This window comes from Myxine glutinosa, chromosome 6, assembly GCF_964187855.1.
Source record: "Myxine glutinosa chromosome 6, kmMyxGlut1.1, whole genome shotgun sequence".
NCBI classification, from domain to species: Eukaryota; Metazoa; Chordata; class Myxini; order Myxiniformes; family Myxinidae; genus Myxine; species Myxine glutinosa.
Genome location: NC_136266.1, coordinates 108871384 through 108943165, shown reverse-complemented (window position 1 = coordinate 108943165; position 71782 = coordinate 108871384). Strand labels below are relative to the sequence as shown.

Genomic DNA, 71782 nt, shown 5'->3' with positions numbered 1-71782 from the left:
GATGAACTGGGGGCCGCGGTCGGACGAGATGTCTGAGGGGGCACCGAAGCGGGCAACGCACGTGGCGATGAAGGCTTGCGCGACGTCAGCCGCAGCCGTCGCCACCAATGGCACGGCCTCCGGCCACCGGGTGGTGTGGTCCAGCATGTTGAGGAGGTGGGTGAACCCCCGCGAGGGGGGCAGAGGTCCCACCAAGTCGACGTGGACGTGGTCGAACCGACGCTCGGGCACCGTAAACGGGGCCAACGGTGCCTGGGTGTGGCGGTGGACCTTTGCGCGCCTGCACGCGAGGCACGTCCTGGCCCAGTCGCGGATGTTCTTCCTGAGGCCATGCCAGACGAACTTTGCCGCGACGAGCTTCTGGGAGGCCTTCGTGCCCGGGTGGGACAGGCCGTGGATGGCGTCGAAAACCGGGCGCTGCCAGCCAGCGGGCACGATGGGGCGAGGCCGGCCGAGGGAGACGTCGCACAAGAGGGCCGTGCCCGCGACGTCGAACGGCACCTCGGTGACGCGGAGGCCCGTGACGGCGGTCCGCAAGGCCTGGATGTCGGAGTCGGCGGTCTGGTCCTCCGCCATCCGGGCACAGTCGATCCCGAGATGGACCGCGTGTGTGACGGACCGGGAAAGGCAATCCACCACCAGGTGGTCTTTACCCGCGACGTTACGGATGTCCGTCGTGTACTCGGACACGGCAGAGAGGTGACGTTGCTGCCGGGCCGACCATGGCTCGGCGACCTTGGCCATCGCGAACACAAGGGGCTTGTGATCGACGAAAGCCGTGAACGGGCGGCCCTCGAGCAGATGGCGGAAGTGTCGGACCGCCAGGTGGAGCCCGAGCAGCTCGCGGTCGAAGGTGCTGTAGCGGCGTTCGTGCGGGCGAAGCTGCCAACTAAAAAACGCCAGCTGCTGCCAAGCACCACTCAACCACTGCTCGTGCACCGCGCCCACCGCGTAGTCCGACGCGTCGGTGGTGAGGGCGATCGGTGTATAGGGCGCCGGGTGCGCCAGCATGGTGGCGTTGGCCAGGGCCAGCTTTGCGCCCGCAAACGCCGCGGCCATCGGCTCCGTCCAGGCGATGTCACCTTTGCCCAGCTTGCTCCGGAGGGCCTCATGCAGGGGGCGGAGGAGCTGGGCGACGTGGGGCACGAAGCGGTGATAAAAATTCACCATGCCCAGGAATTCCTGGAGCCCCTTGATCGTGCGGGTGCTCGGGAAACTCCTGACCACCTCCACCTTGGCCGGCAAAGGGATGGCCCCGTGCCTGGTGATGCAGTGCCCCAAGAGGTCTGGCGGTGACGCCGAAACGGCACTTTGCGGGGTTGATTATCAGGCCGTGCTGGCCCAGGCGTTCGAAGAGCGTGCGGAGGTGGAGCAGGTGCTCCTCCCGGGACGCGCTCGCGACTAGGATGTCGTCCAGGTAGACGTAGATGAAAGGTAAGTCGCGCAAGATGCTGTCAATGAGCCGCTGGAACGCCTGGGCTGCATTTTTCAACCCAAAAGGCATCCGCAGGAACTCAAAGAGGCCGAAAGGGGTGATGTCGGCCGTCTTTGGTACATCGTCCTGTCGTACGGGGACCTGGTGGTAGCCCCGGATGAGGTCCACCTTGGAGAAAACGGTCGTGTTTGCCAACCGGGCGGAAAAGTCTTGAATATGCGGGACGGGGTAGCGGTCGGGGGTGGTGGCATCGTTGAGCCGGCGGTACTCACCGCACGGCCGCCATCCGCCGCCAGGCTTGGGCACAATGTGCAAAGGAGAGGCTCATGCGCTGTTGGAGCGCCGTACGATGCCCAGCCGCTCCAGCGTGGCGAACTCCGCTTTCGCCACGGCGAGCTTTGTGGGGTCGAGGCGGTGCACCCGGGCGTAGACTGGTGGGCCGACGGTGGGGATATGGTGCTCCACCCCGTGATTGACGGCCACCGCTGAAAAGGTGGGCCGCGTGAGTGCCGGGAAACTGGCGAGGAGGCGGGTAAACTCGTCCGCTGCCGGAAGCGTACAGACTAACCTCGCCGGGACGGAACCACTCGGCAAGCCGCTCGGTGAGCCGCTCAGCGAGCTGCTCAACGAGCCGCTCAGCAAACAAGCGAGCTAGCTGAAGGTTTCGGCCTGGACGAGACGTCGACGCTTAACGTCCACCAACAGCCCATGCGCACAAAGGAAGTCCGCCCCGAGCAGGGCCATTGGCATGCTGGCGGTGACGAACGACCATTGGAAGCGCTGCCCTCCGAACCGCAGTGAGAGACAACGCTTCCCGAATGTGCGGATGGGTGTTCCGTTGGCGGCAAGCAAAGCGGGGCCCCGGCCCGCGGCTTGCTTGTCGGACGCGGAGGCAGGGAGGACGCTTACCTGCGCTCCCATGTCGCACAGAAAACGACGACCAGACGAGGTGTCCGTGATGAACAGGAGGCTGCCGGAATGGCCAACGCTCATGGCCGCAAGTGAGCGCCGGCCCGGTCGTTTCCCGACCCGTCAAAAGAACACGGCGGGCGGCACGTTCTAGCCTTGCGGCCGAACCTGGCATTATAGTAGCACCAGGTTTGTGGCGGCTGCGTCGGCCGTGCCGACGGCGGTGGTGGTGGTGGTAGTGGGCGGGGCGTAGCAGCAGCCACGAGGGAAGCAGGGGGCGCTGTAGCCTCCGCACCGGGAGCCACTACGGCAGCACCGTACACCGACCGCGTGTCGCAGGCCGCGAAAAATTTGTCGGCCTCTCCGGCCAGGGCGCGGGGTTCCGTTATTTTTGAACCGGCCAGCGCGAGGCGCACCTGTACAGGTAGCTAGCGGAGGAAAAGTGCTCGGAACAGGAAATCCGGGCGCTGGCCTCCAAGAAGGGACAGCATAAAATCCATCTGAACGGACAGTCGTGTGTCGCCGAGGGCGGGAAGGTCCAGGATGCGGTCGGCGCGTTCGACCTCCGTGAGCCCGAACGTGGCGAGGAGGAGACGTTTGAGCGCCGCGTACTTGTGGTCGCCCGGCGGGCGCCAAAGGATGGACACGACGTGGGCGGCAGTGCCGGGCCCGAGGGCGGTGACCACATGGTAGTACATGGTCTCGTCCGCCGTGATGCCCCGTAGTTGGAATTGAGCTTCGGCCTGCACAAACCAAACGTCGGCTTGCGCTTCCCAGAACTCCGGGAGTTTGACGGCGACGGCGTTGGTAGCCATGGCACGTTCGGGGGTCAGCGACGGCTGAACCAGTCGGGGTCACCAGTGTGGTGCTGTGCACACACAACTCGTTTGCCAAAAAGGTAGGCCACAACGCGTGGTACAAACGAAAGCACTTTATTACAAGCTCGCACATCAGCACTGGGCAGGCTCGACCTTCGAGCCCGCATATATTTCCCTAGGCCACGCCTTGCCCCCGGGCGTGGCCGATCGGCCGAAAGGCGGGGCATGTATCTCAGTTCCACGCCCGGACGCTCGCGCCACCCACTGGTGCGCGGAATTATTGATCATTGTGCCCGCCACAGTATTATAATATATTAGATCAGATCATCGAAAGGATCAGATCATACATGGTCGTAAAACTTTACTTTAAATAAGTGTAATCTTCACTATAAGCAGTGCTTTCATAATCATAATCTATATATATATAACACAGTTTGTGTGTGTGTGTGTGTGTGTGTGTGTGTGTGTGTGTGTGTGTGTGTGTGTGTGTGTGTGTGTGTGTGTGTGTGTGTGTGATGTTACCGATAGACTCCGAAACGGAGAGGCTCACGTGCTTGATATTTGGCATAGACATGGCCATTGAGCCTGGGACGAACATGGCCGAAACAATATTTGACGAGATCCATATTTTTTATTCATATTTACCTCAGCGCATTTCAGCGAAGTACCCGCTAATCTCAGCCAGTGCGAGCAGCTCGCTGATTCGCTCAGAGCGATCACGTGATGTTCCATCCCCGCCGCTAGACTGATTCGCTCAGAGCGATCACGTGATGTGACCATTGCCATTCACTCCACATAGGTGGAGATGCAGTTACCGGGCGCCATCTTGGTTGGCATTCGATGCTGGACGATGGTGATTTCCGTCACACGTTTGCACGTAATTCAGAGCGAAAAGCGATCGTGTTTTGTGTCGATTTTTGTCGATTTTGTGCGATATGAATTAAATGTCTTTGATAGGGACCGGTAATTCCGCCAGGGGCGCTGCGCGCACTACTTACGTCACGCTGTGCATGGCACTCTGTGACCGCCGTTGCGGTGCAATGCTTTGCGGGCAAATCGTTTTTATGCCATGGTATGTCATATTTTGGACTTAACCACTCTTCATGACTGATCATGTGACATCTACACACTCATGGCTACCACCGAGACGGATCCTGGTTTCACGTGAGTAATATTTACCATATTTGCTCGATTTTTGAAACCGATGCATGCAAATATCGTGTCTATACCACACCTAAAATATTTTTTAGAAAGAATAAGCACATCTCCCCTTTGAAAGTGCCCCCTGAAGTGTGTCCAGGTGGAATTTCTAAGTCGTAGGTCTTAGCAACTCTCAGTCTCAGCAATCTTTTACCGCATGGATTTATCTCGAGTATTTACGAAACTGTGCTAAGTTGAAGTTGCGTACATATTTCAGCAGTTTTCAATGTAAATCGGTGTAATGTAACCTCCCCCCCTCCCCCCTCCCCCCTCCCTCCCCTCCCCCTACCCCTCCCCCCTCCCCCTCCCCCTCCCCTCCCTACTACCATATCCCCTCCCCTTCTACCCTTCCCCTCTCCCCCTCCCACCTCCTCCCATCCCTCACCCTCCCCCCTCCCCCTCCCCCTCCCCCTCCCCCCCTCCCCCTACCCCTCCCCCCTCCCCCTCCCCCTCCACCCCTTACCCCTCCCCCTCCCCCCCTTCCCCTCCACCCCTTACCCCTCCCCCTCCCCCCCCTTCCCCTCCCCTCCTTCCCCTCCCCTCCCCCCCCCTACCCCTCCCCTCCCCCCCTCCCCCTACCCCTCTCCTCTCCCCCTGCCCCTCCCCCCTCCCACCCCTTCCCATCCCTCACCCTCCCCATTCCCCCCTCTTATCCCCTCTCCCCCCTCCCCCCTCCCCCTCTTCTCCCCTCCCCTCCCCCCTCTCCCCTCCCCCGCCCGGCAATGCCGGGTACTTCTGCTAGTAATCTATAAAACTACTTTCATAACTATCGTTTGAATACAAACTCTCAGTATCATAACTGTCTTCGTTCCAATAAAGATACTATTTTATTTATTTATTTATTTTTATTATTATTATTATTATTTTTGTATACAAGATCGAGGCTCGTGAAAGAGCTAACATTAATCACACACAAAAAGGCAACCGACACATAAAACACAATAAGGGGAGCAGAACACAAGATGGGGAGAGAGGGGGAAGGACACAAACACAACATTTGAGATCAAGGACATCGAGAGAAATGTGGGAGGGGGAGGGCTTGGGTGGAGGTGGGAGAGGTATAAAACACATCAACACTGCAAGGACTTCCAGGAAAGAAGTTGGAATTTCAAAAAAAAGTGTATCTGGGGTGAATTAGTGGGGGTAGAAAAGATCAAGGTTTTGGATGGGGGAAGATAAAAGATGGTGGTGAACAGCTGTTTTAAAGACCTAGAGGGAGGAGTGGGATTGAAGGGAGTGGGGGAGTTTGTTCCAGAGGTGGGAGAAAAGGGGAATGAAAGAGTGAAGGTGAGCAGAGAGCTTAGATTTTGGCAGTTTAACCATAAGAGGGTTGCTGGCATATCTTGTGCAACCTGTAGGAATATTAGGGGGACAGAGCACAGAGAGAGCTGGGGGAGCAAGGCCGGAGAGGAGTCGGTGGAAGACAGAAAGACCACCAACCTGCCTGTGGTGAATGAGTGAAAGGCCCTCGGAGTTAGCTTCATCGCAGGAGATTCCAATGATTCTGAAAGCTTTGGTTTCAACAGCCTGAAGCCGAGCTAGGTGTGAGGCAGGAGCACCGGCCCAGAGGGGGGAACAGTATTCCATTAAGCTGCCGATGAAAGCCTTGTATGTGGTGAGGAGTTCAGGTGTGCCAAGGAAGGACTCGCACGATGGAGGATGCCCAGTCGGCGACTGGCTTTGGAGGCCAGCTTGGAAATGTGGTTATCCCAAGAAAAATCATAGCAGATAGTGAGACCCAAAAGCTTGAGCGACAGAACTTCTTGGAGAGGATTGTTGAGAAAGTAGATGGGAGAGTTTTCCAGTCGGTCTTTTCGGAGAGACATAGTAAGAGTGTGAGATTTGTCAGGAATGAAAGACATGTTCCACTTGTTTGACCAGTCTGTGATTTTGTCCAGGTCTGCAGAGAGTGAGGAGGCTGCAGACTGCCGATCTGAGGGATGAGGAATGGAGCGGCAGATCGTGGAGTCATCAGCAAAGAGATAGAGAGGATTTTCCAGAGAGTCCGAGAGATCATTGATGAAGACCAGAAATATCACAGGGCCCAGAACACTACCTTGGGGAACTCCAGCCAGAACAGGAAGGGGAGATGAGAGAAATCCATTCAGGGCCACACGTTGCCGACGACCAGAGAGGAAGTCCGCAAGCCATGAGTGGAGATTTCCATGGATACCATAGGAGGAAAGTTTGGTGAGCAGAGCTGGGTGCCAGACCGTATCGAAGGCACGTGGGTATGTCAAGGAAGACAGCTCTGATGTCCTGTTTGGCATTGAGGCCCTCCATCCATTGTTGAGACAGCAGAAGCAGCATGTCCAGAGTAGAATGGCCTGGTCTGAATCCAAATTGATGACCAGAGATCAAGCCATTGGAGAAGAGGAAGGATTTGATATCCGAAGCAATGATGGATTCCATGACTTTGCTGATAATTGGGAGCAGGCTGATTGGTCTGTAGTTGCAAGGATCTGTTTTTGCACCTTTTTGTGTAAAGCGGTCATGTTTGCTGATTGCCAAGATGCTGGCAGATGACCTTGAGCAAAAGAGAGGGTGAGATAGAGCGGCAGAGCAGGATTTTAGGACCCGTGGGCTGATGCCGTCTGGTCCAGTTGCAGAATCAGAGTCGAGGGTTGACAAAAACTTCTCCACCTTGTCAGGAGAGAAGGACACAGAGTCCAGGAGCAGTTGGGTTCGACTGGGAGAGGTGGGAACAGAGAGAGATGGGTTTGGGACACAAGATTTTGAGGCAAACACAGAGTTGAGGCATTCGGCTTTGTCATGTGTGGTGTCAACTGTGTCGCCATTTGAAGTAAGGGAGTGGATTGGGGGGGGGGGGGGGGGGGGGAACAAACACCAGAAATGGATTTGACCAGATGCCACCAGGATTTGGAGGAAGGAGACAGGTTTGAGAGTTCAATCTTGAGTGTGGAGAGATAGTGATTCCTGGCACTCCTGAGGGCAGACAAACACTTGGTCCGAACTTGGTGGAAGGAACTGAGATTGCCTTCAGTTGGATTTGCCTTCCAAGAGGCAAAGACAAGTTGTTTCAGGGCAACTGCCTCACCACAAGATTCAGTGTACCATGGACGGGAGGAAGGGTAAGACAACTGAAGACGAGATGGGATAAATCTGTGCATTAGAGAGAGTAGTTTGCTTTGGAAGAATTCCCAGGAAGAATTGATGTCAGAGGCAGTAGAGATGGGAGACCAGTTCAGATGATGGCTGCTTGCAGACCGTGCCAGTCAGCCTGAGTGAAATGCCAGACTCGTCGGCGCTGAGGAGGCTCTCTGAGAATGGCCAGAGAGATGTCCACTTTAACAAGCACATGATCAGAAGAACCGATTGGAGCAGAAGAAGAGCAGCAGACATTTGCAGTGAAGTTTGTCATAACCAAGTCTAGAAGAGAAGATACTCCATTGACTGAGATCCGGGTCGGGAAATTGACAGATTGTGTCAGTCCCAATGAGTCGCAGAAGTCCTTTGCTGAGGTGCCATGGCTGGTGAGAGAGGCACCCACACCCAGCCAGCTGGCATGATGACAGTTGAAGTCGCCACATATGAGGAAGAGAGAGTTGGGATGAGTGGATAGAAGTTGGTCCATGTTCGACAGCGAAATGTAAATGGAGTCATCACTGTTTGGAGGACGGTACAGAACACATATGAACAAAAGGTGGGAGCGGAGAGGAAGCCTTAGCCAGAGGTACTCCTGGGGGTGGGGTGGAGAGAGGACAGTTCAAGGAGAGTGAGGAAGAGTTTTTGATAAAGATAGCAACCCCACCACCAGGGCGAGGCTCAGGTCTACTATACCGGAGGAGGGAGTAACCAGGAAGAGATATTAAGGAATCTGAGAAATCTTGAAGGAGGAAAGTTTCTGTTCAGCAGATCAAGTCTGGACTATCAGAAGCAACCTGAATGGAGAGATGAATCAGGTTTGAGCGAAGGCCCCGGATGTTTGAGGTCCATACCGTTAATGAGGAGTGAGGGGGAGCATCGGGTGCAGGACAGGGGAGGGGTAGGGTCAGATGAAGGATGAGAGGGGGGATGTAGGGAGAGCAGTTGATAGTGTGTCAGAGATTACAGAAGAGTTACAAGAGAGGGAAGGATGAGGAGGACGAAAGGTTTGATGGTGCTGGGATGAGGCACAGTGAGGGGTTGTTTGAGGGGGGCAGAGGAAAGTCAAAGGTTGGGGGAGGTGGAGGTATGAGATGGAAGGGAGACGAAGTGGGGAGGAGGCAGCTTTGAGGAGGAGGTGGGAGGGGGGAGAATTTTGGAGGGAAGGTTGGGGGGGAGATTAGAAGGGGAGGGGTTGGGGGGGAGTTTTGCATGGGAGGGGCAAGGGGGGAGTTTCGGAGGGGGGAGTTTAGGAGGGGAAGGGCAAGGGGGGAGTTTAGGAGGGGAGGGGCAAGGGGGGAGTTTAGGAGGGGAGGGGCAAGGCCACCTATCACTATCATAATTTCCAAAATCTTCACTTGAATAATGACTCATATTTAATTAGTAGAAAAAATATTAGCATCTATATCCATAATTATATAACATGATATGTCAAAAAGTTGTGGACGGATTATGACAAAACTCGGTGATTGATTTGGTTGGGCGACAAGAACAAGCGATTCGATTTTGGTTTCGGCCCGGATCCACATCCGGACGATCAGTGGGATACAAAACAGAAACTGTTCAGCCTGGCGGAGGTATGCGTTCTCGTTGTACTTGTTTACAGGGACGTCGCTGGAGCATGTGCCCCGAATGTTTTTTGCTGTACCCAAAATCTATTTTAACCCCTCGGCTATTATAGCCTATTTTTCTATGCAGGCCACTGTGCTACATGTTTTATTGGAAGTGGGGAATCTGAAGTTTGAGGTGGCCTAGTCCACAAATCTTTTTCGAAGCTCGGTTGTTTAAGTAACACTTCAAAGCTTTGGACACACAACCAGGGTCTGAACCACCGACCTCTCAGAATCAAAGCAGATGCTCTAACCAATACACCACTGAGTTTACATTGACTGTGGATAAAATAGAAAATTAATTACGATTAAGTCACTGATTTCACAAAACTTTAAAAAAAAAAGTTTTATCCACAATGTTTAGACAAGGCGTAAACAAAACGTTTTTGTGAAACGTTTCTGCAATGTTTCAATTTTCAATATTATTCACACATGTAGGAAAAACACCATGTCAGTAAAATGTAAAAATGTTGCTACAATGTTATTTGTTACATCTATCTATAATTCCACTAATCTCTGTGTGTATGTTTGTTTGTTTGTTTGTTTGTCTGTGACTGCTGTTTCTCGACAACTACCGGTCCGATATACTTTAAACTTGCCAGGTATATTGCTGGGGACCCGAGGATGTGCCTTTTCAAGGTTTCATATTAATCGGACAATTACTTACCGAGCTATGTCCAAAAAACGATTCGACCAATCAGAGAGCAGCGAGCTATCGCGTGTGCCGAACGTGGCGAACACACTCTGCCTCGGACGGCACATTTGAGAGCGTATTCATTTATTTCACGTTGGAAAACTATGTTGCCGTTAAACTATGTTTTAAAACTAATTAAAACTACTATCTATAATTCCACGGGTCCGATAAAAAACACCGTACTCGCAAGCCGTTCGCTTTGGACCAAACCATTTCATGTAAATAGAGGGGGGGGATTGTCACCGTACTCGCAAGCCGTTCGCTTTGGACCAAACCATTTCATGTAAATAGAGGGGGGGGATTGTCACCGTACTCGCAAGCCGTTCGCTTTGGACCAAACCATTTCATGTAAATAGAGGGGGGGGATTGTCACCGTACTCGCAAGCCGTTCGCTTTGGACCAAACCATTTCATGTAAATAGAGGGGGGGGATTGTCACCGTACTCGCAAGCCGTTCGCTTTGGACCAAACCATTTGATGTAAATAGAGGGGGGGGATATAATTTTAGATATAGATATAGTACGGGCATGCCCTAGTTACTACAATGTTACATGACCTTTATTAAAACAGTCCAGCAACGTTGTGATAACGTTGTGTTTGCTGGATACTGACCTCGTGAATCGAATGATTGCATCATCATTATTATTATTTTTCTCTCAAATATTTGGTGTGAAAAATTTTGCCTCATGATTTTGGAATTGCATATTTTGTAGGTTGTAAGGTCATTTCTGTGATTTTTTTCGTTGCTTGTACAGTACTTGAAAGCTACTTACCTTTACTCCAATCTTCATTGTCGGCCTTATCAGAAAGAATTTTTGAAGAAGAAGAAGAAGATGTCAGGTTTTTGGCAAGTGATGAAAAATGGCTCTGGACGAAGCCACCTGCTGTTGCAGGAGGAGTTGGAGAGTCCGAGCCCCAAGAAGACAGTTGCTCCAGCCAACAAAGGTGAAAGGTCAAAGAGGCGGCCACTCGCCATGCTGCAGAACATACCTGGGGGCATTGTGTCTGCAAGGAAAGGCGTCGCTGGGAAGATTGGAACTGCCCGTGGGAGTGCAATACAGGTGCTGATGAGAGTGTCAAGTTTGGTGGTTAAACATTTTGAGCCTTAAAGTCGGTTATTGCACAATTAACTTTCCTCTTGAACCATCTTCACTGACAGATGCATAAAGCAGAATATATCTGGGAATCATTGCAATAGCTGGTATGTCTGACTTGTCACTTGTGTGCAGAGTGTATGTGAGAGCAGACCTGGAAATGGTGATCATTGTCGAAGGGCATCATCACCACAGGGTATGACGCAAAAGAATCGCTCATCCTCTGGTGGTGCTCAGTGGCGAACATTCCGCCGATGGGTGCAGGCAGAGTCTCCTCCGGGAAGGCTCCGATCACAACGAACCTCGGCCAAGCGCAGCCTGTATTCCTCGCCAGTCGCACTCGATCGAGGGGCACACACACGCAGGCAAGGAGCACCGATGTAACCAGAAACGCAATATTCATTAACGCAAGTCTGAATTCCATGTTTTATACCAGCACATCAAAATGGCCTCAAGGGTGGAATGTAATATCGAAAAGTTCCATGTTCATGTCTGATGAGAATCAATTCCTCCTTTTTCAATATATAATGTACTAGCAGTGCCCGTCGCTTTGCTGAAGAATTTATCAAAATAGAGCATGTTGCATTTCACAAATGTATTACATGTCTATAAATGTTTTTTGTTTTTTTGTTTTTTGTTCGTGAAGCAATCTATAAACATAGGGGCAATACCTATGCCATAGGGGCAATGCAAACATAGGGGCAATCAGCAATACCCCTGGCGCTCGATGTTGTACACAAAAAAAAAAAAATACCCCTGGTGCTCACCTGGTAGAATAGAAGGTATACTGAAACTCACAATAAACCGAATTTGTTATAAATGTTCGTCTTTCATTAATCATCCACTTTCTAAACTCCCCCCCTTGCCCCTCCTCACCAAATCTCCCCCCTTGCCCCTCCCCTCCTAAACTCCCCCCTTGCCCCTCCCCTCCTAAACTCCCCCCTTTCCCCTCCCCTCCTAAACTCCCCCCTTGCCCCTCCCCTTCTAATCTCCCCTCCCCAACCTTCCCTCCCAAATTCTCCCCCCTCCCACCTCCTCCTCAAAGCTGCCTCCTCGCCACTTCGTCTCCCTTCCATCTCATACCTCCACCTCCCCCAACCTTCGACTTTCCTCTGCCCCCCCTCAAACAACCCCTCACTGTGCCTCATCCCATCACCATCAAACCTTTCGTCCTCCTTATCCTTCCCTTTCTTGTAACTTTTCTGTAATCTCTGACACACTATCAACTGTTCTCCCTACCTCCCCCTCTCATCCTTCATCTGACCCTACCCCTCCCCTCCCCTGTCCTGCACCCGATGCTCCCCCTCTCTCCTCATTAACGGTATGGACATCAAACATCCGGGGCCTTCGCTCAAACCTGACTGATCTCTCCATTCAGGTTGCTTCTGTCAATCCAGACTTGATTTGCTTAACAGAAACTTTCCTCCTTCCAGATGTCTCTAATTCTTTAATATCTCTTCCTGGTTACTCCCTCCTCCGGTATGATAGACCTGAGCCTCGTCCTGGTGGTGGGGTTGCTATCTTTATCAAAAACTCTCTTCCTCACTCTCCCTGCACTACCCTCTCTACACCCCACCCCCAGGAGTACCTCTGGCTACGGCTTCCTCTCCGCTCCCACCTTTTGTTCATATGTGTTCTGTACTGTCCTCCAAACAGTGATGACTCCACTTACATTTTGCTGTCGGACAACATGGACCAACTTTTATCAACTCATCCAAACTCTCTCTTCCTCATATGTGGCTACCTCAACTGTCATCATTCAGCTGGCTGGGTGTTGGTTCATCTCTCACCAGCCATGGCACCTCAGCAAAGGACTTCTGCGACTCAATGAGACTGGCACAATCTGTCAATTTCCCGACCCGGATCCCAGTCAATGGAGTATCTGCCCTTCTAGACTTGGTTATGACAAACTTCCCTGCAAATGTCTGCTGCTCTTCTTCTGCTCCAATCTGTTCTTCTGATCATGTGCTTGTTAAAGTGGACATCTCTCTGGCCATTCTCAGAGAGCCTCCTCGGCGCCGACGAGTCTGGAATTCCACTCAGGCTGACTGGCACGGTCTGCAAGCAACCATCAATCATCTGGACTGGTCTCCCATCTCTACTGGCTCTGACATCAATTCTTCCTGGGAATTCTTCCAAAGCAAACTGCTCTCTCTCTCTCATGCACAGATTTATCTCATCTCGTCTTCAGTTGTCTTACCCTTCCTCCCATCCGGGGTACACTGAATCTTGTGGTGAGGCAGTTGCCCTGAAACAACTTGCCTTTGCCTCTTGGAAGGCAAATCCAACTGAAGGCAATCTCAGTTCCTTCCACCAAGCTCGGAACAAGTGTGTGTCTACTCTCAGGAGTGCCAGGAAGCACTATCTCTCCACACTCAAGAATGAACTCTCAAACCTGTCTCCTTCCTCCAAATCCTGGTGGCGTCTGGTCAAATCCGTTTCTGGTGTTTGTTCCCCCTCGATCCCCTCCCTTACCTCAAATGACTACACAGTTGACACCGCACATGACAAAGCCAAATGCCTCAACTCTGTGTTTGCCTCAAAATCTTATGTCCCAAACCCATCTCTCTCTGTTCCCACCTTTCCCAGTCACACCCAACTGCTCCGAGATTCTGTGTCCTTCTCTCCTGACAAGGTGGAGAAGTTTTTGTCAACCCTCGACTCTGATTCTGCAACTGGACCAGACGGCATCAGCCCACGGCTCCTAAAATCCTGCTCTGCCGCTCTATCTCACCCTCTCTCTGTTCTTTTCACCCTCTCTTTTGCTCAAGGTCATCTGCCAGCATCTTGGAAATCAGCAACCATTACCGCTTTTCACAAAAAAGGTGCAAACACAGATCCTTGCAACTACAGACCAATCAGCCTGCTCCCAATTATCAGCAAAGTCATTGAATCCATCATTGCTTCGGATATCAAATCCTTCCTCTTCTCCAATGGCTTGATCTTCCATCATCAATTTGGATTCAGACCAGGTCATTCTACTCTGGACATGTTGCTTCTGCTGTCTCAACAATGGATGGAGGTCCTCAATGCCAAACAGGAAATTAGAGCTGTCTCCCTTGACATATCACGTGTCTTCGATACGGTCTGGCACCCAGCTCTGCTCACCAAACTATCCTCCTGTGGTATCCATGGAAATCTCCACGCATGGCTTGCGGACTTCCTCTCTGGTCGTAGTCAACGTGTGACCCTGAATGGATTTCTCTCATCTCCCCTTCCTGTTCTGGCTGGAGTTCCCCAAGGTAGTGTTCTGGGCCCTGTGCTATTTCTGGTCTTCATCAATGATCTCTCCGACTCTCTGGAAAATCCTCTCTATCTCTTTGCTGATGACTCCACTCTCTGCCGCTCCATTCCTCATCCCTCAGATCGGCAGTCTGCAGCCTCCTCACTCTCTGCAGACCTGGACAAAATCACAGACTGGTCAAACGAGTGGAATATGTCTTTCAATCCTGACAAATCTCACACTCTTACTATGTCTCTCCGAAAAGACCGACTGCAAAACCCTCCCATCTACTTTCTCAACAATCCTCTCCAAGAAGTTCTGTCGCTCCAGCTTTTGGGTCTCACTATCTGCCATGATCTTTCTTGGGAAAACCACATTTCCAAACTGTCCTCTAAAGCCAGTCGCCGACTGGGCATCCTCTGCCGTGCCTTCTTTGGCACACCTGAACTCCTCACCACATGCAAGGCTTTCATCCGCAGCTCAATGGAATACTGTTCCCGCCTCTGGGCCGGTGCTCCTGCCTCACACCTAGGTCGACTTCACGTTGTTGAAGCCAAAGCTTTCAGAATCATTGGAATCTTCTGCGATGAAGCTGACTCCGAGGGCCTTTCACTCACTAATCGCAGGCAGGTTGGTGGTCTTTCTGTCTTCTACCGACTCCTCTCAGGCCTTGCTCCCCAAGCTCTCTCTGTGCTCTGTCCCCCAAATATTCCTGCAGGTCGCACAAGATCTGGCAGGAACCCTCTTATGGTTCAACTGCCAAAATCTCGGCTCTCTGCTCACCTTCACTCTTTCAATTCCCCTTTTCTCCTGCCTCTGGAACAAACTCCCCCACTCCCTTCAATCCCACTCCTCCCTCCAGGTCTTTAAAACAGCTGTTCACCACCATCTCTTATCTTCCCCCATCCAAAACCTTGATCTTTTCTACCCCCCTAATTCACCCCAGATACACTTTTTTGAAATTCCAACTTCTTTCCTGGAAGTCCTTGCAGTGTCCATATGTTTTATACCTCTCCAACCTCTCCCCAAGCCCTCTACCTCCCACAGTTCTCTCGATGTCCCTACTCTCAAATGTTGTGTTTGTGTCCTTCCCCCTCTCTTGTCTACCATCTTGTCTACCGCTCCCCTTATTTTGTGTTTTATGTGTCGGTTTGACTTTTTGTGTGATTAATGTTAGCTCTTTCACGAGCCTTGATCTTGTATGCAGAAAAAAACAAACAAACAAAAAAAACACCGATTAAGGGTATTTTAAACCAATTTCAATGTTTGCTGGAAGAGAGGACAGCATGTAGAATCATACTAACATAATCATAAGACTTTAAACAAACAAAGAAAAAAATACCTATTTTGGGGGGCAACCCTACCTCCCACAATCCCATATACCTCCAAAGACCCCAATTTTTCGAATGCCTTGAACAAACATTGCTGCATCATGGGTGATTAAGGTTGTGGTGAAATTTCATCGAAATTGCATGTGTAGTTTCTGAGAAGAAAGCAAATACCTATTTTGGGGGAACCCCCCCCCCCCGGCCCCCATAGATCCCTAAAGGAGCGTATTTTTTCAATGCCGTGAACAAACTTTGGTACATCATGGGTAGTGAAGGTCGTGGTCAAGTTTCATCGAAATTGTGTGTGTAGTTTCTGAGATGAAAGCAAATACCTATTTTGGGGGGAAACCCCGTAGACCCTCAAACCCCTAACCCCTAACCCCGTAGACCCTCAAAGTGGCAGATTTTTTTTTTTAATGTCGTGGAAAAAACTTTGGTACAGCATGGGTGGTGAAGGTTGTGGTCAAGTTTCATCAAAATTGTGTGTCTAGTTTCAGAAAAGAAAGCAAATACCTCTTTTGGGGGGTCAAACCTGGACCCACTTTGACCCCCCGTCGAACCCCTCTGACTTTGATTGCCGTGAACAAACTTTAGTCACAACACAACAAATATCATTTGGTCGCAATCCCATGCGCGGTTTCGGAGAATAAGTTTCAAGTGTTTACGGACTGATGGACTGACGGACGGACAACGCACCATAAGCTCCCCTGAACTTTGTTCCAGGTGAGCTAATAATAAAATGCAGTGTCTGTCTGTCCGTCTGTCCCCTCCATAACTCCAAAACCATGAAACCTAGCAGCCCCAAACTTTGCATGCATACAGCTGGACCTCCAACAGATTGCAATGGTGAAAACTGGGTGTTTGTTTGGGTGTGTAATAACACACTTTTTGAATATTTTTTATTGACTAACATTTTTGTGCGATATACTAAGCATTCTCCCCTTTCCCTCTTTTCTCCTCCTCCTCCCATTCACCTTCCCCTCCCACTCCCTTCTCTACTCCCCCCTTCTCCCTCCCTCCTCTCCTACCCCTCTCTCTCTTTGTCATCTCTTTGTCATCTCTCCTACATTCTGTGTCTGTCTGTCATTCTGTGTCTCTTTGTCATCCTCCTCTCCCCCCCCCCCCCCCCCCTCTTTTCATATTCCCATCAGGAAGCGACTCATCGTTACCCGGCGACGCGGGGTACTTTTGCTAGTTGTTAATAAAAGCAAGAACCAGAACGGCACTCTGTAGAGCGCATACCTCCACTAGGCTGAGCAGTTTACCTTTTGTATCCAACTGATGGACTAGATCTACATCTTGACCTGAACCAAAATCCAATTGCTTATTCTTGCCGTCACCCAACTTATCCACCAATTTTTGGCATAATCCGTCCACAACTTTTTGAAATGTTGTGCTACATATCGTTTTTGGCCCTATCTCTTAATTGTGAAGAATCACTTCTAGTATCCGAAAAATTCTAGTATCCGAATGCAGATCTTCACCAAAATCGAATCAATTCGTCCTTGTCACGCACTCAACCTCCCCACCAAAGTTCGTCCGAATCCGTCCATAACTTTTTGAGATATCGTGCTCACAGACAGACAGACAGAGGTGAGACCCATGACATTGTTCCAGAGAATAAAAAGTACTGTAGATAAATAATACCGCTCTTTCAAGGTTGGCATATTGTCGAAGAATCACCTAATAAGCTCACCCAACATTGCATGTATTATAAAGTACCGCTCTGGGTGTAGATGCTGTTGCTGAATACCATCTTGTGGCCTTCTTTGTTGGAACTCTGACTGATCAGAAAAGATTTTCAATTTGTAATGTATTTTGAACATTGATCGCAGTCTCCTATTGGAGGTTTTACATAACTCCTGTGTAGGACAAAGACATTAATATACATCATTGTATTTTGCACAAATTGCAAGGACATGAATAGACTATGTACAAACATATGGGATTTAAACCTCAGGGGTTCCTAGCTTCATGAGCCAGCGAGCAGTTCAGATGTGAGCACTAATTTAGCTCTTTCACGAGCCTCGATTCAGTATACAAAAAAAAGAAAAAAGAAAAAAAAAGCAGGCCAATTTGATATCGAATGTTCTGCTCCTCTTGCAGCCTGCGACGTATCGGATCCCTTGGCTGTAAGGCATTCCGCCGGGAGCGAGAGACTGCACCAAACAAGCAGCACGACCTCAATAGCTCGGATAACGCTATGGACCTGACCGGCAGGTACTCTTTACATGAGCTCCTGATAGATAACTGCGTTATGGCACAAATCTGAGCTCTTCTGTCACTTTGTCCATCTAATCGCAGGTTTACACTGGGATGGAGCATCTACTGTGACATGTGCAGAACTGTAACACTATGCTTTGCATATCCAAAAGCACTGTCTTTGCCATGGTGATAAAAGGGTTGGGGTGGTAGTAGTGGTGGAGGGTAGGGGATAGCCTCAACATGTATTCCTATGTATGATACGTGCCCACAAGTATGCAGATTTTACTGTATTAAGCTAGGAAAGGAAAACTGACAAGATGGCCTCATAATACTGACTATGTTTGACAAGAGCCATTTGACTATGATGATCTTAGAAGCTGAATATCCTCTTGACGGTGGTGGCACCACCACTCTACTAAATGTACTCCAATAACTATAAACTGTGAGCTATTGGTGCAATTTGCTGGTGTAAATGTGATGACATAGCCTTTATATGGCGATGTCATCTGACTATGGGATGTCAGAATAATTTCCCTGAATATGGGACAATAAAGATGCATTATTATTATCAAATTCGATTTGGGAGAAACAGTCTGGTTATTGGTTAAAAATAGATTATGGTTTGAAAAATATAATTCTGGAATGCCGACTCTGCATTGTGTGTAATTTTACAATGTGCCACAGACACCAGGCTTCCTGATTTATTACCCTCGCCTGAGGAGAGGGTATTGCATTTGAGTTTGTCTGTTTGTCTGTCTGTCTGTTTGTCCGCACAGAATAAATATGATTTTCTCTGCAACCGTTGGTCCGATTGACAGGAAATTTTCACCATAGGTGCAACGCCAGCTGTATAATTTTATAATGGTAATTATGATGTCATAGGTCAAGTGGTTCTGCCGCCATCTTGGAAAAACCGAAAAACTTTGCACCTCTATATCTCCAAAAGTGCTGAATATAAAAAATTGAGACATGGCTCATTGTAAAGATCTCTCCATGGGGAACAAATTATGTTAATGATGATGTCATAGGTGCCTCCATTATGAAGTCATAATTTGACAAGTACAAAACTTCATCCTATCAAGATGAAATTTCTTGAGCATCATGTAGGCATACATTAGTGGAGAAAAAAATAATGATGACGTCATCGGTTACGTGGTTCGGCCGCCATATTTGTTTTAACATAAAGGCCTTAAAAACCACTGAAAATACATCCTCGCGAGGGTTTGCAATCTCCGATTGCTCTTTTTTTTGTTTTATATGTAGTACACGACTGTGGGTAGCATCATTTGCTTGCAATGGAGGGCTTTGTGGCCACTGATGCAATCAATGCCCCGTAGTTCGAGCAGGAATTTAGAATTTGTTTGGGGCCTCGCCTACTCTTTGTGAAGTGCACTGTGGGAACTTTAACGTCCACCAACTAACTCTGGCAGATAGGACACCTAGTTTAACGTCCATCAGAAGGACAGCACACACGGTGATGTATAGTGCTGCATGCCAAACACCAGGATGAAAGTTTATAGCTCGGTCGGATTCCAACCCAGGTTAGACAGCTCTGAGGTGAGTGCGCATACCTCTAGGCTATCCCGTTGCCCATTGTCACCATGCTCATCTTATGATAACATTTTGCAGGTGTGCATTTGCTGAATTGTTTATTTTCGTCATTGGTTTAAAAAATAAATTGCCCTCTTCTCTGTCTGTACCTTTTTCTACACGTTAATGACTAATTGGAGAGCTATCTCACACACACCCACACCTGTAGACAGATGTGAGACAACACACAGCCACTTACATTAGGGGACTTAACTTCCTGGAGCACTCTATGGTACCGTAAAGTGGGGTGAAACTGAACATTTTTTGAACTTTTAAAAAACAATTTTGAAGAACTCAAACAAGTTAAATATGTGGTATTACTGGCTTTAAATCCCCTTCAAGGTGTGACCTTTCCACACCCCAATTTGATGATCAGATTTGGAGTTGATGGTTATTTCTTTTGATATTCAGGCGTTCAATGTCACCTTGTGCTTGGGGCGTGTTTGAATACCTACCAAGTGATGATATTCAAAGTCTTACCCTAATTGGAAAGGGCCCCACTTTACGGTACTAGTGACGCGACCTTTATGACATCACTTTACTCTTTTCTCTCCGTACTCATCGGGGCAATTAAGGAGAAATTCCCACACTCACCCAAAGGGATGCTTACCCATGGGTTTTTCCAATGCCCTTTGCTCTTATTTTGAGCATCAAACGAGGAAGCAGCAATGAATAGTTTAAAAGTCTTTGATATGACTCAGCCAAGGTCAAAATTGAACTTTGGTGTTGAAAAACATTTAAATTTCCTTATAAATTCAGTTTTTAACTATAAAATTAATTTAAAAAACTGTTGTTTTTATTATTAGAGGTTTGTTTTTTTCAAGTGTAGAATTATTTTCTGCTTGTTCTTTTTGTCCCCCGTCGCACAGCGGAGCGAAAGGGGGACTATGGTTTTCCCCTCTGTCCGTGTGTCCGTGTGTCCGTGCGGGCGTGCGTGTTTGCGTGCGGGCATGCATGCGTGCGTGCGTGCATAAGCGAAGGACCGCATTCGAATTTGGTGTGTGGGTTCAACCCACGTCAAAATCCAAGATGGCCGCCGCCATGTATGTCTGATGCCATGTATGTCTGAACCTTGTGAGATGAATATCTTGAAAAGTAAGTGAAGTACCAACTTCTAATCTGGTGTGTGGGTGTATCTCGGCATACGGAAGAACGCTATTGAAAATTGGGTCACCACGTCAAAATCCAATATGGCCGCCGCCATGTATATGTCTGAAACTTGTGAGCGAAATATCTCGAAAAATAAGCGAAGTGCCAACTTCTAAACTGGTGTGTGGGGCATAAGGAAGAACGCGATTGAAAATTGGGTCGCCACGTCAAAATCCAATATGGCCGCCACCATATATATGTCTGAAACTTGTGAGCGAAATATCTCGAAAAATAAGCGAAGTACCAACGTCTAATTTGGTGTATCTCGGCATAAGGAAGAACGCTATTGAAAATTGGGTCGCCACGTCAAAATCCAATATGGCCGCTGTCGTGAAAATCAAGCGCAGACACGACTTTCCTCTGTGTAGGCTTTAATATCATTTAGATCGGCAATATTTCCTGTAACAATACATGCAAACAATAGGCATTAAATCAGAGCATTCAAGCACAGCAAAGGTAGCTTCGATATAACAATGGTTAATGCAGCGCAGCGTTTGGGGCGTACATACCATTCAACTACTGGATAATGTCACAGTGAGTCCCGCCGACGTGTCCGCACGCCCCGCGTGTCCTGGGTCTTATAGACGGCCCCTTTTCGTGGCGAGCACCCCCCCTGGGTTCACCTTGGTATAATTTCACTACATTCTCCCCGTCGTTAAAACAAGACTACCGCTCGGCAGTTCGCAGGCAAGCATCAGCAATAAATGAAAGGGTCACGTCAATCCACGTCAGTCGGACCACCCGTAGCGGTCGGGGCGGCGAACCTCCCTGCCAGTTCGTGTTCGGAATCTACCGGGCACGGCGTCCCCAAGCCCGGAGTCCCCCGCGTCGGAATAGCCGCCGGAGGTCGGAGTCGGAGGGGGCGCCCCTGCGCCTTCGGGCACGGGAGCGGGGGACGACGGGAGTAACAGTGGTAGTTCCATAGGGGAAGCTTCGATAGAGTCCATAGACTCGTAGACGGGTTCGTCGATATCCCTGTCGTCGTCCCCACATGGGGCGAGATGGCGAACGGAGACAGTAGACTCGCGGCCATCCGCCGTTAACACGCGGGCATGGTCGGGATTAGCCTGGAGGACCTGCACCTTGTCAACAAGGGGGTCGTACTTGCTAGTGCGAACCGCTCGTTTGAGATAGGCGGGCCCCGGTTCAGCGAGCCAGCTGGGTAAAGACTGGATACTGCCGGAGCTTCTAGGGTGGTGGAACAGTCGTTCGTGAGGAGTCTGGTTGGTGGCAGTACATAGGAGAGCCCGGATCGAGTTTAGAGCGGCAGGCAGCGACCACGCCCATTTATCGAGGCCTCGGCCGAGGGTCCGAAGGCTTAGCATGACGGCCCGCCATATAATCCCATTAAAGCGTTCGATCTGTCCGTTAGCTTGGGGCCGGTACGGGGTGGTGTAGCTCGAAGCGACATTATTTTGGAGCAAGTAGCCCCTCACTTCCTGGGACAGGAACACCGCACCCCGATCGGTATGCACGTAGGCCGGATATCCGAACATAGAAAACAAATTCTGAAGGCACCGAATAACCGTGGCAGCCGACATATCCCCGCACGTGTAAGCAAAGGGGAATCGGGAATACTCATCGACGATAGTGAGCAGATAGCGAGAGTTGCTCGACATTGGCAGCGGCCCTTTGAAGTCCATCGCCAAGCGCTCCCACGGTCTAGTAGCCCTAACGAGTGTCCCCAGGGGAGGGCTATAAAAACGCGGTTTGAGTTCCGCACAGACCGCGCAATCACGGCAGATGCGGCGGATGTCCTCCATCGAGTACGGCAGATTGCCCGCGCGCACAAAATGCGCGAAGCGCGTTACCCCGGGATGACACATAGTGCTGTGCAAAGTGCGCAGCCCCTCCAAAGTTACGACCCCCGCGCAAGTGGCCGGCCTCGATAAGGCGTCAGCGACCAGGTTATCCTTCCCCGGGCGGTATTTGATGGTGTAGCAGAAGTCGGCGAGTTCGATACGCCAGCGGGTGATTTTCTCATTCTTAATGCGCTGAGCATGTAAGGTGTCGTACATAAACGCAACACTCTGTTGGTCCGTGATAATTTGGAAACTCCGCCCAAGCAGATACGGCCGCCATCGCCGAATAGATTCGACGATCGCGTACGCTTCCTTTTCGACGGACGAATGCCTCCGCTCGGCGGAGGTGAGAGTCCGCGAGAAGAAAGCCACAGGGCGGCCTCCTTGGGAGAGGGTCGCCGCTATCGCATGGTCCGAGGCATCACTCTCCAAAACGAAAGAGGCACTCTCGTCAATCGTTGCGACAGCGGCGCCAGCAATGTCGACTTTAAGGCCCTCGAAGGCCGCCAGGGCGGCCGGGCCCATGGGGAAAGTGTCGCAGGCCACGAGGGGGCGGAGCTTAGCAGAGAAATTTTGCACCCACTTCGAGTAGTGGGCGAACAGCCCTAGAGCGCGTTTCAGCGAAGCCCGATCGCTAGGCGGAGCCATATCGAGCAAAGGGCGCAGACGCTCCTTATCTGGAGAGACGGAGCCATGGGTCACGGTGTACCCCAGAAGGTCTACCGTGCGTAGAGAGTATTGACACTTCGCCTCATTCATGGTTAAGCGATATTTCCGCGCAACCTCGAGGAAGCGTTTTAGATTAGCGTCGTGATGCGCCTGGTCGTACCCACAAACTGTAAGATTGTCCAGATAGACAAAGACATCCGTCAAATGCTCCTTCGCAACGAGGTCATCCATAGCTCTCTGAAAACAAGCGACGCCGTTCGTTACCCCAAAAGGAAGTCTCGTGAACTGGTACAACCGCTGACCCGATTCAAAGGCCGTAAAGACGCGATCAGCCCTAGAGATGGGGACTTGATGATACGCACTACGTAGATCGAGAGTGCTATAAACGGAATACAGGGCCACCTGGCATACCAGGGCGTCCATCCCCGGTAATGGGTAGGCATCCAGCTGTGTAAAGCGATTAATCGTTTGCGAATAGTCGATTACCATTCGCCTGCGGTGAGCCTCACTCCGCACCACTAAGACTTGGGCCCTCCACGGAGACCTACTGTGTTCTATGATACCGTCCTTCAAGAGCAGGGCCGTTTCTTCCGCAATGAATTGCGCGTCCGCGCGAGAGTAGCGCCGCGATTTGATGGCCACAGGGGTACAATCAGTGGTCAGGTTGGGGAACAGTGAGAGTGGCTCCATGTCCATTTGAGCGAGGGCACACACAGCGAGCGTGTCCGGCCCTCCGAAGTCCATCTCTAAACGACCATGCCGCTTAAGGAAATCAAGTCCTAACAGAACGTCAGCGCATAAGGCCGGTAATACCATGAGATACACGTCCGGGAACGTGCGTCCATTTATCACAAGTTTCAATCGACACGCCCCTTTTGTGCTCAACCGAAGACCCTGAGATGCCATGAAGATCCGGCGGGTTGTCCCGAGAACCGGCCACCCATGTTGACGCACGAGACGCTGATCAATAAAACTATCCGTGGATCCCGTATCAATTAAAGCTTGCGCAACAACGCCCGCGACCGTGAGCGGAATGAAGGCCTGCGCTAGGCCGGCAGACCCGGCAGGTATAGTTCCGGCCGGGCGTGAAGATCGCGCCTCGCGGGTGGATCCCACGCCGGCTGCAATCCTTCGGGCCTCAGCAGGAGCATTGAAGTCAGTTGGCTCTTCGGTAGTTTCATTTGCCAGAGTGGGTGTGGAGTAGTCGTGAGAGCAGCCTCCAGACGGCGCTCGAGCCACGGGAGAAAGTTCACTGCCATCTGCAGAGTCATATGCCAAAGCGGGTGCATGTAATTCGCAAGAGCTACCGCCAGATGGCGCTCGAGCCACGTGAGAATGAATTCTGCCATCAGCAGCTGGACATGCCAGAAGGGAAGCATGTAATTCGCAAAAGCTGTCATCAGATGGCGCTCGAGTCACGTGCTGCGTTGGCCGCACCTCGAGAGGCAATTCCAAAGTGGGTGCATGTCGCTTGTTTGAAGGAGGCGTTTGCAAGCCAGTCAAGGTTAGATGCTTTGTGACCGGTCGCGTTTGCGCCATTTGTTTCGGCGGCCCGACGTATCTCACCAAGGTCGGGCGAGAAGCCAGAGGCCCGCGAGGAGGAGAGCGGCTCATCAAAGCTGTGCAAGGCGCCCCGTCCGGTGCTCGATCCATTGGTTCAGCGATGAGCACATTCAAGGTCGCTCGGGAATGCGTGCCCCGGGCGGCCTTTCTGCAGACTTTTGCAAAATGGCCTTTAGTGGAGCAGAGGTGACAAGTTGCCTCTCGGGCCGGGCATTCAGTCCGGGGATGCTGCTGATTGCCACAAAAATAACATTTTGCATACCGGGCAAGCCGTGGCCGGGCAGCGGCAGCTGCAGTGAGGCCGGATGCGGAGACCGCTTCCGGAGCACCCAGGGACTCGGCAGTCGTGGTGGTCGGGTCCTCCTCCGTATCCTCGGCGATGGCCCTCTCGGGTCGCGCGAGTTGCGAGGTCCCCGCCACGACTCGTGGGTTATCATAGGCGGTCAATTGTTGTCGAGCATCTGCATAAACGCGCGCCAGCCGTAGTGCCTCTGTAAATGTCAGCTCCGCGACCTCCAAGAGACGCAGCCGCAAGACTCCAGAACTAATTCCGGATATGAATGCATCTCGGAGCAAATCGTCCTGAACTTGCTCATGAGTCCGGACGTCCTGCACACAATCTGCCAATAAATAGCGCAACTCCTGCGCATAGCGATCGATCGATTCAGACGGTTGCTGCCGTCGCTGAGAGAGTTGATGCCGGCCGTGCACAGCGCTCCGTTTCTTTATGTAAAGGCGCTTCAGCTCGTCCAGGGCCGTATCATACGTCTCAAATCGAGAAATGGTCTTGTACACAGTGTGATGGACCTTGGACTGTAAGACGGACAGCCGTATCTCAGCGGTTGGCTCCGTCTCGTGAGCAGCGAAGTAATTCTGCAGCGTGTTGAGCCAGTGAGCAAACTCCGATGCAGATCCTTCAGCCAGAGGGTCGGCACCGAGAATCGGAACCACGATCATCTTGTGGTCAGCCATGGCGAAATAAATGATATTAAATGTCGTGAAAATCAAGCGCAGACACGACTTTCCTCTGTGTAGGCTTTAATATCATTTAGATCGGCAATATTTCCTGTAACAATACATGCAAACAATAGGCATTAAATCAGAGCATTCAAGCACAGCAAAGGTAGCTTCGATATAACAATGGTTAATGCAGCGCAGCGTTTGGGGCGTACATACCATTCAACTACTGGATAATGTCACAGTGAGTCCCGCCGACGTGTCCGCACGCCCCGCGTGTCCTGGGTCTTATAGACGGCCCCTTTTCGTGGCGAGCACCCCCCCTGGGTTCACCTTGGTATAATTTCACTACAGCCGCCACCATATATATGTCTGAAATTTGTGAGCGAAATATCTCGAAAAATAAGCGAAGTGCCAACTTCTAATCTGGTGTGTGGGTGTATCTAGGTACATGGAAGAACGCTGTTTAAAATTGGGTCGCCATGTCAAAATCCAAGATGGGCGCCGCCATGTATGTCTGAACCTTGTGAGATGAATATCTTGAAAAATAAGCGAAGTACCAACGTCTAGTTTGGTGTGTGGGTGTATCTCGGCATAAGGAAGAACGCTATTGAAAATTGGGGCGCCACGTCAAAATCCAAGATGACCGCCACCATATATATGTCTGAACATTGTGAGCGAAATATCTTGAAAAATAAGCGAAGTACCAACTTCTAATTTGGTGTGTGGGTGTATCTCGGCATAAGGAAGACCGCTATTGTAAATTGGGTCACCACGTCAAACTCCAAGATGGCCGCCACCATATATATGTCTGAACCTTGAGTGAAATATCTTGGAAAATAAGCAAAGTACCAACTTCTAATCTGGTGTTTGGGTGTATCTAGGCACAATGAAGAACGCTATTGAAAATTGGGTCGCCACGTCAAAATCCAAGATGGCCGCCGCCATGTATGTCTGAACCTTGTGAGCGGAATATCTTGAAAAATAAGCGAAGTACCAACTTCTAATCTGGTGTGTGGGTGTATCTAGGCATAAGGAAGAACGCCATTGAAAATTGGGTCGCTACGTCAAAATCCAAGATGGCCGCCTCCATGTATGTCTGAACCTTGTGAGCGAAATATCATATCAAAGCATGTTTTCTGCGTCTTCCACTTTGTCAACTCACATCACTTCACCGACGGGGGACCTAGGCGTAACGCTTGTTCTCTTTGATCCCCTGGTTTGTCCATTTTTAGTGAAGTGATAGTTTGTGTAAGGTGTGCAGTGGATGGTTCAGGTGATTGATTGTTGGTAATGTTTTGTTTTATACAGCGAGTGGGTTTCCCTGGTGATTCCTGAATGAAGATCAAGTTCAAGGAGGTAAAAGTGCCTGCGATCAATATGGACCATCTCATTTAACCTAGATACTACTAACTATTATGGGTGATTTTGTAACCGCAACAAACCACGTGTGCATTTTTGGAATCTGACCTTCCTGACTTTACATAAACAGCTTTTCCATCTCTACCTTTGCTTAATTGGGACTTCATTGTAACAGGTGCCACGTCCTGGTTATCACATGGGATCATCTGCTGGGATCTAGTTCTGTTGAAGTTTTGAATAATTATTCCAATGTCTTTGGCAATTTTATAGCTCGCCTACTCTTCGCGAAGGACACCGTGGGATCTTTAACGTCCACCAACTAATGCTAGCAGACGGGATGCCCAGTTTAACGTCCATCAGAGGGACGACACACACACACATTGATGAATCCCTCTGCCGGTGAAACAGCAGGATGACAATTTATAGCTGTGTCAAGATTCAAACCCAGGCTAGACAGCTTAGAGGCAAAATGTGCATACCGCTTGGCAATCCTGCCAACCCTTCATGTATTTGCTCACCATTAATTAGTGCGAGCAGGTGGCACAGCTAGCTTTACATCTCCATGTTTTGACACCTTTCCTGTGAAGTACTAAAATGGGGTTATCAAATCATATTTTGTTGTAAATCAAATCGATCAATCCAATTTATAGGCAAGCATGGTGAACTTGCGAATTGTTCTGGAAGTAGAATTCTTATTTGGAACACGTGAACCAATGTAAATTGTACTTTATTCATCTTTAGCTCAAGCCTGAAGAATTAGAATTGTCGCCCAAATCAGTATTAAGTTCCCATAATGATGAAAACCAAATGTACTTGAGCAACTGGAGGGGTCCTGACATGGGGGGGGGGGGGGGGGGGGGGAATGGTGACCAAAACTGCACACAATATTCTACATGAGGCATCAATATATTATATTATCATTGTTATATGGAAGTATTAAGTTTAACATTGTTATAATTGCACTTTGCAGGTGAAGAGATCCAATAATTGGCAGACTGCAACAGATTGGAGACAAGATGAAATGAAGAACGTGCTGTTAAACAGTAAATGAAGAAGGTGCAATGTAGTGATGGTATATTCTACACATATGATGCTGATATAGTATACATGACATCTTTATATTTACATGTGTATTTATCCACCTGTATATTTTAATCACCATTTATTTTGTCCTATGAAGGGTCCTTTATTTGTTGTGGTATAATTGATGTTCAGTGTTAGGTGGTGGAAAGCTGGCTGTTTGGTCGAGTGGTTGAAGACTTATTTATAACTGACTAGTGGGTGCGATACCGATGGCTGCCCGCTCTCACCAACCCCCACTTGGCAAGCAAGTGCGACAAGTATTCCACGCACGAGTTGAAGGAGACCTTTGACGTATCTACGGTGGACCAAAATAAGCTGATTTGAGCCTGGTGTTGGGTTAGCGGTTAGGGTACTGGCTTGGGATCCTAGGATCCTGGGTTCGAATTCCGGTTGATCACTGAATTAACACCAGGTGGGTTGACTCAGTCATCCTTCCAAGGTCAGCAAATTGAGTACCAGTTCACTGGTAATTCCCTGCGTGTCGGAAGAGGCGACTAACAGGGTTTGCGGCAGGAAGAGCATCCGGCCATAAAACATTGCTTCAAAATGGGGACCACGGTGCCCGAAAAAGGGCCTCTAAATGCCTCTAAATGTGGTTCAGAGGGGGTATAAAAGAATAAATTTGATTAAAGTGGTGAGGAGAATAAGGGCAGAAAAACGTCAGTGAGTGGAACGATTGATGGGGATCGGAGTTCAATTATCGTGTATGTAATGTTATAGATGGCCTTCGTCTTTTACCAACCCGTTTGTGAATTTGAAATGTTTGCTGCCATGCACATATACCCCTCTCCACTCCTCTTCTTGTTTTTCTATGCAACACAAGGCTGCAAGTAACATCATTGGCCGATGGGGCAGAGCTGTGCCACCAATGCAACGCCCTTTGTAGGTAGGCTAGGGCATGAATTTGTAATTTGTTCAAGGTGCCTGCAATAGCTCACCTACTCTTAGTGAAGGACACTGTGAGATCGTTAACATCCACCAACTAATGCCGGTAGACTGGGCTTCCAGTTTTAACATCCACCCGAGAGACACCAGGATGACAGTTTGTAGATGGGCCGAGATTTTAACCGAGGCTGGAGTTCTACATCACTCTATCCCTGCAGACTTTGTGGGTCCTTTCTTCCGGCTGCAAAGCATGGGTTTTGTACTCTATCTTCATAGAAGAAAATCTTAATATATTTCTGAAATATTGTTATAGTATTTGAATGCATTAACACTAAATATTTATCGGTTATTCATCTGTTAAAGATGTAAAAATATATTGATTTGCATATTATGATGAACTGCTGCATTTGATAGGCCGTTGTATTTGGTGAAATAAAAGTATTTTGCAGCTTCATTTCAATGTGTAATTGTGGAACGATTAGAATGGACAAATGATGGGAGTCAGGATTTACGAGTTGTGTTTGCGTCGGTAGATAATTGGTGATGAGGCCCACAATTATACGACTGCAGTTTGTGGGATTATTGTCACGAGTGAGATACCCGTGCTACGCACGGGTGGGAGGCCAGAAGCAAACAGACTGCAGAAATGGCGAATGCTAAAGCATGAAACCAATAAATTCCACATTCCTGTAGCACCTTCAGTCACATGACAGACATGGACAGCAAGTTCGTGAAGGACTTCCATGAAAAACATATAGAAACATCGATCGTGGGACCATGGCGAATCTGCATATGGCGATCCGCGAAGTTCACGTTCAGAAAGTAGAAACCATCAAGGCATGTCGTCATTTACTTGAACTCGCTGTCTCTTTTTTCATTTCAAACAACAAAACTCCAATCACAAATGAATCACAAAATAAACTTTTAACAACATTGTTAATGTTTCCTTCATTGTAAAAACTACCAAGTCAACAGTTAAAAGGATTTTGAGCCGGTAGGTGTTATGGCCTTGGCAAGATCGATGGAGACAGCAATCTGTTAGCGTATACACCGCCCAAATAGCTATGTGGAATTCTCTCATGTAGAGATTAAACTCACGTCGTTTGAACTTTGGCCGAGGTCATTATTTACTTTTCATGATGTTTATATACGAATCAAAAAGAAGATAATTGGTTTTGGGTCGTCCTTTCCGCATATCTCGTGGGATTGTGAGTTGGAGAGATGGCCGTGATGGCGGGGAGGAGGTTGGCATTCTCTCAAGCATGGATTCAACCCATGTCCTTGTAAAAGGTCTTTGTCCGAGGTCACCGAGTCCGATCGGTGCAGCTGTGCAGCCCTTTGTGCGGTACCTGGGAAAATAACGTTATGCGGTGTTACGGATTCGTCACTTCCGTTGTTGTGGTTTTCATCCACTTGAAACATTTCTGGTTCCATGTATTATTATTATTGTGTTTTGAGGGAAATGACGGTTATTGTTGTCAAAAGGTAAAAAGGTTAATGTTTCAAATGAAACCGGAACCGGACGACGACGAAGCGGAAGGAGGAAGAAGAGGGCGGAGCGAGAGAGTCGGAGAAGAAGCGGGTTGCTTTGCGGTCTGGATCGAACATTGTCGAGCAAGAGTCACGTACTTTGGGTTTCCTGGGAAAAAGGATTCCTGCGATAAAATTGTTATCGCTGTGACTGATCATCCTGCGTGTCAGGTTTGGCGTTAGATTCCGAAGAATCATCGCCGGGTCGTTGCGACTCGAGGGCGAGCCGTCAGCCATTTTGACTCGCGCGCTTCGCGCGTCGAGCAAACTTTCCTTGCTTCGTCAGCCGTTTCCACCGCTTTCAGACGTATCTGTGGTGTGTGTGTGCACCGAGGCTTTTGACGATTACTTTGCGGCTCGCCGACTGTGAACGGTCAAAGTTCATACCTGGAGGGCGCCTTTGGATTTCCCAGTCGCCGTGAGTGTGCCTTTGTGCCGCTTTAACCGCGTGACCCTTTTCCGCGCTTTGGCCGCGTGCGCCTTTGTGCCGTTTTGGGCGGCGTGACTGTGCCTGTCATCTGAACGAGATTCTGGTTTCGATTCGACATCGTTCCGATGATCACTGGAGGGGATCGGCTCTGAGCTTGAAGACGGGAATATAGACACATTGGGGAATGTTCTTTTTCCACTCACTTGGAGACAGTGAGTTACCTTGTCCTAGCTGATGGTACCATCATAGGTGATATATTGATTGTACTATTGATTCCTATTATTATTGTACTGTTATTCTTGTGTGATTTTTAATACAATATTTGTTTGTATTATTGGTGTTTGTATTATTTGCAATTGGTGTGGTTTCACCATTGATTTTTGACACAGGATAACATATTTTTCTGCCATGACTCCTTTCGGGGCTCGGAGGTACACCGTGACCAGGGGGTCGGGGAGGAGCACGTAACAGCGGGAGTCCAAACCTGAAAATGCTGGAGGCCAAAGCTGAAATTGGAAAAACAATATATCCTATTTTACTCCAGGAGATCCGAGGATTACCCACCCAAAATATCGTTGCGATCGGTTCAGCAGTTTTTGCGGTACCTTCGAACGGACAGACAGACGTACGGACATTTGGTGAATTATAGTAAGATAATTAAGTGAGTTAATCCTAAAGCTGCAGGTACTTATTTTGATCTGAAAGAGGTTTGGTCTCTTGAACTTCTTGGTGAGGCCTAAACGTTCAAAGGACTGAACCTCTTTTGGAGAGGAGAGCGTTCCATTGACATGTCAGAAATCGAGAAATGAAAGCAGCTACGTGTGCTACAAGCAGAGCAGGGTGTTGAACTCTGTTGAATTTGTGAGATACCTGACCAGGGAGACAGTTCCCATCTCTTGAGATTTCACTACTCTCAACCTTGGAGACTAAATCGTTTTGATTTTTAAAGGAACGACTTGGAATGATGAAAGATGTCCAGTCTGCAGCTGGCTTTGGAGGTCAGCTTTGCGATGCGAAGAGCCCAGGAAAGGTCATGGCTGATAGTGAGGCCCAGAAGTTAATGAGATTTGACATCTTTCAGTGACTGACCATGGAGAACAACGTTTTAATTTGTATTTTTACAGGCTCCAAGGCTCGTGGAAGAGCTGCGACACAAATCCAAGGAGTTTTTTTTTTTGTATACAAGATTGAGGCTCATGTAAGAGCTAACTTTAATCACAAAAAAAAAAAAAACGGACACACAAAACATACAATAAAGGGAGTGGGAGACAAGATGGGGATAGAGAGGGAAGCACACAAGTACAACAGCAGAGAACAGGTACATCGGGAGATCTGTGGGAGGGAGAGGGCTTGGGGGGAAGAGGCATGGGAAGGGAGGGGGGGGGGGGGGGATGGAAAGTATAAAACACATGGACACTGCCAGAACTTCCAGGAAAAAATTCGGTATTTCAAAAAAGTGGATCTGGGGTGAATTAACGGGGGTAGAAAAGATCAAGGTTTTGGATGGGGAAAGAGTAGAGATGGTGTTGAACAGCTGTTTTAAAGACCTGGAGGGAGGAGTGGGATTGAAGAGAGTGAGGGAGTTTGTTCCAGAGGTGGGAGTAAAGAGGAATGAAGGAGTGAAGGTGAGCAGAGAGTCTTGATTTTGGCAATTTCACCAGAAGAGGGTTGCAGGCAGATCTTGTGCGACCTGTAGGAATATTTGGGGGACAGAGCACAGACAGAGCTGGGGGAGCAAGGCCGGAGAGGAGTCGGGAGAAGACAGAAATTCAAAGGATGGCAAGTGACCTGCAGTATGCGGTTTGCCCTGCTTTGTTGCTGAAAATCCACGGGTCCATTTTAGTTTTGGCAAACCCTGTATTGGGCGGAAAGTGCTAACAATTTCAAAAACGCAATATTTTGCTTCCCGTTCCACCCTCAAGCATTCACACACAGAATGACAGACTTGTAGCAATCTCCAGCCAATATGCAAGGTACCTATCGCTATAGTCTACTGGGTATTTGGCATAATGAGCATTACCCAACCAAAGATCACATTACCACCCTCCAGTATTCCGCAAGCAGTAGTGCTTCACTTGCTCAAGTCTGCCATATTTCCGGCACCACTAATCATCGGTATGTGCTTTCCAATTCGCTCTTCGACTTCTCACTGTGATATTTATTGGTACTTTGGAGTATTTTTTAACGGTAGCTTTCAATTCAGATTGTTTTAATTCATAAACAGGGTACACACAAATTACTGCTCCAAATTCAAACCGTCATAAAAAATATGACTGAAATGTGAAACAACGATATGATTTGATGCACATGAAAGAACATTTCTCGAAGTTATATTGTCAAGATTAAATAGCATTTATCATCACTTGGTGAACCAGACTTGTGCTCTTTCTTGTGGGGATGCCATTTGCAGGAAGTGTGATGCCACATGTCACAGGCAACACCTGGAAACGATAAAGGTCAATAAAACGATGTGAAATGTTCTTTCTGTGCATTAAACCGCAGTGTGGTATCCCATTTCATTCATTTTTATTACGTTTCAATATTGGAACCGTCATTTGTGGATACTCTATAGTCTATACTATGCAAACTGTCTTCTGAATACCGTGTCACCCCAAGTTGTCTTACCTGTTCCTGCGTTTGAGCCTGGGGAAAAACTGCTGAAATCTATCTACCCGGGTTCTTCCTGCCATCATTGCTCTTTGTTCCTTCCACGTTTCTTCAAACTTTTCACATTTCTCTTTATTCATTCTAATACTTGCTTTTTCTTTATTTCTCTCTTTCTTTATCTGTCCGTCTAAGGAGAAGTGAATTATTGCAGAATTCTGGAAGGCTCATTTGACCACCTGGATGGGTTTGAGGGTGGTGGAGCAGCAGCTGAAACCTGAATCCTATCCAGGTTCCCCCTGATGACTCCATCTTTGCTCTTTATTTATTCGGATTCCTTCTGATGACTCCATCTTTGCTCTTTACTCATTCAGGTTCCTTCTGATGACTCCATCTTTGCTCTTTACTCATTCAGGTTCCTTCTGATGACTCCATCGTTACTCTTTACTTATTCAGGTTCCAACTGATGACTCCAACTTTACTCTTTACTTATTCAGGTTACTTCTGATGACTCCATCTTTACTCTTTACTTATTCAGGTTCCAACTGATGACTCCATCTTTGCTCTTTACTCATTCAGGTTCCTACTGATGACTCCATCTTTACTCTTTACTTATTCAGGTTCCAACTGATGACTCCATCTTTGCTCTTTACTCATTCAGGTTCCTACTGATGACTCCACCTTTACTCTTTATTTATTCGGGTTCCTTCTGATGACTCCATCTTTACTCTTTACTTATTCAGGTTCCTTCTGACGACTCCATCTTTGCTCTTTATTTATTTGGGTTCCTTCTGATGACTCCATCTTTACTCTTTACTTATTCGGGTTCCTTCTGATGACTCCATCTTTACTCTTTACTTATTCGGGTTCCTGCTGATGACTCCATCTTTACTCTTTACTTATTCGGGTTCCTTCTGATGACTCCATCTTTACTCTTTACTTATTCAGGTTCCTTCTGATGACTCCATCTTTGCTCTTTATTTATTCGGGTTCCTTCTGATGACTCCATCTTTACTCTTTACTTATTCAGGTTCCTCCTGATGACTCCAACTTTACTCTTTACTTATTCAAGTTCCTTCTGATGACTCCATCTTTGCTTTTTACTTATTCAGGTTCCTACTGATGACTCCAACTTTACTCTTTACTTATTCGGGTTCCTACTGATGACTCCAACTTTACTCTTTACTTATTCGGATTCCTTCTGATGACTCCAACTTTACTCTTGACTTATTCGGGTTCCTGCTGATGACTCCAACTTTACTCTTTACTTATTCGGGTTCCTACTGATGACTCCATCTTTGCTCTTTACTTGTTTGGGTTCCTACTGATGACTCCATCTTTGCTCTTTACTTATTCATGTTCTTCCTGATGACTCCGTCTTTACTTATTCAGGTTCCTCCTAATGACTCCACCTTTACTGTTTAGTTATTTGGGTTCGTCTTAATGACTCCATCTTTGTTCTTTACTTATTCAGGTTCCTCTTAATGACTCCATCTTTGCTCTTTACTTTTTTGGGTTCCTCCTGATGACTCCATCTTTGCTCTTTACTTATTCGGGTTCCTCCTGATGACCCCATCTTTACTCTTTACTTATTCATGTTCCTCCTGATGACTCCATCTTTACTCTTTACTGATACATGTTCCTCCTGATGACTCCATCTTTACTCTTTACTTATTCGGGTTCCTTCTGATGACCAATGCAGTATTTGGTCTTAAATTTGATCATCATTACTCGACAATAAACGACAATCCCAGTATTCTGGTAAGTGTTATTTGTTATTTTATTTTATCAATGTTGATCTGTCATCCTCTGACTATCAAAAAAGATTGTTACCGAATCTTGTGTGCTGCCCGTGCTGGGAATCCATCACAGACATCCAAGGAAATTGGACACAAGAGACAATGTGGCCCATCATGCCTGTACTATGGGATTGGCAGTATGGCCTAGCAGTACGCACATTCGGATCTGAGCTTTCTAGCCTGGGTTTGATACCCGACCCAGCTGTAAACTGTCATCCCGGTGTTTCACAGGCAGGGTGATTTATCAAAATGTTTGCCGTCCCTTGGATGGACGTTAAACTGGAAGTCCTGTGTGCTGGCATTAATTCGTGGATGTTAAAGATCCCACGGTGCCCTTTGCTTCGACTAAGATTAGGCGAGCTATCGCCGGCACCCTGGCCAAAAAGTTCCAAAATTCCTGCCCTGGCCTTGTGCTCCCCTTGTTCCAAGTGAACGATGTGCAAAAGGGTCAACCCCTCAAAGTGGTCGCTGTGCCTCTTAGGTTATTTTCTGTTCGTATGTAGCACAAGTCTGTGGGGTAGCAACAATGGCTGATGGTGTGGCTGTGCTGCTGTGGCGATGCCATATGTTTTTGTTTTTTTACCTCCGCCACCAAAGGTAGTTGGAGGTTATGTTTTCACCCATGTCTGTCCGTTTGTTACTTGCCGGAATAGATTCCGGCAAGTATGTTGGTTGGTTGGTTTTAGACCGGGAGCCCCATAGGGTCAGCCTAGCTGGAAAGTTAACCAATTTTCATGGATATAGCAATGGTCCATGTGCATGTCCATGTAAGGAAATGGACGTCTGCCGGGCACATTCTGGTGGGTGAGGTCAGAAGGCCCATTAGAAAGGGACCCCAAAGTTGAGCTAGATCAGCTGTGTGAGTTCCCCTGATGAAACCTACTGGAAAATGTTCGGCGTAGTCCCAGATATAATGAATGGCCACTGCCAGACGTTTTCAGTGGTGGGTTGTGCCTGCCAGACTTACATAACCGGTACTCCAAAATTGAGCGAGATCAGCTCTGTGAGTTAACCTGATGAGAATCAAATTGAGAATAAAATACGATGGAATAACAGCAACATAACTTTGGAAAATCAGATGTTTTATTTCAAGTCATGGGAAAAGCAGGGATTTGTAAGGTATAACACGTCATTTGTCGTGGGTATTATAAAGACGCTGACGTTATCTGTTTAATGTAATACGTTGCCGAAACTATTATTTTGTGGCGGACACGATGGCTCGCTGGCACGGTGACATCATTCCGCGCACCAAGAGGGTGTCGGCCATGCCCGAGGGGTAGGCGTGGCCTCGGGATATACACGGGGCGTGCAGCCCCGAGCACCTCAGTGCTATAGTTGAGCTTTGGAATAAAGACTCTTTTTGGTTACCCGCGTTGTTGCTTATCTTCTTGGCAAACAAGTTGTGCACATAGCACCGCACTTCACTGGTGACCTCGACGCTGGTTCAGCCGCCGCTGACCAACAGAACGCGCCAATGTCAAACAACGCGGTCGCGGTGAAGCTCCCTGAGTTTTGGGAAGCTCAGGCCGAGGTATGGTTCGTGCAGGCCGAGGCACAGTTCCAACTTCGATGCGTAATGGCGGATGAGACGCTTTATTACCACGTCATCGCCGCCCTCGGGCCCGGCACAGCCGCCCGAGTCGTGTCCGTCCTGCGGAACCCACCGGCCGACCACAGGTACGAGGTGCTCAAGCGTCTCCTCATCGCCACGTTCGGCCTCACGGAGTACGAACGGGCCGACCGCCTCCTGGACCTTCCCGAACTCGGCGACACACGACCATCGGTGCGGATGGATCACATGCTGTCGTTGCTGGGTGACAAAGCCCCGGATTTTTTATTCCGGGCGCTCTTTCTACGCCAGCTACCGGCACAGGTACGCCTCGCGTTGGCAGGTTCCAAAATAAAGGAACCCCGCGCTCTGGCCGTCGAGGCCGACAAGTTTTTCGCGGCTTGTGACACGCGGGCGAGAGTCGGTGCGGCCGTCGCGAATCCCGAGGCTGATGCTGCTGCACACCTCCTGGATCCCGAGGCTGATGGACCTCATCCGCGGATACCACCAGGTCCCCGTCAGGCCGGAGGACATACCGAAGACGGCCGTCATTACACCATTCGGCCTCTTCGAGTTTCTTCGGATGCCCTTCGGGTTGAAGAATGCGGCTCAGGCGTTCCAACGGTTGATGGACAGCGTCTTGCGCGACTTGGATTGCGTTTACGTCTACCTGGACGACATCCTCGTCGCAAGCGCGTCCCGCGAAGAGCACCTCCGCCACCTCCGCACGCTCTTCGAACGCCTGGGCCAGCATGGCCTGATCGTAAACCCCGCCAAGTGCCGGTTCGGCGTCGCCGAAATCGACTTTTTGGGGCACCGCGTCACCAGGCACGGGGCCACCCCCTTACCGGCAATGGTGGAGGCGGTCAAGGGGTTTCCGCGCCCCCGCACGATCAGGGGGCTCCAGGAGTTCCTGGGCATGGTAAACTTTTACCACCGTTTCTTGCCCCGCGTCGCCCAGCTCCTGCGCCCCCTGCACGAGGCCCTCCGGGGGAAGCCGGGCAAAGGTGACGTTGTTTGGACCGAGCAGATGGACGCGGCATTCGCGGGCGCGAAGCTCGCCTTGGCTAATGCCACCATGCTCGCGCACCCGGCGCTCGATGCACCGATCGCCCTCACCACCGACGCGTCGGACTACGCGGTGGGCGCGGTGCACGAGCAATGGGTGCGTGGTGCTTGGCAACCGCTGGCGTTTTTCAGCCGGCAGCTTCGCCCGCACGAACGCCGGTACAGCACCTTCGACCGCGAGTTGCTCGGGCTCCACCTGGCGGTCCGGCACTTCCGCCATCTGCTCGAGGGCCGTTCTTTCACGGCCTTCGTCGACCACAAGCCCCTGGTTTTCGCGATGGCCAAGGTCGCCGAGCCATGGTCGGCCCGGCAGCAGCGTCACCTCTCGGCCGTGTCCGAGTACACGACGGACATCCAGCAGGTCGCGGGAAAGGACAACCCGGTGGCGGATTGCCTTTCCCGGTCCGTCGCCCACGCGGTCCACCTCGGGATCGACTATGCCTGGATGGCGGCCGACACCGACGTCCAGGCCTTGCGGACCGCCGTCACGGGCCTCCGCGTCACCGAGGTGCCGTTCGACGGCGTGGGCACGGCCCTCTTGTGCGACGTCTCCCTCGGGCGGCCTCGCCCCATCGTGCCCGCGGGCTGGGTTTTTGACGCCATCCACGGCCTGTCCCACCCGGACATGAAGGCCTCCCAGAGGTTGGTTGCCGACAAGTTCGTCTGGCATGGCCTCCGGAAGGCCGTCCGCGATTGGACCAGGACGTGCCTCGCGTGCCAGCGCGCGAAGGTGCACCGCCACACCCAGGCCCGTTGGCCCCGTTCACGGTGCCCGAAAGTCGGTTCGACCACGTTCACGTGGACTTGGTGGGACCTCTGCCCCCCTCGCGGGGTTTCACCCACGTCCTCACCATGGTGCACCGCACCACCCGGTGGCCGGAGTTCGTGCCTTTGGCAGCGGCGGACGTCGCGTTCATCGCCACCTGGGTTGCCCGGTTCGGCACCCCCTCGGACATCTCGTCCGACCGCGGCCCCCAGTTCACCTAGGAGCTCTGGGGGGCGGTCGCGCGGGGGCTCAGCGTCCAGCTGCACCGCACCACGGCCTACCACCCCCAGGCCAACGGCCTGTGCGAGCGCTTCCACCGCTCCTTGAAGGCCGTGCTCCGGGCCACCCTCCGCGACGGCCGCTGGGTCGACAGGCTCCCCTGGGTCCTGCTGGGCCTCCGGACGGCGCCCAAGGACGACCTGCGTGCATCCGCGGCGGAGTTGGTCTTCGGACAACCGCTGCGGGTGCCGGGCGAGTTCCTCCCCGACTCCACGGCACCATGGTCATGCTCATGAGCGCTGGTCATGAGCATGGTCATGGTCATGAGCGCTCCGCACTGCAGGAGACCGCCGGGAGGTTCGCCCCGGTGCCGACGGCGCACCGCGGGTGCCCGCCAACGCACGTCGCCCCGGAGCTTCGCACGGCGGGGTACGTGTTCGTCCGCCACGACACCCACCGGACACCGCTGCGGCCCCCGTACGACGGGCCCTTCCGCGTGCTGGAGACCGGGGCGAAACACTTCACCCTCGACATCGGCGGTACTCCTGACCGCGTTTCCATGGACCGCCTCAAGCCGGCCCACCTCGACGTGGACCACCCCCCGCCAGTGGCTCGGCCCCCCGGCGGGCGGATCTCCGGCACCGCCCGGCCCAGCCGGCACACCCCCCCCCCCGGGTCCTGCACCCATCCCAGGTGCCGCCGGAGGCATCCCAGATGACATCCCGGCATCCCAGACGCCGCCAGCCGCCAGAGGGCGCTTCGGCCGGGTCATCCGTTTGCCCCGCAAGCTGACCCTTCAGGTGCGTGGGAATTCTGGGGGGGGCGCGTGTGGCGGACACGATGGCTCGCTGGCGCGGTGACATCATTCCGCGCACCAAGAGGGTGTCGGCCACGCCCGAGGGGTAGGCGTGGCCTCGGGATATACACGGGGCGCGCAGCCCCGAGCACCTCAGTGCTATAGTTGAGCTTTGGAATAAAGACTCTTTTTGGTTACCCGCGTTGTTGCTTATCTTCTTGGCAAACAAGTCGTGCGCATAGCACCGCACTTCAATTTCCCTTTAAGTTCGTAAAATTAAAGAAAGCGTTTCCGATATCATGGTTGGATGAATTGCGTACTGCTGAAACAGGTATGGATTAGTCAGGGGAACAATTTATAGAAATGTCAAATGAAGATGCTATCAATGTTTTATACATGAAAACAAAACAGTTATACTTATTGATTGTGAAGAAAAGAAAAAAAGATAGAACCTAATGTATTTTATCTTTGGCAACAACGATGAGCTGTGGTACTAAAACACAACGATGAGCTTTGGTACTGAAACACAACGATGAGCTTTGGTACTAAAATACAACGATGAGCTGTGGGACTAAAACACAACGATGAGCTTTGGTCCTGAAACACAACGATGAGCTTTGGTACTAAAACACAACGATGAGCTTTGGTACTAAAACACAACGATGAGCTGTGGTACTAAAACACAACGATGAGCTTTGGTCCTGAAACACAACGATGAGCTTTGGTACTAAAACACAACGATGAGCTGTGGTACTAAAACACAACGATGAGCTTTGGTCCTGAAACACAACGATGAGCTTTGGTACTAAAACACAACGATGAGCTTTGGTACTAAAACACCACGATGAGCTTTGGTCCTGAAACACAACGATGAGCTTTGGTACTAAAACACAACGATGAGCTTTGGTACTAAAACACAACGATGAGCTTTGGTACTAAAACACAACGATGAGCTTTGGTACTAAAACGCAACGATGAGCTTTGGTACTAAAACGCAACGATGAGCTTTGGTACTAAAACGCAACGATGAGCTTTGGTACTAAAACACAACGATGAGCTTTGGTACTAAAACACAACGATGAGCTTTGGTACTAAAATGCAACGATGAGCTTTGGTACGAAAACACAACGATGAGATTTGGTACTAAACCACAACGATGAGCTTTGGTACTAAAACGCAACGATGAGCTTTGGTACTAAACCACAACGATGAGCTTTGGTACTAAACCACAACGATGAGCTTTGGTACTAAAACGCAACGATGAGCTTTGGTACTAAACCACAACGATGAGCTTTGGTGCTTAAACACAACGATGAGCTTTGGTACTAAAACACACCGATGAGCTTTGGTACTAAAACGCAACGATGAGCTTTGGTGCTTAAACACAACGATGAACTTTGGTACTAAAACACAACGATGAGCTTTGGTACTAAAACACAACGATGAGCTTTGGTACTAAAACACAACGATGAGCTTTGGTACTAAAACGCAACGATGAGCTTTGGTACTAAAACACAACGATGAGCTTTGGTACTAAAACACAACGATGAGCTTTGGTACTAAAACGCAACGATGAGCTTTGGTACTAAAACACAACGATGAGTTTTAGTACTAAAACACAACGATGAGCTTTGGTACTAAAACACAACGATGAGCTTTGGTACTAAAACGATGTAAGACCCAAAACACCCCGAAGACCCAAAACACCCCGAAGACCAAAAATACCCCGAAGACCCAAAAAGCCCCTGAAGACCACACAGACCCAAAAGCCTCTGAAGACACCAAAGACCCAAAAACACCTCAAAGACCCAAAATACCCTTAAAGGCCCAGAGGATCCAAAAGACCCTGAAGACCCAAATGGCCCTGATAGCTGGGCGGCTTAGCTAAAAAATTCGGATCGATTGTGCCTTTTCCCTTAAAAGCATGAAACTTGGCACATGGCTAGAACACTCGAGAAGAAAGATTTTTAGTCCAGGGGGCATCCCCAATTTCACCCCATATGGCGGCCATCTTGAAATCCAAGATGGCCGTCATACAAGACCTATTTTGATGAATATCTATCTATAATTCCAGTAATCTCTGTACGTTTGTTTGTCTGTGACCGCTGTTTCTCGACAACTACCGGTCCGATATACTTGAAACTTGCCAGGTATATTGCTGGGGACCCGAGGATGTGCCTTTTCAAGGTTTTAAATTAATCGGAGAAGTACTTACCGAGCTATGTCCAAAAAACGCTTCAACCAATCAGAGAGCAGCGAGCTATCACGTGTGCCGAACGTGGCGATCAGACTCTGCCTCGGACGGCACATTTGACAGCGTATTCATTTATTTCACGTTGGAAAACTATGTTGCCGTTAAACTATGTTTTAAAACGAATTCAAACTGCGATTAAATTAAAACGATTCATCGTAACTGCGATTTGCGAACTTCCGGACAGTCAAGACTTCACTTCCGGCAGCCAATCACAGAACGCTTTGTTGCGTAGGCGTGGCCGATGTGAGACGAGCGGAGCTGAGCGCGTTACGAGCTGACCGCCATTACGGTACGTAATTCGATTTCTTATGCGCATTATTTCTCCCAATTCAGTCAGAGCGAAGGGCGGAAGCGAAGAGCGTTGTTTTTTTTGTTTACGGGCGTACGGGCGGGGTAGAGCGTACGGGTAGCGTTTTTTTTTTTTTTTGGCAAGGAACGGGCACCCACGTACGGGCAATGCCCTAGTCTCCATAATTAGAACAGATATCAAAATGGTTGAAGTGCCTATACCTACATTTTTAGGGTCTAGGAATCCAATGGCAACATAAAATATTCAATAGTATATGGCAGGAATCATTCCCTGAGCTCACAGAGGTACTAGCAGAAATTTGCCACCAGAGCACAGAGATAATTGAAACCTGCATGAACGTCATTGAGAGATTTGTTATTCTGTTGTATGATCGCACAAGTACTGCTACTGACATTAACATTGTACGAAAGAAACTTTGCAAAGAAGGGCAGACCTGTGGAATCAATTCCACCAACACATGATGCCCTTGTGCAGCACGTAAAGTGGGCAGTATACCAAGGCGCACTATGCTGGGGACAAGCATTGCATGCTAAGCCTGATCTACCAAGCCCCACTGAATGGGGTTGGCAAAAAACGTCTGCTGGCCAGTTCAAACCAATATGGACAACACTTCCAGAGGCTGCAAAGATCTGCAATGAACTTGTTAAGTGTGGGTGCAAAAAAGGATGTACTGGTCGTTGCCGGTGTAAGAAAGCTGCACTTCCCTGTACTTCTCTCTGCGCATGTGATGGAGAATGCAGCAAAGACTAGAAAACCACAAGATGGCACAGTTACAGTCTGCGATGTCATAGACACTTTTAATCACTGAAGAATGCCAACCTGTTAAGAGTATTTATATGCATTCCCAGTATGCATGATACTATGCAATATTAATATTTTCATATGACTGCTTAATATTTTATGTTACCGTTGGATTCCTAGACCCTAAAAATGTAGGTGTAGGCACTGCAACCATTTAGATAGCTGTTCTAATTATGGAGATATTCATCAAAACAGGTCTGTTATGGCGGCCATCTTGGATTTCAAGATGGCTGCCATATACTATTGAATATTTTATGTTGCCATTGGATTCCTAGACCCTAAAAATGTAGGTATAGGCACTTCAACCATTTTGATATCTGTTCTAATTATGGAGATATTCATCAAAACAGGTCTTGTATGACGGCCATCTTGAATTTCAAGATGGCCGCCATATGGGGTGAAATTGGAGATGCCCCCTGGACTAAAAATCTTTCTTTTGGGGTATTCTAGCCATGTGCCAAGTTTCATGCTTTTAAGGGAAAAGGCACAATTCATCAGTTAAGCAGCCCCACTATGAAGACCCAAAACACCATGAAGACCCAAAAGACACCGAAATGGTCAAAGATACCTACCCCTCCGAAACGACGTGTGGTGAGGCGGAATAATATAATAATAATATGTAGATATGGCATTGTGTCGCCCAATGACGGCCTCATCCTCAAACTTCTCCTCCATCGTAATAATTTAATTGGTAGAAAGTGGGATTCTTTGTCATTCCTTCCCTTCTTCCCCCTTCACATTTTGTGCTCCTTGTCGCCTGCCCAAACGGTTCGAAACACGAGCGACCGCCATTTCCAAACGAGTTGCGTAACTAACTGACCGTTCCTGTCATGTCCTGTCATGTCATGTGTCCCTGTCGGCGTGCTGTAGAACGCAACGATCTTCAACTCTCGTCTGTGCTTTGGGGAAGCATAAATTCTCGACAATTCGAGCTTTTCATAATCACCCAGAAAAAACGGTTAAAAATTAAGTGTAGGATAAAGATTAAGGTAGATCTGCCGCCATTTTTATAGTGCAATTGCATGCCCTTCACTCACGTAGGTCTGAAACGTGGTTACCTGAGACGTAGATCGATCGATATAATCGAATGAAATACGGCTTATTCGACTTGATTGCGACCTGATAATCCGGGAATCAGAGCAGGCAACGTGGGATCAAATCAGATCGCATGAGATCGGACAAGACCAGACCTGAGAATCAGAACTGGAAGCAGGCAGACCACGTGACCCGTTGTTTTCGCCGCTTCCCTGAGTGGGGTCACGTGATGCGAGTCGAAGTGTGTCGTTTGTCCCAGACACGCTGTTGTTTGTACCAACGCCCAACGGGCTTGGACAGACCAACGGATCCTTTTAATGAAGTAAACGAGGTGTTTCTCTTCAGATCTTGTACCGAATTTAATAATAAAGGAATTTGACAGCTATTTTCACGATTACTGATAAATTACCGAATAAAAGGTTTAATTTTAACCGAAACTCTCAATATTTGCCTTCAAACAATGGTCTTGGCAGTAAGTAATATTAGTAAGGGGCATCGAACTGTTGCTATGCGGATTGCGGATTTGTCGCGTCGAACGTGCTGGATGGAACGGCTCCGTGACGTCATCACGTCATCTTGACACGCCCATTTAAATTGCTTGCGCTCCGCAGCCTCCGCTCGATAAAAAGGGCAGCGCTGCGTGTGGGACGCTGACGCAGCCGCAGGTCACGAATCCGCAGCAGTTTCGTGAAAGCATCTTGTGGAGTTTGCGTGTTTGGGCCCTATCTTCTTACGTACCCCGAAGTAAGTATTTTTGTTTTTCGCTTCTAAAAGAATTATATTTAATTCGTTTGATTTTGAGTGGGTAATTGTCTCCGGTTTTTATCGTTAATGGGGTTTAACGTCCGTCACTAAACGTTATCGTCGAAGTGTGAGGACAATGTTATAGTAGGATGTTTTAAATTTATTCCTTCGTAGGTTGTGCAGGTTTTAGTAGGAGATGAATAAACGATGCGCGACGCAATGTACGTTGAGTGACCGAAACACCTAGAACCGACCGGTTTTAAATGGCGAGTTTCGGGTTAAAATGGCCGATGTGTAAATTTTACTCATTTTAAAATGCGATATGTGAGGCGATTAGAATCTGCGTTTTATGAAGTATTTTTTTTTTTCCTTCGTTTTGTGACCGACGTTGGCGGGTGGAATCTCTCGCGGCGGCCATTTTAGGATTGAGAAGATGGCGGATTGAGATTTTCCTTAAATTTTTTTTGGGTTTGTGGGAAGGTGTTTTTTTTAGCGGAGTTAATAATTAATAAATCGGTAATAGTTATATGACTTTTTTATGTTATGGGTATCGAACGAATAGTACTTTTTGTTTGTTTTACAGTATTGTAGTGTAATTCGTATATTAAATACGTACGCAAAATGCACCGCAAATTGTTGCGGTGTTGAATAGGCCAATGTAAAAGAAAAAGCCAAGTACATCGTAAAGTGGTTGCCTAATGCAGGTTTCAAAAGTCGACTAATACTAATGTTAGGAATTTGCGTCGGTTCTTGAATGACGTATTTGTGGATCCGTGGACGTGGACCAAGTGCTTGGCCACCTCGTTCGCCTGATCTATCCCCATTAGACGTTATATTTATATGGGGCTATGTAAAACTTCACTCGTCAAACCTAAATCGCTTGATTAATTTTGGCCCAGGAGCATAAATGTAGTTGATCACTGCAGCAACTGGAGGAAGTTTTCAATGAGCTGGAAGAATGATTGAACTAGAACAGCACTCGGTAGAGCACAGAGCTCCGCCAGGCTCAACAGTTTCTTTTGTATCCCACTGATAGACCGGATCTGGATTCGGACCTGAACCAAAATCTAATCTGCTTGTTCTCGTCACCTAACCAACTCATCCCCCAAGTTTAGTCATAACTGGGTCTCACTAAAATCCGAAATGGAGCGAAATGGACCTCAAAATCCGAAATGGAGCGAAATGGACCTATATATATTGTATTAACCTGTGTAAATAAATTTACTTTCATTTACTGCAGAGTTTTCTTAATTTATAAGTCCATTTTGTTAACTGGGTAGTCCATTTTGCTAAGTCAGAACTCCATTTTGCTAAATGGGAAGTCTATTTTTGTTTGTTTGACAACTACACATTTCATTTGACTTATAAAAAATAACAAAACCACATTTCTAATTTGTTTTTGTTTATTCCAACTCAGACATTGACATAAGTCATAAATTACATAGTACAATGGAGTACTTAATTAACATTACATTTTATTCATTCCTCACCTGTTTTAGATCGGTATTTTAACATTTAATTTTACTACTGAATCACCATCCATTTCGGATGTTATTGAGGTTGGTTTAATATGTTGTGTATGAAATGAAAAGTGTAGGCTATGGGGAAGTTATTGGTTATTTTGAAGGTCCATTTCGCTCCATTTCGGATTTTGAGTCCATTTCGGATTTTAGTGAGACCGGTCATAACTCAGCCATAACTTTAAATATCATGATGTGTGTGTGTATGTATGTATATATATATATATATATATATATATATATATATATATATATATATATATATATATATATATATATATATATAGCTTTTCACCCAATCACTCGATAGTGAAGGATCACTTAAAAATTAAATAATTATCGTATCCATATTCAGATCTTCACCAAAATCGAATCGATTAGTCCTTGGCACACACAACCTGTCCACAGTTTCGTCCAATTTTTTTTGGATATCTTGTACAGACAGACAGGAGGGAAAACAAGGTGGATGGAGGTAACAATGTATAATGTCGCTGTTCAAGTTTTAACTGTATTTAATAGAAATTAATTGCTGTTTATTTAGTTTGCTTATCATTTATACATCAAAAATTGTAATGAAGGTAATATGGCAGCACAAGGACTTGAGCAACACCATTATAGGCGTTTTGATTCAGCCGTGTAACTCAGTTCCCCATTCCTGCAAACGGCTGAGTCATTTTGTCCCATTGTCTGATATCGCAGGGTATTGATGATGTAAACAAGTGCAAGCTGATAGAAATAGGATTTCTGGAACTTTCATTTCTGGATGGATGCCATCACAATATTCCTTCAGCATTATAGATTGTAGTAAAACGAATTTTGGCAAAATGATGACAATTGAAATGAGCAACTAAAGTTTAGGTCCAACCGACAACGTTGAACAAAACATTAAATCTAGAACGGCACTTGGGAGAGCGCACACATCTGCTAGTTGAACAGTTTACATTTTATTTTGTATCCCACTGATGGATCTGGATCTTCACCAAAATCGAACCACTTTGTACAAGTCAGGCACCCAACCTATTCAGAAAAAAAAAAAAAATCTGTCCACAACTTTTTCATGCTTTTTCCGACAAAGTCGCTGGAGGCATGTTTATGGTTTGTCCGTCTGTCCTTGCGGGCTATTAAAACCTCGTTTCTTTTTTTTTTTCATATGGCCGATTGAGACGAAACTTTCAGGGTAGGAGTGACACCCATGCAGAATGTTTTTATGACAATTGTGATGTCGTGTCACGTGGTTATGGCGGCCATCTTGGATTAAAAGTAAATAAAAAAAATTCTTTCTTGCAAACATCTGAATGGAAAAATTTGAAACGTGGCACATTGTCAAGTACTCCCAATGGGGAGCAAAAGCATAATAAAAACTTCATCGGTGAAGTGGTATACCAGCCAAAATATGTTTATTTAAAAACATAAATTCCTTCTCTGAAACTGCTTCATCTATCGATGTGAAAATGTGATATTTTAAAACGGCTAACGGGATTTAAGTCAAACTTTTTTTTATTTTTACGACATTTCTACCTGTTGTGGGACTGCAGAGGCATATTGGGGACAGTCACATTGTTCTGGTTTTTTATAATATTTTTAATATCGTGCTAACAGGTAAGGGTGAAATGCAACCTTTGTCCACCTTTGGTGGTGGAAGTAATAAGATCCCAAGTGTGCACATTGTATTAAAAAAAAAAAAAAATCCTTTCCATCCACCCTAGGTCAAAATGCAGATCTTTGTGAAGACTCTCACGGGCAAGACCATCACCTTGGAGGTGGAACCCAGTGACACGATTGAGAACGTGAAGGCCAAGATCCAGGATAAGGAAGGCATCCCACCCGATCAGCAGCGGCTCATCTTTGCCGGCAAGCAGCTGGAAGATGGTCGCACCTTGTCTGACTACAACATTCAGAAGGAGTCGACTCTGCACTTGGTGCTGCGCCTGCGTGGTGGCATGCAGATCTTTGTGAAGACCCTCACAGGCAAGACCATCACCTTGGAGGTGGAACCCAGTGACACGATTGAGAACGTGAAGGCCAAGATCCAGGACAAGGAAGGCATCCCACCCGATCAGCAGCGGCTCATCTTTGCCGGCAAGCAGCTGGAAGATGGTCGCACCTTGTCCGACTACAACATTCAGAAGGAGTCTACTCTGCACTTGGTGCTGCGCCTGCGTGGTGGCATGCAGATCTTTGTGAAGACCCTTACGGGCAAGACCATCACCTTGGAGGTGGAACCCAGTGACACGATTGAGAACGTGAAGGCCAAGATCCAGGATAAGGAAGGCATCCCACCCGATCAGCAGCGGCTCATCTTTGCCGGCAAGCAGCTGGAAGATGGTCGCACCTTGTCCGACTACAACATCCAGAAGGAGTCGACTCTGCACTTGGTGCTGCGCCTGCGTGGTGGCATGCAGATCTTTGTGAAGACCCTTACGGGCAAGACCATCACCTTGGAGGTGGAACCCAGTGACACTATTGAGAACGTGAAGGCCAAGATCCAGGATAAGGAAGGCATCCCACCCGATCAGCAGCGGCTCATCTTTGCCGGAAAGCAGCTGGAAGATGGTCGCACCTTGTCCGACTACAACATTCAGAAGGAGTCCACTCTGCACTTGGTGCTGCGCCTGCGTGGTGGCATGCAGATCTTTGTGAAGACCCTTACGGGCAAGACCATCACCTTGGAGGTGGAACCCAGTGACACGATTGAGAACGTGAAGGCCAAGATCCAGGATAAGGAAGGCATCCCACCCGATCAGCAGCGGCTCATCTTTGCCGGCAAGCAGCTGGAAGATGGTCGCACCTTGTCCGACTACAACATCCAGAAGGAGTCGACTCTGCACTTGGTGCTGCGCCTGCGTGGTGGCATGCAGATCTTTGTGAAGACCCTTACGGGCAAGACCATCACCTTGGAGGTGGAACCCAGTGACACGATTGAGAACGTTAAGGCCAAGATCCAGGATAAGGAAGGCATCCCACCCGATCAGCAGCGGCTCATCTTTGCCGGCAAGCAGCTGGAAGATGGTCGCACCTTGTCCGACTACAACATTCAGAAGGAGTCCACTCTGCACTTGGTGCTGCGCCTGCGTGGTGGAATTTAATTTCAATGTTTGTTCTGAAGTTGAATAAATGATTTTAAGTTGATGTTGAAGTTTTGTTGTTAACTGTGTTGTAAAGGTGTTCCAAAAATATGGATCTGATATGATCACTCATTCCAATGGTTGTGGTTTTGAAATTCCTGTTGAAGCTTGGTGTTCAATAAAAAAAACAAAAAAAAACTGAATTGTCATTGGGGCAGGTTAGAATATGACCTTGTGATATATTAAATAACTATTTAATGGTACTCGACAGTACAGTGTGGCTGAAGTGTCCATTATCCATCTTGCCTGGCACTTAAATTGAAATATGTATATAGTCCGGCAGCTAAATAGGGATTTTTAGCTGAACCTTGCACTAAAGGTCCCACAATGGTTTTTTTCTTGATTTTGCATCTTCAGACCATGTCGAATCAAACTCGAGTGCCAAGCTGGCACCCTTGAGCGTTTTGCAGAAATCGCGGGTTACCAAGGTAACCATTCCCATCGATTTGGGTGTAAATAATAACGAAATCTGCATATATTAGCAACTAGAGCTGCCCTGATATTGATTAATGTGTCAATTTGTATGTTTTCTAACACGAGGAATCTGTTGGACACTATGTTGATGATTGAAGGTCAAGGTCATATTGCAATGTCAAGGTCACACCAAAAATATGATAATTCGAACACTGTTTTATTGTTAAAACTAAATATTTCACCACACTAGTGTTAGTGTTCTAAAGTGGACACTATGTTGATTGAAGGTCAAGGTCATATTACAATGTCAGTCACGCCAAAAATAACAGCGGTCTTCACATTAATTCGTGCTTTCCTGTATTTTCAGATAAGCATGGATTGTGTATTCAGCAGAGTTGATGCCTGCAGTCTTCCCAATCAGCCGCTATCAGTTTGCACAGAACGACGGATATCAAGTATTATCGATGCAAGCAAACTTAGAGGCGATGGTTTGCATGTCGACATCGCGAATAACTTCGATGATTCCAATTTCACAATGCACTATCACAAAAACTGCGTTTCTTCATATACTTCAAAATCTCATCTAAATAGATTACGGAAATCAGAATCTCGCTCCGTTTCCCCACTACCTCACAGAAAACGTCAATGTCGCTCTGACCTTCGTAGTTTTGAATTCAGGAGAGACTGCATCTTTTGTGGAACGCCATGTGAACAAGATAAGAAAAATCCGAATCGCCAGAAGCGGCGGGTAGTCTTCTGTAGAACTGCTGATCGTATCCATCATAAACCATTCAAGACAGCAATACTGGACAATTGTCACACGCGTGCAGATCAATGGGCTAATGAAGTATTAGTGAGAATAGAAGGAGCTGTCAGTGATCTGCATGCAGCAGACGCTATGTATCACTATGACTGCAAGACTAAATTTATGGCACCCAAATCGGTACAGCTTGCAGCGACACGTGCTACTGAAGTTCATGGACCATTAATAGTAGATGCAGCTTATGGCAAACTGGTTTCAGATGTAGGTGCGGATCGATCGCGCATAAGAAATTCAACAGAAATATACAAACTTTACCAAAGCTTTGGAGGCACCGTCATGTCAAAACGAACATTACTGAGTGCAGTGTCTACGCATTTCACAGACGATCTCCTCGTTTTTACAGCAACAGGCATTGCAAGTATACTTGTGTTCCGTGATAAAGCCAAAGATGTCTTCAATATGGTTCCTGATGATGACTTAGAACAAGCTATTAGAAAAGTGGTGAAGCACGTGAAAAGCGATACTAAGACGATTCCCCACCACAAAGAAATATATCATTGTCGAATGAACACTGATTTAGCAGATGAATACACAAGCCAAACTATGATGGATCTTCTCACCAAACTGCTACCTGGCACTACTCAGAAACTACCGGTGATAATGATTTGCAATATGATTACGAATCTCCTAACCAAAACCCCCACACCATTGCAAGTTACAATTGGTGGACTGATAAAAGAAAAAGAACTAATTCAAAAGTTATATAAGTTCGGTGTCGTGTGCTCATACGATGAAGTGTTGAGGTTCCGCAAGTCTGCAGCCATTGCATCAAAATAAGTCACTACCAGAGGACTTGTCCATGTATCACAAGAGAGAGCAGGCCTTGTACAAGTTATTGTGGACAACTTTGATGCGAACATTTCTAGTCAGAACGGCTTGCAATCGACGCACACACTTGCAATGCTTCCAGCACAAACGTGCGCCAAAGCAAATGAAACAGCGGGGCCAGAAACAATACGCCGCGTTACGAAATATGAAATGACTGTACAAGTGGATGACGATGTTTCAGTCCAGAGATATAATGGGCTGAAGAAGCCAGATATGCCACTGAGTGAGGGGCCACTTACAAGCCTGCCTCTGGAAACATGCCGTAGAAGCTAGTCCACCAGACATGGACCCTACCATGTATGGATGGACACGAGATACAGAGAACAAAACTTTGCAACCTGTGATGGTTCCACAGGACACAGCATCTGCACCGGATGACATACTCAAACTGATCAAGTGCACTTGCGAAAACTGCAAGTCATCAAGGTGTTCATGTTCATCTTCAATGTTGCCCTGCACAATATTCTGTCATTGTGAAGGTGGATTGGACTGTTGTAATGAACGTACTAAAATGGTAGTGCCGGACGTACCTGATGAGGAAGATGTAAATGCAGAATTATAAACAATTAACGTGATAAACTGACTGTACATATAATATACATGTATATAAAACCGTTGATGCTCATATTGTAATAACAATTAAGAGCTTTATCATATTTGAGCAAATTGTGTTGGGCTGACCGCTGAACTTTTCCGTGCTTTAGACTCGTATTTAGCTTCGTAATAATATGTTGCCCTTATGGTCGGACTTAGACACACTTATTTTCGTGTCAACATTATTACGTTTTCGTTTAAATATCTAGTGTTTAAGTTGTATCTACAACTGGTGACATTTTATGTCCACTTTAGAACACCATAACACTACTCAGTGTGGTGAAATATTTAGTTTTAACAATAAAACAATGTTCGAATTATCATATTTTTGGTGTGACCTTGACATTGTAATACGACCTTGACCTTCAATCATCAGAATAATGTGTCCAACGGATTCCTCGTGTCAGAAAACATGCAAATTGACATTAATCAATATCAGGGAAGCTATAGTTGCTAATATATGCAGATTTCGTGTTTATTATTTACACCCAAATCGATGGGTATGGTTACCTTGGTAACCCGCGATTTCTGCAAAACGCTCAAGGGTGCCAGCTTGGCACCCTCGAGTTTCTGATTCTACATGGTCTGAAGATGCAAAATCAAGAAAAAACCATTGTGGGACCTTTAGTGCAAGGTTACCTCAAAGTTCTGCTGGACTAATAGTTGATAATTTCAGGAAAGATAAGTGAGTTGCAGTGGTTCAAGTTTCCCCCATAAAGTAACAATAGTGCCAGTTCTAACTTCTGCGGTTTAAGTTTGTTTCACTCATGAAATGCTTGTTATGGCCACTTAATGTCATGGTTGATAAATTGAGGGAAACGTGCTCTTCTATTTAAAATTGATTGGTCTTGGTTTCACAATTTTTTTTTTTTTTTTTTTTTTGCTCCGAATTGAATGAGGTTGGGGAACGGGTGCTTTTGTGGGTAAATACGTGTTTGTTTGTTTTTTTCCCCCGTTTTTCTTCCAGCTTCTTTCTGGTGACCTGTGTGCTCGCTTTTCTGAGGCTGAATACTATCCCACTCCAGTGACCGATTGGTCCACTTTTTCAAGTGCCCAATTGTTTTTTTTTTGTAATGTATAATTTTAATCTAAGCTCCGCCTCCAGTGGTCAATGGGCGTGCTCTTTCCAATGGGCTCATTCGAAGGCCCAATGATCCGCTCTGTGTAGTAACCAATGGGCTCCTTTTTTCCAAGCCCTCACCCCCCCCCCCCCCCCCTCTGGTGGCCAATGATCCGCCCAGTCAATTGACCAATGGGCTCGCATGTTCAGCTGCCAATCGGATTGCGCCTCCAACGATCATCGAAGTTTGAAAACGAAGAGGTGCATTATCATTTCATTTTATCATTAACATTATCATTTCGTCGAATAGATTTCGCATGGTGTGTAAGATCAGGTAAGATCCCTCGTAATGGAATTTAGTAGATAAACGGTTGACCTCTTTCCTCAAATAGTGTGGGGCATTTATTATGTAGTGGAGGTCGGAATTGGGGGAATTAATGAGAAAAAAAAGTACGAATAAAAGGCATGCCATTTGGGATTAAGAGAGGGAAAGGAAATTTGGGAGTGTGGTTCGAGTTAGGTATTCATATTTGTGTACGTAACTGCTTCGGCTTCACTGACACTAACGGAGTATGGTACATCAGAATGAGAGATTTATAGATGACCAGCTATACCAACTAGCTGAAGTTCCTGTTTACGACGGGTGGTAAAATGGGAAGACCCCATAAATGCCATAAATATTATTTTTAAACCCCTAAATCCATGTTCTGATTGTTGCACAGTATAATTAACTAGCAAGTTGCCTGTGCCCGCACAGGATAGGCAGGTTCACTATGTTTTTTCGTTCAAAATCATGGTAGATTAGCAAACCTATACATTTTTGGAAACGTTATTACATCGAAAATCTGAAAATCAATGTTTACATTTGCGGTGATACCTGTATGGCCGCCATTTTGGATTTTCAAAATGGCCGCCATAAAAATACATATTTTGCTCTATTTCTGCTCTAATTACCCTAAAAACTTTAAAATATATACTAAGCCTATGTTTTCAGGTACAAGGAATCCATTGGTGACAAATCAGACTTCTGACTGTAACAGTTCTTTCTTTTTTCAGGAAATATGCATCCAGGGAGCAGCCATTGATACAAAAAAAATTCCGTTAATATATTTATTTTACATATTAACTATCTTGGTGGAGGTGTTTATGGTGGTTGTTCTTCTTGTGTATTTTCAGTGCATAACTCATCATGAATGAAGATCCTGATGGAAGCAAGTTGTCTTTGGGCACGTCCAAGGAGTCTGTAGACTGGAAACTGTGCATCATTTGCCAGGAGAAAAACACTAACAAAGGGACAGTTGTTCTAAATCCCAAGACAGAATCCTACCAGAAGTTACTGGACATAGTGGCCGACAGAGCCAGCCTACAGGATGGAGAATATGTTGCTATCCAAAGACGTCTCCAGGACTGCACAAAACAAACGATGCTCGAAGCGAAAACAACGTGGCATCGAAGCTGCTATTCTGACGCCACTAATCAGATATCCTTGCAGCGCGCCAGGGAACGCTTTGAACATTCCATGTCCACAGGAAGGTATGCTGTCAAAAAACGTGGCCATAAGAGAACAAGCTCAGAAATGGAAGCAACCACATCAACGACATTCACACGATCTGCAACAGAACCTTTGTCGAAAGATCAATGTTTCTTCTGTCAAGTGGATGACGGCCAGCGTCTCTTCACTGTCCGAACCGGAAACTCTGGGAATGCACTTAGGCAAGCGATACAAATTACCCAAGACCCGGTGCTGATGACAAGGTTAAACAATGCAATCTCACCAAGTGATGCCCATGCAATCGATGTGAGATACCACAAGCTGTGCTGGACGAATCATGTGTTTCGTGTCCTCAGGGATGATGTCAGAAACCAAGCCAGGCCCACGACGGCAGACCTACCAATGCAGATGCCATGCTTGATTGAGTTGATCAATATTGTAGACATTCAAACTAAAAAAAAAGCGTATCTTCCCATGGATGCCATTGAGACAACATACATCTCAATGCTGGGAGGTAGTGATGAGGCAGAGAAGCACACACCGACGTTGACCCGACAATGGCTGAAGGACAAGATGCTCTCAGAGTTGCCAAGTGTAACGTCTGTGAGACAGGAAGACAGACGGAAGCCTTCTGTTCTTTTTTGCCCTGAAGCCTGCGAGGAAGATATGGTCCACACGTCTATGATGCAAGACCATGCAAGTGAAATGGATAACGCAAATATGCTCTACAAAACAGCTAAGCTAATACGCAGACGCATTACAGACTTCACTGAGGAGAAGAAGCAGATCGATACAGTCACAGTAGCAAGCACAAAAGAAGATGTTCCAACTGAGTTGTACAGCCTGATACGATGGATTTTGGTAGGACCCGAAGAAGAGCTACAGACAGAGATGAGGAGCAGGACAGTCGACCGATCAGCACTGACCATAAGTCAGAACATAATGTATGCTCTCAAGACCCGAAGGCAGGTGCAACACAAACCCAAGCAAGCACTGGACACATTCCGGTCTGGCACATTTGGCACACATTCTGGACATTCCTGGTCTTCGACACGTACAAGGCAGACTCCTTAAAACAGAAAACCAGAGAAAAACGACAACAAGGCAAAGACCCTGTTCAATACCAGATTGCGGATGATACAAACATCAAACATATACCAATGGGCCGCTTCCTATCTCATGAAAAGACGAAAGCTGATCTAACAGTGTACCTTGCTGAGGCAACACTCAAGTATAACGCAAACTCTCCAAAGTTAATCATCACGTCAGCAGCAGGCCACACTAGAAGCAACCGGAGCATGACCCAAACAACCATGAGGAAGCTGACACACTGATGATCAGCTTAGCAGCGCAGCATCACAACGTTGTCCCGAAGCACAGTTAGTCTTCTTCACCCCGGATACAGACGTCCTGGTTCTAGCTATTGCAGCCTATGACAAGCTCTGCAAAAACACATCGATGACGATGGTATCAGGAACTGTGGAGGTAGGGCCAATGTGGAGAGCGCTAGGAAGAGAAAAGGCAACAGCATTACCTATATTCCATGCATTTACTGGAGCAGACAATGTTGGTCGATTCTCAGGAGTGGGTAAAACGAAGTGGTTTCAACACTACATCAAGGCTGAAAGGGACGTAGTCAGAGCACTGATGAAACTACCGGAGGATGGTGACCTAACGCATGAGGTATTAGAAACATTGGCCAGCTTTGTATGCTTAGCGTATTGCCCAAAAGGTATTCAGATCGCAAGTATTCCTGACCTAAGATGGCATCTGTTTTGCAAACATCTGGCAGAAAGTAACAAGTTACCTCCAACAACTGGTGCACTTGAGGAGCACATTGAACGTGTGCGAGTACAGAGTAGAGTTTGGTGCCAAGCCACTGTCATGTGGCAACAGCTGTTTGACCCACTCAAACATGGCTACCATCAGGACGAGAAAGGCCATATATTCCCTATCACCACCAAGGTTCTACCAGCTCCACAGGCCATTGTCGAGTTAGTCAGATGTCAATGTAAAGCCAATTGCTCAACCCAGCGGTGCTCATGCAGAAGAAATGACAACTTGCACCGACCTTTGCTTGTGTGGAACGGACTGTGAAAACGATGCGGACTATATTGTCGGATACGACACACAGGACAGTGATGACGAACTCTAAATGGCATATTCTGTAATCGTGTATGTTTGATGCCATTGACTGCCTGTGTAGTCAGGTTCACTATGTCAATAAATTATATTTCATTCAAAATCATGGTAGATTAGCAAACCTATACATTTTTGGAAAGGTTATAGCATAAGGAAACTAAAAATCAATGTTTACATTTGGAGAGATACCTGTATGGTGGCCATTTTGGATTTTCAAAATGGCCACTGTAAAATACATATTTTGTTCTATTTCTGCCTTTAATTACCCTAAAAACTTTTAAAAATATACTAAACCTATATTTTCAGGGACAAGGAATCCAATGAAAGTATCAAATTAGTGCTATGGGGAATGGTAAGACACGAATCAAAGGTTTTGAATTGCAAAATACTGTCTTTATATTCGCGATGTTGCATAATCAAATACATGTTATCATTTTGTACAGGCAGTTAATAACATCAAAATGTGTCACAATAATTCATATCACCAAACATACACAGGCAGTCAGCAAAATCATATATACACATGCAGTCAGTATAACTTCACATCTACACAGGCAGTCAATGACAAAATATACACAGGCAGTCAATGGCATCAAACATACACGATTACAGAATATGCCATTTAGAGTTCGTCATCACTGTCCTGTGTGTCGTATCCGACAATATAGTCCGCATCGTTTTCACAGTCCGTTCCACACAAGCAAAGGTCGGTCAAATTGATTGGCAAATTGAATTGGTCGAATGGTCGATCGAATTCGATGAATCGAATTGAATCGAATTGGTCGAATGGTCGATCGAAGCGATTGGTCGAATGGAATTGGTCGAATGGTCGATCGCAGCGATTGGTCGAATTGGTCGATTGGTCGAATCGAATTGGTCGGAATTGGCAAATGCAAACATGTGATTTTCAGATTTTCCATGTAATAACGTTTCCAAAAATGTATAGGTTTGCTAATCTACCATGATTTTGAACGAAAAAACATCGTGAACCTGACTAGTGTATATTTTGTCATTGACTGCCTGTGCAGATGTGAAGTTATACTGACTGCATGTGTATATATGATTTTGCTGACTGCCTGTGTATGTTTGGTGATATGAATTATTGTGACACATTTTGATGTTATTAACTGCCTGTACAAAATGATAACATGTATTTGATTATGCAACTTATCGCGAAAATAAAGACAGTATTTTGCAATTCAAAACCTTTGATTCATGTCTTACCATTCCCCATAGCACTAATTTGATACTTTCATTGGATTCCTTGTCCCTGAAAATATAGGTTTAGTATATTTTAAAAAGTTTTTAGGGTAATTAGAGGCAGAAATAGAACAAAATATGTATTTTACAGTGGCCATTTTGAAAATCCAAAATGGCCGCCATACAGGTATCTCTCCAAATGTAAACATTGATTTTTAGTTTCCTTATGCTATAACCTTTCCAAAAATGTATAGGTTTGCTAATCTACCATGATTTTGAACGAAATATAATTTATTGACATAGTGAACCTGACTAGGATTTAAAACGGGCTCGGGATGAAGAAGGCTAGAATGCAAATGGTGTCTTTTGTCATCGAGCCGTCAAGCTGGGAGCAACCATTCACATTTATTGCCACATCTGATGCAGTTTAAATGCTCGAATAGCGGCGAGGTGCTGCATTTGAAACTGTTTGTTCGCTGTATGTAGTGTTTAGTTTATTGAGGGTCCGTAATATAATAAAAATTTGCATTCTTGTCAAAGTCAGTGACCAATTGCAAATGCAGACTGCAGAAGGATTTCAAATTAAAGGGAGGCGCAAAACGCCGTTCCCTTTGTATAAGGGATCGTTTCTCTGTATGCAGCTTTAACAGGGGGACTGAAAATACGTTTCTCAGCTTCTACTGTACGAAATCAGCTGCAAATTCCAGAAGTAAATGCTTTGTACATCGAACTATAAATATTTTCCAAATTTCAGCACTTTCCACATTCAAGGGTTCCATTGAGAAAACCCTCGAAATCACGTTGGTGTCTGTTCGTCCACCCAAAATGTGTTGGCACTCATACCTCAAGGGCTATACATTGAAACTTGGAGTATACATCGGCCAATAGGGCTCGTTTTGGCTTTCAAAACAAATTCCACCGAAGTGCTATAGTTTTTGCTTTAAAATTAAATATATATAAATATATTGTCATGTGCCTGCCCTCTGGTGAACACTGCAGGGCGACACGGATGACATGTCCCGTCTGCAGCTGGCTTTGGAGGTCAGCTTTGCGATGCGAAGAGCCCAGGAAAGGTCATGGCTGATAGTCCCAGAAGTTAATGAGATTTGACCTCTTTCAGTGACTGACCATGGAGAAAAACGTTTTAATTTGTATTTTTACAGGCTCCAAGGCTCGTGGAAGAGCTGCAACACAAATCCAAGGAGTTTTTTGTTTTTTTGTATACAAGATCGAGGCTCATGTAAGAGCTAACATTATTCACAAAAAAAAAACAGACACACAAAACATACAATAAAGGGAGTGGGAGACAAGATGGGGAGAGAGAGGGAAGCACACAAGTACAACAGTAGAGAACAGAGACATCGGGAGATCTGTGGGAGGGAGAGGGCTAGGGGGGGAGGAGGCATGGGAAGGTGGGGGGGGGGGGGTGGAAAGTATAAAACATATGGACACTGCTAGAACTTCCAGGAAAAAATTCTGTATTTCAAAAAAGTGGATCTGGGGTGAATTAACGGGGGTAGAAAAGATCAAGGTTTTGGATGGGGAAAGAGTAGAGATGGTGGTGAACAGCTGTTTTAAAGACCTGGAGGGAGGAGAGGGATTGAAGAGAATGAGGGAGTTTGTTCCAGAGGCGGGGAAAAGAGGAATGAAGGTGAGCAGAGAGTCTTGATTTTGGCAGTTTCACCAGAAGAGGGTTGCTGGCAGATCTTGTGCGACCTGCAGGAATATTTGGGGGACAGCACAGACAGAGTTGGGGGAGCAAGGCCGGAGAGGAGTCGGTAGACCACTACCGTTTTTTTAACGGTAGCTTTCAATTCAGATTGTTTTAATTCATAAACAGGGTACACACAAATTACTGCTCCAAATTCAAACCGTCATAAAAAATATTACTGAAATGTGAAACAACGATATGATTTGATGCACATGAAAGAACATTTCTCGAAGTTATATTGTCAAGATTACATAGCATTTATCATCACTAGGTGAACCAGGCTTGTGCTTTTTCTTGTGGGGATGCCATTTGCAGGAAGTGTGATGCCACATGTCACAGGCAACACCTGGAAACGACAAAGGTCAATAAAACGATGTGAAATGTTCTTTATGAGCATTAAACCGCAGTGTGGTATCCCATTTCATTCATTTTTATTACGTTTCAATATTGGAACCGTCATTTGTGGATACTCTATAGTCTATACTATGCAAACTGTCTTCTGAATACCGTGTCACCCCAAGTTGTCTTACCTGTTCCTGCGTTTGAGCCTGGGGAAAAACTGCTGAAATCTATCTACCCGGGTTCTTCCCGCCATCATTGCTCTTTGTTCCTTCCACGTTTCTTCAAACTTTTCACATTTCTCTTTATTCATTCTAATACTTGCTTTTTCTTTATTTCTCTCTTTCTTTATCTGTCTGTCTAAGGAGAAGTGAATTATTGCAGAATTCTGGAAGGCTCATTTGACCACCTGGATGGGTTTGAGGGTGGTGGAGCAGCAGCTGAAACCTGAATCCTATCCAGGTTCCCCCTGATGACCATCTTTGCTCTTTATTCATTCGTCTTTCTTCTGATGACTCCATCTTTACTCTTTACATATTCAGGTTCCTCTTACTGACTCCATCTTTGCTCTTTACTTATTCAGGTCCCTCCTGATGACTCCATCTTTACTCTTTACTTATTCGTGTTTCTTCTGATGACTCCATCTTTGCTCATTACTTATTCATGTTCCTCCTGATGACTCCATCTTTACTCTTTACTTGTTCGGGTTCCTCCTGATGACTCCATCTTTACTGTTTACTTATTCGGGTTCCTTCTGATGACCCCATCTTTACTGTTTACTTATTTGGGTTCCTCCTGATGACCCCATCTTTACTGTTTACTTATTCATGTTCCTCCTGATGACTCCATCTTTACTGTTTACTTGTTCGGGTTCCTCCTGATGACTCCATCTTTACTCTTTGGTGATTCATGTTCCTCCTGATGACTCCATCTTTACTGTTTACTGATTCGGGTTCCTCCTGATGACTCCATCTTTACTGTTTACTTGTTCGGGTTCCTCCTGATGACTCCATCTTTACTGTTTACTTGTTCGGGTTCCTCCTGATGACTCCATCTTTACTCTTTGGTGATTCATGTTCCTCCTGATGACTCCATCTTTACTGTTTACTGGTTCGGGTTCCTCCTGATGACCCCATGTTTACTGTTTACTTGTTCGGGTTCCTCCTGATGACTCCATCTTTACTCTTTACTTATTCGGATTCCTTCTGATGACTCTAGCTTTACTCTTTACTGATACATGTTCCTCCTGATGACTCCATCTTTACTGTTTACTTATTCGGGTTCCTCCTGATGACCCCATCTTTACTGTTTACTTGTTCGGGTGCCTCCTGATGACTCCATCTTTACTGTTTACTTGTTCGGGTTCCTCCTGATGACTCCATCTTTACTGTTTACTTGTTCGGGTTCCTCCTGATGACCCCATCTTTACTGTTTACTTGTTCGGGTTCCTCCTGATGACTCCATATTTACTCTTTACTTATTCGGATTCCTTCTGATGACTCTATCTTTACTCTTTACTGATACATGTTCCTCCTGATGACTCCATCTTTACTGTTTACTTATTCGGGTTCCTCCTGATGACCCCATCTTTACTGTTTACTTGTTCAGGTGCCTCCTGATGACTCCATCTTTACTGTTTACTTGTTCGGGTTCCTCCTGATGACTCCATCTTTACTGTTTACTTGTTCGGGTTCCTCCTGATGACCCCATCTTTACTGTTTACTTGTTCGGGTTCCTCCTGATGACTCCATCTTTACTGTTTACTGATTCGGGTTCCTCCTGATGACTCCATCTTTACTGTTTACTTGTTCGGGTGCCTCCTGATGACTCCATCTTTACTCTTTACTTATTCGGGTTCCTTCTGATGACCAATGCAGTATTTGGTCTTAAATTTGATCATCATTACTCGACAATAAATGACAATCCCAGTATTCTGGTAAGTGTTATTTGTTATTTTATTTTATCAATTTTTATCTGTCATCCTCTGACTCATGCCTGTACTATGGGATTGGCAGTATGGCCTAGCAGTACGCACATTCGGATCTAAGCTTTCTAGCCTGGGTTTGATACCCGACCCAGCTGTAAACTGTCATCCCGGTGTTTCACAGGCAGGGTGATTTATCAAAGTGTTTGCCATCCCTTGGATGGACGTTAAACTGGAAGTCCTGTGTGCTGGCATTAGTTCGTGGATGTCAAAGATCCCACGGTGCCCTTTGCTTCGACTAAGATTAGGCGAGCTATCGCCGGCACCCTGGCCAAAAAGTTCCAAAATTCCTGCCCTATCCTTGTGCTCCCCTTGTTCCAAGTGAACGAAGTGCAAAAGGGTCAACCCCCAAAGTGGTCGCTATGCCTCTTAGGTTATCTTCTGTTCGTATGTAGCACAAGTCTGTGAGGTAGCAACAATGGCTGATGGTGTGGCTGTGCTGCTGTTGCGATCTATTATTTTTTTTCACCTCCGCCGCCAAAGGTGGTTGGAGGTTATGTTTTCACCCATGTCTGTCCGTTTGTCTGTCTGTTTGTGAAGAAGATATCTCAAAAAGTTGTGGACAGATTCGAACAAAATTTGGCAGAGATGTAGCGTATGTGACAAGGACGGAATTATTAGATTTTGGTGAAGATCCGGATTCGGCTAGTAGAATATTTAAGTGATTCTTCACCATCGAGTGATATGGCCATCCAGGTGGAGGTATGCTCTCTACTGAGTGCCGTTCTAGTTTCTTTAATGGGATATCTCCCACCACAAAGCCGGTGTGTACCCCGCTTTAGAATAGGTACACCGTATCCCTGCGCATCGTAAGAGGCGATTAAGGGTTGGCGTCAGGAAGGGCACCCGGCCATAAAAAAAAACTGCCTCAAACAGGGAACCATGATTGTCATGGGGCCCGCAAGGCTAACCCCCGCTCTAGCGGGGAAAATGGCCTTAAAACTATCATTCATTCATCATTCACAAAGCCTTTGGAATCCACTCGAGGTGGGGGGTTTTAATGAGATAGGGCCCTCCTGGTTAGGGTAGGAATTTGGAATTTGTTTGGGGTACCGGTGATGGCTCGCCTATGCTTCGTGGAAGACACCAAGGGATCTTTAACGGACACCCAGTTGAACGTCCATCCGAGGGACGGCACACACATTGATGAATCACCCTGCCTGTGAAACAGGGATTACAGTTTATGATTGGGTCGGGATTCAAACCCAGTCTACACAGCTTAGTGGCGATTGTGCGTTCCTCTAGAGTCGAGAGTCTAGACCAGTGGTTCTTAACCTTTTAAAGTGCCCGTACCCCTTGAGTTTTCATAATATTTTCCTGGACCCCCTGTCAAAAATGACTTAAAACTACAATAATAGATTCATAAAGTTTCTTTACTTTCACATAAAAAAACACATTTATGGAAACAATAATCATAATGCATAGTGTTTGCTGAAAAGTCACTTTGTTGAAGTAGATTACAGTACAATAATAACTTTTGTAGAAAAACATACTACATAGTACACACAGACACATTTCTCGTGGCTCTTTTGTTGTTGTTTTTCATCAATGGTGATGCTGAAACGAGGTTCTTTCTTTGAAATAGCCACACGCATGACGTCACTTGCATACAAACGGTTCCTGGCCTTTGTTTTGATGTGTCGGAGTGTTGAAAAACCTGTCTCGCACAAATAGGTGGTCGCAAATGGCACGAGGGTCTCCAGAGCTCTCTCTGCTAACTGTGGGAACGTTTTGAGTTGTGCACACCAGAAGATGTGTAGCTGCATTGATTCAAATTCCATTCGGACTTTTTTTCATTGGCCATCAGCTCAACAAGACCATCTTTCATTATATTGAAGCGCGGTCCTACGCGCGCTTGCTTGCACAACAAGAAGGAAGTGGACAACGCGGTGAGTTTAAGAGCCTTTATTAAAAGAGCTCACTGTAGCACTGGCGCGCTCCGGGCTGCGCGCCCGGTGTATATCCCGCGGCCACGCCTACCCCTCGGGCGTGGCCGCCGCCCACTTGGTGCGTGGAATGATGCCCTCACGCCAGTGAGCTTTCGTGTCCGCCACACGCGCCCCCCCAGAATTCCTGCGCACCTGGAGGGCCAGTTCGCGGGGCAAACGGATGACCCGGCCGAAGCGCCCTCTGGCGACCGGCGGCGTCCAGGATGCAAGCTGGGATACCTCCGGCTGCACCCGGGATGGGCGCAGGACCGGGGGGTGGCATGCCGGCGGGCCTGGGCAGTGCCGGGGGTCCGGCTGCAGGGGGGCGGCCCCGACGCGGGGGCCGAGCCACCGGCGGTGGGTGGTCCACGTCGAGGTGGGCCGGTTTGAGGCGATCCACCGAGACGCGGTCGGGAGTACCGCCGATGTCCAAGGTGAAGTGTTTCACCCCGGTCTCCAGCACGCGGAAAGGCCCATCGTACGGGGGCCGCAGTGGTGTCCGGTGGGCGTCGTACCGGACGAAGACGTACTCCGCGGTGCGAAGCTCCGGGGCGACGTGGGTAGGCGGGTGCCCGTGGCGCGCCGTCGGCACCGGGGCGAACCTCCGGGCCGTCTCCTGCAGCGCGGAGCGCTCCTGCGCCGCGGACCATGGTGCCGTGGGGTCGGGGAGGAACTCGCCCGACACCCACAGCGGTTGTCCGAAGACCAACTCCGCCGCGGATGCGCGGAGGTCGTCCTTGGGCGCCGTCCGGAGGCCCAGCAGGACCCAGGGGAACCTGTTGACCCAGCCGCCGTCGCGGAGGGTGGCCCGGAGCGCGTCCTTCAACGAGCGGTGGAACCGCTCGCACAGGCCGTTGGCTTGGGGGTGGTAGGCCGTGGTTCGGTGCAGCTGGACCCCGAGCCCCTGTGCGACCGCCCCCCAGAGCTCCGAGGTGAACTGGGGGCCGCGGTCGGACGATATGTCCGAGGGGGCGCCGAACCGGGCGACCCAGCTGGCGATGAACGCCTGTGCGACGTCCGCCGCCGTCGTCGCCGCCAAAGGCACGGCCTCCGGCCACCGGGTGGTGCGGTCCACCATCGTCAGGACATGGGTGAAACCCCGCGAGGGGGGCAGAGGTCCCACCAGGTCCACGTGTACGTGGTCGAACCTTCGTTCCGGCACCGTGAACGGGGTCAATGGGGCCTGGGTGTGCCGGTGCACCTTCGCGCGCTGGCACGCGAGGCACGTCCTGGTCCAGCCGTGGACGGCCTTCCGGAGGCCATGCCAGACAAACTTGTCGGCGACCAACCTCTGGCAGGCCTTCGTGCCCGGGTGGGACAGGCCGTGGATGGTGTCAAACACCTGGCGCTGCCAGCCTGCGGGCACGATGGGGCGAGGCCGCCCGAGGGAGATGTCGCACAAGAGGGCCGCGCCGTCGAACGGCACCTCCTCGGTGACGCGGAGGCCCGTGACGGCGGTCCGCAAGGCCTGGATGCCGGGGTCGGCGGCCTGGTCCGCCGCCATCCGGGCATAGTCGATGCCAAGGTGGACGGCGTGGGCGACGGACCGGGAAAGGCAATCCGCCACCGGGTTGTCCTTCCCCGCGACGTGCCGGATGTCCATCATGTACTCGGACACAGCCGAGAGGTGACGCTGCTGCCGGGCCGACCACGGCTCGGCGACCTTGCCCATCGCGAAGACCAGTGGCTTGTGGTCGACGAAGGCCATGAACGCACGGCCCTCGAGCAGATGGCGGAAGTGCCTGACCGCCAGGTGAAGCCCGAGCAACTCGCGGTCGAAGGTACTATAGCGGCGTTCGGGCGGGCGAAGCTGCCGGCTGAAGAACGCCAGCGGTTGCCAAGCACCACGCACCCATTGCTCATGCACCGCGCCCACCGCGTAGTCCAAGGCGTCGGTGGTGAGGGCGATCAGTGCATCGGGCGCCGGGTGCGCGAGCATGGTGGCGTTAGCCAAGGCGAGCTTTCACGCCTGCGAACGCCGCGTCCATCTGCGTGGTCCAGGTAACGTCACCTTTGCCCGGCTTCCCTCGGAGGGCCTCGTGCAAGGGGCGCAGGAGCTGGGCGATGCGGGGCAGGAACCGATGGTAAAAGTTCACCATGCCCAGGAACTCCTGGAGCCCCTTGATCGTGCGGGGGTGCGGAAACCCCTTCACCGCCTCCACCTTGGCCGGTAGGGGGACGGCCCCGTGCCTAGTGACGCGGTGCCCCAAAAAGTCGATTTCAGCGACACCGAACCGGCACTTGGCGGGGTTCACGATCAGGCCGTGCTGGCCCAGACGTTCGAAGAGCATGCGGAGATGGTGAAGGTGCTCTTCGCGGGAAGAGCTGGCGACGAGGATGTCGTCCAGGTATACGTACACAAAATCCAAGTCGCGCAAGACGCTGTCCATGAGTCGCTGGAACGCCTGAGCCGCATTCTTCAAACCGAAGGGCATCCGAAGAAATTTGAACAGTCCGAACGGCGTGATGACCGCCGTCTTCGGGATGTCCTCCGGCCTGACGGGGACCTGATGGTAGCCGCGTATGAGGTCCACCTTCGAAAAGAAGGACATGCCCGCCAACCGGGTGGAGAAGTCCTGGATGTGGGGGACGGGGTAACGGTCGGGGGTGGTGGCGTCATTGAGGCGCCGGTAGTCCCCGCACGGTCGCCATCCCCCGCCGGGCTTGGGCACAATGTGAAGCGGCGACGCCCAAGCACTCTCAGAGCGCCGCACGATGCCGAGCCGCTCCAGCGTAGCGAACACCGCTTTAGCCACCTCGAGCTTCGTCGGCTCGAGGCGGCGTGCCCGGGCGTAGAACGGTGGCCCGGTGGTGGGGATGTGGTGTTCCACCCCGTGCTTGACGGCCCCCGCCGAGAAGGTGGGCCGCGTAAGGGCCAGGAAGCGGGCGAGGAGGCGGGTGAAGTCGTCCGCTGCCGGAAGTGTACAAACTAACTTCGCCGGGACCGAACCGCTCAGCAAGCCGCTTGGCGAGCCGCTCGGTGAGCTGCTCAGTGAGCCGCTCAACGAGCTGCTCAACGCGCAAGCAAGCGAGCTGAACGTTTCAGCCTGGACGAGACGTCTGTTCTTCACATCTACCAACAACCCGTGTGCACAGAGGAAATCCGCACCGAGTAGTGCCATGGGGACACTAGTGGTTACGAACGTCCACTTGAAGCGTTGCTTTCCGAACCGCAGGGAGAGGCAGCGCTTCCCGAATGTGCGTATGGGTGTTCCGTTCGCGGCAAGCAACGTGGGGCCCCGGCCTGCGGTGTGCTTGTCGGACATAGAGGCAGGGATAACGCTCACCTGTGCCCCCGTATCGCATAGGAAACGGCGCCCGGACAAGGTGTCCATTATAAAAAGAAGGCTGCCGGAATGGCCGACGCTCAGGGCCGCTACCGAGCGCCGGCTTTGTAGTTTCCCGACTTGCCGAAGGAGCACGGCAGGCAACAATTCCTCGCCTTGTGGCCAAACCTGGCGTGGAAATGGCACCAGGTTTGCGGCGAAGGCGGAGGCTGCGGTTTTCGCGGCGGTGGTGGGCGTGGCGTGGCGGTAGCCACGCGGCGTGCGTCAGCCTCGGAATCCCCGAGGTGTGGTGCATCAGCATCAGGGTCAGCCTCGGGATGCGCGGCGGCCACGCCAAAACTCGCCTGCGCGTCCAAAGCCGCGAAGAACCTGTCGGCTTCGGCAGCGAGAGCCCGGGGTTTTGTCGTCACAGAACCGGCCAAGGCGCGGCGGACTCGTGCCGGCAGCTGGCGTCGAAATAACGCCCGGAAAAGAGCGTTCGGGGTTTCATCGCCCAACAACGACAGCATATGGTCCATGCGGACCGACGGTCGCGTGTCACCGAGCTCAGGGAGGTCCAGGAGGCGGTCGGCCCGTGCGTCCACCGTGAGGCCGAACGTGGCGAAGAGGAGACGCTTGATCGCCTCGTACCTGCCGTCGGCCGGTGGGTTCCTCAGGACCGACACGACGCGGCCGGCCATGCCGGGCCTGAGGGAAGCGACCACGTGGCAGTACCTGGTCTCGTCCACCGTGATGCCTCGAAGTCGGAACTGGGCTTCTGCCTGCAGGAACCAGACTTCGGCTTGCGTCTCCCAGAACTCGGGGAGTTTCATTTGGACCGCGTTGTTTGCCATTGCGATGGCGTATTCGGGTGGTCAGCGACGGCTGACCAGAACGTCGGAGGGTCACCAAATGAAGCGCGGTGCTACGCGTGCTTGCTTGCACAACAAGAAGGAAGCGGACAACGCGGTGAGTTTAAGAGTCTTTATTAAAAGAGCTCACTGTAGCACTGGCGCGCTCTGGGCTGCGCGCCCGGTGTATATCCCGCGGCCACGCCTACCCCTCGGGCGTGGCCGCCGCCCACTTGGTGCGTGGAATGATGCCCTCACGCCAGTGAGCTTTCGTGTCCGCCACAATATTACCATCATCCATGGAATCAGGGTTGAAAAGAAATGGATCCCGTATCCATCTCTGTGCAATAGAAACCTCTCCATGGTGAAAGTATCATTGGAAGGACTGAATCAGCACCTGAAAACGTTCTTTCACTTCAGTCACGATGGATAGTTCTTTTTCCGCATTAGCAGCCTCATCAAGTTTAGGAAAGTTTGCATAATTCCCATTCTCAATGCGCTGCATCCAAATTGGAAGTTTTGGGTGAAGGCAGACACCTTTTCCCTGGCAGTGATCATGTTCATCACTGTTCCTTGGATGCAGGTGTTCAAATCGTTGAGGTGTGTGGATATATCTACCAGGTATGCCAGGGACAAAATGAACTCCCAATTTTCAAAGTGGTCAGCAATGTCACTGTCTTGCTTTGTAAGAAACTGCTTGATTTATTCGTGCAGTTCGAAGACGAGTAAGCACCCGGCAACGGGAAAGCCATCTCACTATTTAAAAGAAAGAATAAAAATTTATTTAAAAGATAAAATAATTATGAACACCGAAAGTCCTAAATTATTATTTTTTAAAACCCCAAACCCTTGTAATTTTTTACCAAAAACATTTTAACCCTTCTTTTTTTCTTTATATACTGTTATACCCTTATTTTTGAATTGAAATTTATTTTGGGGCGGCGTGTCTCCTATCCTCAGCTTGGAGATTCCCCCAGGGGGTACAGGTACCCCTGGCTAAGAACCTATGCTCTAGGTCTAGAGTCTAGACTCTAGAGCATCCTGTCAGCTCACTCCTTAGCTGGGCATGCTGTAGCTGATGTAGTTGTACCAGTAGTGATGCCACAATCAGTTTGACTTTGCAAGCATGTGAGATCTCTCCTCGTCCTAGAGTATGCTGCAGCACTCTGCAATGGTAGCTTGATCAAATCTCAAATAAACGAGTTGGAGAGAATTAATATAAGAGCCGAGAATAATGTTGTGTTTGTCTTATCAGCATTGTATGATCAGGCCCAGCATGTGGGCAGGTGTTACGTGCTCCTCCCCGACCCCCTGGTCACGATGTACCTCCGAGCCCCGAGAGGAGTCACGGCAGAAAAATGTGTTATTCTGTATGTCAAAGATCAATGGTGAAGCCACACCAATTGTTACCAACAAACAAATATTGTATTAAGATCACACAAGAATAACAGTACAACAATAATATGAATCAAAAGTACAATCAATATCCTATGATGGTACCATCAGTGTTGTAATATATAACTCACTGTGCTCCAAGTGAGTGAACCAAGAACATTCCCAATGTCTCTTTCCCGACTTCAAACCAAAATCGATCCGCTCCAGCGATCGACAGATCGATGTCCAATCGAGACCAGAATCCCGTTTGGATGATAGTCACAGTCACGCGGCCAAAGCTGCGTAAAGGCGCCCTCAAGGCGACTGGGAAATCCAAAGGTGTCCTCCAGGCGACTGGGAAATCCAAAGGCGCCCTCCAGGCGACTGGGAAATCACACCCTCGGGTATGTACGTTCCATGGCTCACAGTCGGAGAACCGCAAATTAATCTTCAAAAGCCACGGTGCACACACACACCAGATACGTCTGAAAGCGGTGAAAACGGCTGACGAAGCAAAGATACCTTGCTCGACGCGCAAAGGCTGAAGCGAAGCAAAGAAACCTTGCGCGACTCGCAAAGCGCACGAGTCAAAATGGCGGACGGCCTGTACTTGAGACGTAACGGCCCTTCGATTCTCTTCGGAATCGACTGCAAAACCTGACACGCAGGTTGATCTGTCACAGCAATAACAACTCTGTCGCAGGAATCCCTTTCCTGGGAAACCCAAAGTTCACTCGTGACTCTTGCTCGCAAACGTTCGCTCCAGAACTCGAAGCGACTAGGCTTCTTGTCCGACTTCACTCGCTCTGCCCTCTTTTCCTCCTTCTTCTTCGTCGTCCTGTTCCGGTTTTATTTAAAACATTAACTTTTGAAAATAGAAATATCTATTTCCTTTAAATGACAACAATAATAATACATGGAATCAGAAATGTTTACAAGTGGATGAAAACCACAACAACGGAAGTGACGAATCCGTAACACAGGGAACAAACTCTGTAGCAAAGCAGACTGGAAATTTACCAGAAATTTGCGAAACAGATGGTAAAGGTTCAGACAGCTGTTGCCCAATTTATCGGTATGATGAGAGTACTCGTACTATGTAGCTTACTAAACAGTAGACTACTGTATGTACTTTATCGTCAGATATATCTTATTCCTGCCTATGTTAACATGTTTCAGGTGTTGAATGGTTGAAACAAACCTTGAAATGAAATAATTTAATGCATGTAGTACATGGTGTTATGTAGAATTATTATATGTAAGTGCAAAATTTGCTACACTAGTGGAACCAATGTTTTTTTGCATCTATATACCCTTGGCAACAAGACCAGAGTTGGTTCCATTTTTTTCAATGGCGTCTTCGGCGGCAATTTTGAAATTGAAAATGGCCGCCGTTTTTTGCAATTTTGTATGTATTCTAATTTCTACAGTCTTAAACTACACATAGATAACTATAATTACAATAATGAAAGAAATATGAACATTTGCTTTATTCTTTTTTATCTTACAGGTATTCATAGACAAGTTGGATTTCAGCTTCACCACCGCATAATGTCATCGTTTGAAGAGCCGCCTTCTAAGAAGTTACAAACTTTGTGTATTCTGCCAAGAGAGAACTCCTGAACCTTTGGTTGACGTTGCTCATGCCAATTTCAAATGTGCTTCATATGAAACATTTCTTAGCAGCTTACACAAAAGAGTGCAACTTGGCAACTTAAGCTTTGCGTCAGCTAGTAAGAGACTATGTGATGTTTCTTCAGTAGTACTAAAAGAAAAAAAGGCTACATGGCACAAGCAATGTTACAAGGCAGTGACAAATCGTGCTCATATCAAACGTGATGAAGTGAACTTTAGTAAATCTTGTGAATCAAAGAATATTTCAAATCTGACGAACCGCAAGAGGGGACGACCGTCGAATCCTCAAAACCGAGCAGCACCGTCAACTTAAGCAACAACTGTGTCAACAGTTACAAGATCTCAAAGCAAAAGTGACTCATTCTTCAGAGATAAATGTTTCTTTTGCCAGAAAGATACTAATGAGGTTCTCCATCCTTGTACTAGTTATGGTAGAGGCTCGCATTTCACAGATATTGTCAATAAGAGTGGGAACAAGACTTGGCAGGTAAACCTAGGTGATGTGATACCTTCTGGTGATTTACTTGCTAGAGATATTGTGTTCCATCACCTTTGTTACACTCGTAACTGGGAAAAATATGTTCAACGTCCACATCGTAAGGGTGGTGAGTTGTCCTTTGAAGCCAAACAGGAAGAGAACCTGAAATCCATAGCAGCTGAAGTAGAGTTTACAAGCATCATACAGCAAAGGATTGATGAAGGAGAGTTCATCCCCATGCCTGATGTGCACCTTCTGTATCAAGATATCTTCCAGAACCACAGCGTTCCTGGTTTTGATCCCAACAAGAGGCTATACTTAACGAGAAACTGAAGAACAACCTGGATAATGTCGAAATCACAGGCATATCTGGAAAACTATCAACAGTTCATTCCAGTGATGCTGGTGCTGCAGCTATTCGCGCAGCTTCTGC

At 48.0% G+C, this 71782-nt stretch overlaps 5 protein-coding genes across 5 annotated transcripts in view; all 5 read left to right on the top strand.

Annotated features, from left to right (window-relative positions):
- LOC137430172 (uncharacterized) overlaps window positions 1-29134 on the top strand; it is a 34486-nt gene extending 5352 nt beyond the window's left edge. The window contains exons 2-6 of the mRNA XM_078780364.1: window positions 10577-10831; window positions 11000-11229; window positions 17522-17635; window positions 26662-26709; window positions 27683-29134. Coding sequence (XP_078636490.1) covers window positions 10604-10831; window positions 11000-11229; window positions 17522-17635; window positions 26662-26692 — 603 coding nt within the window. The 5' untranslated portion in view covers window positions 10577-10603 and the 3' untranslated portion in view covers window positions 26693-26709; window positions 27683-29134. The remainder of the gene's footprint in view (window positions 1-10576; window positions 10832-10999; window positions 11230-17521; window positions 17636-26661; window positions 26710-27682) is intronic.
- A 15314-nt stretch (window positions 29135-44448) lies between these two features.
- LOC144892638 (polyubiquitin-B-like) lies at window positions 44449-48517 on the top strand. The gene is given in 3 exon segments (XM_078780362.1): window positions 44449-44585; window positions 47812-48468; window positions 48470-48517. Coding segments are annotated over 2 exon segments (699 nt in total). The 5' UTR covers window positions 44449-44585; window positions 47812-47817.
- On the top strand, window positions 48502-49234 carry LOC144892640 (polyubiquitin-B). Its single transcript, XM_078780363.1, has one exon. The coding sequence runs from the start codon at window positions 48502-48504 to the stop codon at window positions 49189-49191; it is 690 nt and encodes a 229-aa protein (XP_078636489.1). The 3' UTR covers window positions 49192-49234.
- A 351-nt stretch (window positions 49235-49585) lies between these two features.
- Window positions 49586-52210, top strand: LOC137430169 (uncharacterized). Its single transcript, XM_068120804.2, has 2 exons — window positions 49586-49658; window positions 50012-52210. The coding sequence occupies exon 2, from the start codon at window positions 50018-50020 to the stop codon at window positions 51242-51244; it is 1227 nt and encodes a 408-aa protein (XP_067976905.2). The 5' UTR covers window positions 49586-49658; window positions 50012-50017; the 3' UTR covers window positions 51245-52210.
- An 878-nt stretch (window positions 52211-53088) lies between these two features.
- LOC137430168 (uncharacterized) lies at window positions 53089-55661 on the top strand. The gene is made up of 2 exons (XM_068120803.2): window positions 53089-53210; window positions 54126-55661. The coding sequence occupies exon 2, from the start codon at window positions 54139-54141 to the stop codon at window positions 55513-55515; it is 1377 nt and encodes a 458-aa protein (XP_067976904.2). The 5' UTR covers window positions 53089-53210; window positions 54126-54138; the 3' UTR covers window positions 55516-55661.
- Window positions 55662-71782: the final 16121 nt, after the last annotated feature.

Bases quoted from the DNA above. Each gene is read 5' to 3' on its own strand.
- LOC144892640 (XM_078780363.1), top strand. From the start codon at position 48,502: ATGCAGATCTTTGTGAAGACCCTTACGGGCAAGACCATCACCTTGGAG.
- LOC137430169 (XM_068120804.2), top strand. From the start codon at position 50,018: ATGGATTGTGTATTCAGCAGAGTTGATGCCTGCAGTCTTCCCAATCAG.
- LOC137430168 (XM_068120803.2), top strand. From the start codon at position 54,139: ATGAATGAAGATCCTGATGGAAGCAAGTTGTCTTTGGGCACGTCCAAG.